Source organism: Python bivittatus, unplaced genomic scaffold (genome assembly GCF_059951505.1).
Source record: "Python bivittatus isolate LINGU-HERP-01145 unplaced genomic scaffold, Pbiv_v1 ctg000020_np1212, whole genome shotgun sequence".
Classification (NCBI taxonomy): domain Eukaryota; kingdom Metazoa; phylum Chordata; class Lepidosauria; order Squamata; family Pythonidae; genus Python; species Python bivittatus.
Window position 1 is genome coordinate 31,987,926 of NW_028277030.1, and position 72,089 is coordinate 32,060,014.

General features: G+C 38.5%; 2 protein-coding genes across 3 annotated transcripts; one reads left to right on the forward strand and one right to left on the reverse strand.

Moving 5' to 3' along the window:
* Positions 1-7,757: 7,757 nt before the first annotated feature.
* Positions 7,758-22,042, reverse strand: ACP1 (acid phosphatase 1). 2 transcript variants are annotated; one of them, XM_007438463.4, is made up of 6 exons: positions 21,902-22,042; positions 11,304-11,377; positions 10,946-11,059; positions 9,763-9,824; positions 8,034-8,139; positions 7,758-7,924 (listed from the first exon to the last, which is right to left on the reverse strand). In XM_007438463.4, exons 1-6 carry the CDS (start codon positions 21,942-21,944, stop codon positions 7,847-7,849), a joined length of 477 nt encoding a protein of 158 aa, XP_007438525.1. In that variant the 5' UTR covers positions 21,945-22,042; the 3' UTR covers positions 7,758-7,846. The 2 variants fall into 2 exon arrangements, with proteins under 2 accessions (XP_007438525.1, XP_007438524.1); XM_007438462.4 differs by lacking the exon at positions 10,946-11,059 and adding an exon at positions 11,116-11,229.
* SH3YL1 (SH3 and SYLF domain containing 1) lies at positions 21,972-55,678 on the forward strand. Its single transcript, XM_088136696.1, has 10 exons — positions 21,972-22,156; positions 31,773-31,883; positions 33,482-33,595; positions 38,477-38,541; positions 41,250-41,362; positions 43,090-43,218; positions 43,921-44,086; positions 44,980-45,031; positions 48,440-48,496; positions 48,827-55,678. The coding sequence occupies exons 1-10, from the start codon at positions 22,114-22,116 to the stop codon at positions 48,874-48,876; spliced, it is 900 nt and encodes a 299-aa protein (XP_087992822.1). The 5' UTR covers positions 21,972-22,113; the 3' UTR covers positions 48,877-55,678.
* Positions 55,679-72,089: the final 16,411 nt, after the last annotated feature.

Here is a 72,089-nt window from a genome sequence, read left to right on the forward strand (position 1 = left end):
ACAGCATTCTGGCCATTGAACTCTTGCTCAGTTCAGATATCCAAAGTAAAGTGTTTTTGACTGATGGCTGTTCAGCCTTTGCTTGAATACATATAGGGAAGGAGAACCTACCACCTTTCTAGGCAATTGGTTCCACTTTCAAACTGTTCTTACTGAAAGGTAAGGAACCCACTTCTTTATAACTTAAGGTCATTATTCTGTACCCTGCACAATGGGAGGAGAGACATTTTCTCTTTGAAACATTTCTAAAATGTGATGCTCGAGCTAGGAATGAGGTCTGACCACTGTAAAATGGAGACTGGAATGATTACATAAATGCAGCCTAAATTTATCTCCTTTCTGTAGCCATGTCACCCTCATTACTTACAGTTAGACTGAGATCAGCCACAACTCCAAGATCTTTTGACAATGTATCATTGTCAAGCCATTAATCTCCAAACCTGTAGCTGGGCCCATTTGATTTCCACTATGATCCTTGCATTTATCAGGGTTAAATTTCATTGTTACTTTTAAGCCATTTCTCTAATCCACCAAAGTCATTCTGAATTTTGTTTCCTATGATATGAGCTATCATGCCCAATGTTGTGTCATCTGTGAGCATCATCAGAATTGTGTGTTTTTGTATGTGCTCAAGATTTTAATAAAAACATTGAATAACAGGACTTCTCTCCAATTTGATGAGAAACTATTCTATGAGTATTCATTTCAAACCAACTATGGGTCCACTGTGGGTTCAATTAATAGGTATACCATTCAGAATGGTACTTGGTCAAATGCTTTATTGAGACCAAGATATGTTATGCCTATAGCATTCCTGGAAACTACATGATCAAAGAAAAAAAATTAATTTTGTCTTGTTTAACAACAACGTTACATCAGACCATAAACATAGGTTCTGTATATCTTTCGCAGCTGGAATTGGTTTCTTAGTTTTAATTAACTGTAAACATTTCTTTTGTTATATCTCCTAATTAGTTAGATCTCCTGCCCTCAAATACACGCTCAGGTAAAGTTATAACTAATTAAAGCTTTTTTATAGCCTTAATTTTTTCAAGCTAAATCAATACGTAACTGTTTTTTGTGTATGTAAACATTCAGTACTGGCACCAATTATCCATAAATTGAGACAGAGCTTAAAAAATACCAGAGACCTGGGGGAAATGTAACTTTCAAAGTCTGTTCACAGGAAGCAAAAGTAGTTAAGGATATCTGGAGTAAAAAGTCTCATGTTTGTCTAAATTTATCAAAAGTAAGGAATTTGCTTGCAATAATCATTAATACCATCAGAATGTGTTCCAATCATTAACTGTAATAAAAATGGTTATGATCAAATCATTCTAAGTTAAAAAAAATTCTATCAAAAATTGGTGGTTATAAAACACTAATGTCAGAATTTACTGAAAAATCCCTCTTTGTCCAATTAACTTATGAAGAATAAGATAAGCCTTATTGAAATATATTTTTCCTTGTTAAGAATGTATTTTGCTGCCAAAAAGTCCAGTTAAGGGAACTATATAAAACATTTATTTTTAATATCCTTAACAGGTGATCTAAGATTACAGAGTCTTATTTCTAAGTGGTAAATTGACAGTTATGATAGAAAAATATTTTGTACATTATCAGGATCAGGTTTCATATATTATCTCTTGATGCATAATTTATTTACAAAATATATTTACAAAGTTACTAGCTATATCGTAAAATGAAAAATTTACAAGAAGTAAAAAAGTGTTTTCACTATTTTTTTCAGTCTTGCACATACTAAACACAGGCCTGGAAGTTAACTAATACGGCTGTAAATTAACTTGAAATAAAACCTGATATTCATCAAAACAAAAAGAGATTAATAGGGTATGCTTTAATAGCACTTGAGCAAAGCATCTAGTAATAGGAATTATGGCTAACTTAAAAATGAAAAATTCAAAAGATAACACCGACAGCAGTGAAGTGCTAAATTAAGCCTTGATACACTACAGGCCTATCAGGTTTCTCCTTTTGGGGAGACTTGAAGGCACACAAAACCTAACTCTAAATGTATCTTTGCTTTTGAGAAACTTCAGCCATGTCCTGAGTCAATGAACTGCACCATTAAGCCCATTCTTTTTCTCCCATACTAATACTTAGCCAGGCTTTCTGAAACATAACCGTCCATCAACTTCAGTGGAAGTTTGCTCGGCCAGCCCACTGCTTTCCAGGACCACAGAAGCCCAGCTATTCATATGCAGACTCATGCTAAAGGCGCTGAGCTCATGATTTCAGGAGCAGCAGAGAGAAGAAAAAAAAAATAGTGCTGGATTGTACTTCCCCATGCAGTGTTTATAAATATTCTCAGCTAAAAAGGGATTATGGCAACTCTCTATTTTGTCTGCATTTTGCAATTATTCATACTCTAAGTAGAAGATGAAGGTTTTGGCAAGCAATTGTATACTAGCCTCTCTTATCTTTTAAACAACTAACCACACAATATTACACTGCATGGACTGACAATAATCAGTAGAAATGACTCATACAATATTTACAAGGAATCACTAGTTCATGTCAACATCCTGCAGCATGTGCTTTTTAATAAGCAGATCTTTGCCAGTTTACTATGGAGTTTGCTGCCTGCTTCCGTCTAATAGCTTTTCTTTGGCTCAATCTTGAAGCAACCATAAACAACATTCTTTCAAAAGAGGGAGGGAGTAGGTGAGGAAAAGAGAGAAACCAATGATGTCAACCTGCAATCACATATCATTCCCAGTGACATAGGGAAGAGCACGAAAAAATGGCATGACATGTGAGGGGAGAGTTGCGGTTTTATTCCCACTGGAAAAACTACAAACTTTTAGGTTTTTAAATCCTTCCCTCGGTCACCTTTCGTCTTCCACAAAATATATACAAGGCTGCATAAAGTTACACTTATGTAACAAACAAGAACATTGTGATTCTATAACTAGAATTTTGTAGTTTGTTTATATTATAGAAGTTAAGGAAGTTTACCCTTACATGGTCTAGTCTATCTCTATTGGTACTGGAGCTATAAGGAACTGATCAGAACTTGAGTTATTGTCTTACCAGCAAAGTCTTCAGAATGCAGTAGTATTTTCTTTCAAACATTATTTCAATAGCCTTTAAGGCTATTTTTTAAGTTTAAAAACAAACAAGCAGTTGTTTACTTCAATTCATATTCTTTAAAAAGAGATTATACTACCAGGAAATTCTAGGCCACAATAATTTCTTTTAATGTTAATGCAGAACTGCAGTTTATGCATTACAGCATAGTATAGGACTGAATATTATTAAGTCTTTCCTATATTATTAGTTTTCTGCTGGCTTACCTCCACATCTACATTTTGTATAACAAATAGTAGTGAAAAGATATCAAAATATGCAATGTTTCAGTCTTCAGGACTTAATCGTCTAACAATTGACAAACAAAATGTACATGGAAGTATTTATGAAGTTTCAATGTGAAAAGAAAAATGTTTAAATATCAGTGTAACACTAGCAACAAGAAATAGACATGAGCATTTTTAGACAGATGATACCACCCTAATGGCAGAAAGTGAAGAAGAAATAGAGCCTCTTGATGAGGGTGAAAGAGGAGAGTGCAAAAGCTGGCTTGAAACTCAACATTAAAAAACTAAGATCATGGCATCTGGACCCATTAATTCCTGGCAAATAGAAGGGGTAGAAATGGAGCAGACTTCATTTATTTGGGCTCCAAGAACACCGCAGACGGAGACTGCAGCCATGAAATTAAAAGACGCTTGCTCCTTGGGAGGAAAGCCATGGCAAACCTAGACAGTATATTAAAAGACAGAGACATCACCTTGCCAACAAAGATCCGCTTAATCAAAGCTGTGGTTTTTCTAGTAGTAATGTATGGCTGTCCCCTTCATGGATCACTGCCTTGTCGTGGCGAAGGGGCTTGCGTAACTCAGTGAAGCCATGAGCTATACCGTGCAGGGCCACCCAAGACGGACAGGTCATGACAGAGAGTTCTGAAAAAATGTGGTCCACTGGAGAAGGAAATGGCAACCCACTCCAGTATCCTTGCCAAGAAAACCCCATGGACAATGTTAAAAGGCTAAAAGATATGATGCCGGAAGATGAGCCCCTCAGGTCGGAAGGTGTCCAATATGCTACTGGGGAAGAGCGGAGGGCATTTCCAAGTAGCTCCAGAAAGAGTGAAGCGGCTGGGCCAAAGCCGAAAGGACGTTCAGCTGTGGATGTATCTGGAAGCGAAAAGAAGGTCCGATGCTGTAAAGAACAATATTGTATAGGTACCTGGAATGTAAGATCTATGAACCAAGGCAAGCTGGATGTGGTCAAACATGAGATGACAAGATTGAACGTCGACATCTTGGGAATCAGCGAACTGAAATGGACGGGAATGGGTGAATTTAATTCGGGTGACCATTATATCTACTACTGTGGGCAAGAAACCCTTAGAAGAAATGGAGTTGCACTCATAGTGAATAAGAGAGTGGGAAAGGCAGTAATGGGGTACAACCTCAAAAACGACAGAATGATCTCAGTGCGTATCCAAGGCAAACCATTCAATATCACAGTCATCCAAGTCTATGCCCCAACCACTGATGCTGAAGAAGCTGAAGTTGACCGCTTCTATGAAGACCTACAACACCTTCTAGAACTAGCACCAAAAAGATGTCCTTTTCATCATAGGGGATTGGAATGCTAAAGTAGGAAGTCAAGGAGTAATCGGAATAACAGGCAAATTTGGCCTTGGAGTACAAAATGAAGCAGGGCAAAGGCTAATAGAGTTCTGTCAAGAGAACAAGCTAGTCATAGCAAACACTCTTTTCCAACAACACAAGAGACGACTCTACACATGGACATCACCAGATGGTCAATGCCGAAACCAGATTGATTATATACTTTGCAGCCAAAGATGGAGAAGCTCTATACAGACAGCAAAAACAAGACCAGGAGCTGACTGTGGCTCAGATCATGAGCTTCTTACTGCAAAATTTAGGCTTAAATTGAAGAATGTAGGGAAAACCACTAGACCACTCAGGTATGACTTAGATCATATTCCTTGTGAGTACACAGTGAAGGTGATGAATAGATTTAGAGGATTAGATTTGGTAGACAGAGTGCCTGAAGAACTATGGACGGAGGTCCGTAACATTGTACAGGAGGCAGCAACTAAAACCATCCCAAAGAAAAAGAAATGCAAGAAAGCCAAATGGCTGTCTGATGAGGCTTTACAAATAGCTGTGGAAAGAAGGAATGCGAAAAGCAAGGGTGAAAGGGAAAGATATAAGCAACTGAATGCAGATTTCCAGAGAATAGCCAGGAGAGATAAGAAGGCCTTCTTAAATGAACAATGCAAAGAAATTGAGGAAAACAATAGAATGGGGAAGACTAGAGATCTCTTCAAGAAAATTGGAGATATGAAAGGAACATTTAGTGCAAAGATGGGCATGATAAAGGACAAAAAAGGCAGGGACCTAACAGAAGCAGAAGAGATTAAGAAGAGGTGGCAAGAATACACAGAAGAACTATACAAGAAAGATCTTAATGTCCCTGATGTCCACGCTGGTGTGATCACTGACCTTGAGCCAGATATCCTAGAGAGTGAAGTCAAGTGGGCCTTAGGAAGCATTGCTAACAACAAAGCTAGTGGAGATGACAGGATTCCAGCTGAGTTATTTAAAATACTAAAAGATGATGGTGTTAAAGTGCTGCACTCAATATGCCAGCAAGTTTGGAAAACGCAACAGTGGCCACTGGATTGGAAAAGGTCAGTTTACGTTCCAATTCCAAAGAAGGGCAACGCCAAAGAATGCTCAAACTATCGCACAATTGCACTCATTTCACATGCTAGCAAGGTTATGCTCAAAATCCTACAAGCTAGGCTTCAGCAATATATGAACCGAGAACTACCGGATGTACAAGCTGGGTTTCGAAGAGGCAGAGGAACTAGAGATCAAATCGCCAACATTCGCTGGATCATGGAGAAAGCACGAGAGTTCCAGAAAAATATCTACTTCTGCTTCATTGACTATGCAAAAGCCTTTGATTGTGTGGATCACAACAAACTGTGGCAAATTCTTAAAGAGATGGGAATACCAGACCACCTTACCTGTCTCCTGAGAAATCTGTATGCGGGCCAAGAAGCAACAGTTAGAACCGGTCATGGAACAACCGATTGGTTCAAAATAGGGAAAGGTGTACGACAAGGCTGTATACTGTCACCCTGCTTATTTAACCTATATGCAGAGTACATCATGAGAAATGCCAGGCTGGAAGAATCACAAGCCGGAATTAAGATTGCAGGGAGAATCATCAACAACCTCAGATATGCGGACGATACCACCCTAATGGCAGAAAGTGAAGAAGAACTAAAGAGCCTCTTGATGAGGGTGAAAGAGGAGAGTGCAAAAGCTGGCTTGAAACTCAACATTAAAAAACTAAGATCATGGCATCTGGACCCATCAATTCCTGGCAAATAGAAGGGGTAGAAATGGAAGCAGTAACAGACTTCATTTATTTGGGCTCCAAGATCACCGCAGACGGAGACTGCAGCCATGAAATTAAAAGACGCTTGCTCCTTGGGAGGAAAGCTATGGCAAGCCTAGATAGCATATTAAAAAGCAGAGACGTCACCTTGCCGACAAAGATCCGCATAGTCAAAGCTATGGTTTTTCCAGTAGTAATGTATGGCTGTGAGAGCTGGACCATAAAAAAGGCTGAGCGCCGAAGAATTGATGCCTTTGAACTGTGGTGCTGGAGAAGACTCTTGAGAGTCCCCTGGACTGCTAGGAGGTCAAACCAGTCAATCTTAAAGGAAATCAACCCTGATTGCTCATTGGAAGGATCGATAATGAAGCTCAAGCTCAGATATTTTGGCCACCTAATGCGAAGAGAGATCTCTTTGGAGAAGACCCTGATGCTGGGAAAGATTGAAGGCAAAAGGAGAAGAGGACGGCAGAGGATGAGATGGTTAGATAGCATCACTGAAGCAATGAGCATGAAACTGAGCAAACTCAGGGAGGCAGTGAAGAACAGGAAGGCCTGGCGCAATATGGTTCATGGGGTCACGAAGAGTCGGACACGACTTAACGACTAAACAACAACAACAACAATGTATGGCTGTGAGAGCTGGACCATAAAGAAGGCTGAATGCCGAAGAATTGATGCCTTTGAACTGTGGTGCTGGAGAAGACTCTTAAGAGTCCCCTGGACTGCTAGGAGGTCAAACCAGTCAATCTTAAAGGAAATCAATCCTGACTGCTCATTGGAAGGATTGATAATGAAGCTCAAGCTTAGATACTCTGGTCACCTAATGCAAAGAGAGGACTCTTTGGAAAAGACCCTGATGCTAGGAAAGGTTGAAGGCAAACGGAGAAGGGGACGGCAGAGGATGAGATGGTTAGATAGCATCACTGAAGCAATGAGCATGAAACTGAGCAAACTCGGGGAGGCAGTGAAGGACAGGAAGGCCTGGCGCAATATGGTTCATGGGGTCACGTAGAGACGGACACGACTTAACGATTGAACAACAACAACATCTAAGATATATATATACATGCACATAAACACACACACACACACACACACATATGGAATCACACACATTTATTCAGTTAGTTTGGGACCAACAAATCTTCCTTACATAGATGACCAGCACAGTATTCATTCATGATATGTTTGATAAGATCAATTTGATTTTGAAAAAACTACTTCTCAAATAATATATACACATTAGGTGCACTACAAAATTAAAATTAAGAACACACAAATGTATCTATTTTAGAAGTACACTATCATAGTTTAATGTTAATTCAGATTTCAGACTAATATTACAGAATTATTGATTTCCATAAACATAACCACATCAATGAGGTTTTTCCAAGAATTCTTTACAGCATCTGAGACATTGCTGATAAACAGTTTCAAAATCTTCATCATTTCCCTGGAGGCGGGGAAAAAAAAGAGAAAACACAGAATCCTAAATTACAAACAATTTTTTTCTCTTAAGATAGCAATGGTGATTAAACAGATTAAATGGGGAAAATACTTACATAATATGGATCTTCAATAATAAGCTGTTTCTGTGGATCATAGCTACCGAGGAGTTCAATCTGAGCTTTGCAATTTTTAATTTGATTGCATTTTCTTCTCAAATCTCTACAATACAATAGATTAGTTAACTTTTCATTATTATTAAGTAAGGCATATCTTTTTCATCAGTATCACTATATATAAAAGAAACACCTGCACTTTTAATGGTGTAATGTAGTCCCCTGACAACAAAGGCATCTATTCACAATGAGATCCATGGTGAGGAACTTTCCATGGTTTTCAAGCATTTGGCCAAATGTAAACGGAAATGTATTAATAATTCATGTTGGAAGGAAAATTGGGGGGAAAAAGCAACAAATCTTAGTTTTACTTTCATCCAATAAAATGGGATGAAAAATCACAAGTAAAAATGTCACTGCATCTTTTTTTGGATACCTGCCAGTAGGAAATGGCTGACCTCTTGCAATTATCCAGAAAGGATAATTGTCAGAATGGAACATTTAAAGTAGACAAGCCACAACTAATTCATGATCCACCCCTCAGCCTGATGTAAAAGAGAGAATCCTAAAGCGAGAGGAAGATGTATGAATGTACAGGGAAGGTGCAGTTAAGAGATGTCAGTCTGTCTGTTGAATATGGAATTGCAATGAAAGTTCTGGGGATGAGGCAATGGAGCTGTGTTATGACCTTTCCCCACAGCCAAGTTAAAGTGCTATCCACCAGTCCTTTAACCAGCATAACATTTGTTGCACCTATCCTACCACAGGCATAATGCTGCCAAATGGTGGTGACTTTATTTGCTGTGTGCAGGCCATGTTAAGAAAAAGGACAGGTGGATTCCCCCAGCTTTGTTTCCTTCCTGATCCATCAAGCATCACCAGCTACCAGGAAAACATTTACCACTCCTTAATGTGGGATGGGGCTGGGGAGGAAGTTTAGTTCTAACAGATGGCTAGGCTGGTAGGTTTAGCATCTGCTAAAACTCACTCTGGCTTTGTGCACATGTTCATTCACACAAGTTCATTCAAAGAGAACTCAGCCTTCTATTGGATACAGGTTTAAAGTTCTTCTGAAAGAGTGCTAAACCTTTGTTCAAAAGCAGTCTAAGCAACAGCTGACAAACAAGGCAGAAGGGAGCTGCAGTGTGTAGTGGCAGAGAGGGAACTGGTAGTGGTCAGCTTACTATTTGGACTAATCTAGGTCTCTTTGCTCAGATATTAGAGGGGACAGGGTGTGCCGGCACCAGCTAAAGTGGCCCATAGGTGCTAGGAATCACCTCACTGTAACAGAATGGCCAGTAAAACTGCACCCACTGTAAAACTGCCACAGCTTGCGGCCTGCTTAATGGGGAAAATCTACTACTTAAAACTGGAATTCTGATGACCACCTAAAAATGTCCCAGATACAGACTGAGGACAAGATGAAAGTAACGTCAAAGAGACGCAGCAGAGAAAAGAGGTTTCTGAGGTGTGCCTGTGCTTTAGACATAAAGAAAGGCCCTAGAAGAGCTGTGTAATAAAAGAGAGGAGACCAACTGTAGTCAGCCCTGTTTTTCACAACTTAATGTTTCCGCTCTAATATTTTTATACATCCTAATTTATAAGATCTTACGTCTATTTAGAAAGAAGCACCACTGAATTTAACAGGGCTTTCCTTTAAGTGATGAGAAGAGAGAATGGTGGGGAATATAAAAATTGATTAGCAAAATTCACAGCTTTTATTACTTACCGTAGGTTGCTTTCATCCATACAAAGAATATAGTCAAACGTCAAGAAATCATCTTTCGTAATCTAAAATTCAATAGATATATTTAATTTTTAACCAAAGAAGAAAAAATTGCAAGTAGATTATTTATGAATAGTTCAAAAATGCACAAGATTGCTATTTGAACAAGAAGCAATATTTTTTGTTGTTTGCTGAAGAATGCCACCCAGAAAGAAACAAGGGTATTAGTATAATATCAAAACTGGTGATGGTCATTCTTTTGGCGAATATAATAAAAAATATCCTCCAAACATCCGCAACAAATAGTTGGATACAACTCCTAATCACAAGACATTTATTAAAAGAATCTAACTGAAAACTTGCTTTAATGGTATTTACAGTGACACCTCAATTCATTGGATCTTGATTTAATGGACTTCATGTTCAACAGATTTCTAATATGCAAATAAAGCCATCTGTGTGATCACATAATTTGCAGTATTTGCATAATTTACCAGAAATAGAGTTGGGCTAAGAAGGGGATCCAAGACAGTAATTAGTAATGACTCTAGTAGAGAGAATCTGATTTAAATCAAATAGATTGAATTCATAGTAACACTCATTTCTCAAAACTGCAGAAAGGTGCTGTGTTCACTGTTTCTCCTTCTCCTTCTAACCCTTTTATTTATATCCAGACTCACTGATCTTTTTTGTCTTTACATTTATAGAAAGAAGTCAGTTACAAGGTCTATTAACATTTCTCATCTCTATACTAGTAGAGTAGAATATAGCGAAATGTTCATGATTACATATTTTACGCAGAGTTTAAAATCTGAGTTAAATAAAAAATCCTATTTACATTTTTTGAAGTTAGATTTTTTTTAAAAAAATCATTTTAATCTGCCCTGGACTCCACTTTCTTCAGCACATGTAAACCCAAGCAAAGTGGTGTCCAAAAGTATTTGTCCAAACTGAGGAAATGGCTAATCACACCCCCAGTAAAGGTCTGTAGCAAAACCCCACATACAGAGGTGGCATCTGAATCAGGTTACAGTGTTATCAGTATCTATAACTTGGCTTCAATTTTACAAAGATGTTGTACTGAATATTCAATATTTAATACTTTATCCACCCTTGTACAGAACAGAAAAAGTTGCAGTGTATAGACAAGCCCATGGTTTCCTGAAAAAAACACAATTCTTTCTACCTGTCGTGCTTTATGAGCTGTTTCAATTTCATGATTTCTTAGACAGCTTAAAGCCCTTGGATCTGGATAGCGTCCCACATTCCAGTCAGAAACAGCACCACTGTCTATTATCCACTGCAAACAATAAGAACATAGGTAGACACACATTTAAAAGAATATGGGTACAGTACCTGCCTGGCAATATGATTCATAATTATGCCATGTTTTCTCATGCAATTCTGGCCTCGATAATCTGGAGGGTTTCCTATTTCATATGTAGAGGTTGCTGCACTGTCTATCCTCCACTACAGAAAAACAAAGTGATTCGTTTAAATAATGCTAGCAGAAAAATGGCTTGAGTGATTAAAATGAAGTTTACCTTGTTTTCAATGTTTTCCTCAGTTACAAGTTTTTTAAAAACAGCTTCAGCTATGGGAGACCGGCAAATATTCCCTGTAGAAATAAAGATTCAGTTCAATGATTCTAAAATACAGTTTCACATATATTGAAAAAATCTAGGTAGTCACCAGGCCTATGTGGGCAGGTGTGAGGAAGGAGAAAGGGCGATATTGGTCTCTTTTTGGCTTCAGCCAAAGGCAAATCTCCTAATCTCTCCTGGCCTGGAGAGAGCCACTGACTTGCTTTCCAGTTATGTCTTCCTTTTTTAATGTAGGTACTATTTAATTAATTTATATACCTTCTTTCCATGTAAGATAGCCAATGCTAAGCGGAAAATAAACATTACCGAAACTCTAAAAACACATTAATTTTAAAAAGGCAACACTTGTCAAGCTTAACAGGCATACCAGCCTACCAACAAACAAGGTCCCTAATAAAAATATTTTTCCTGTTCACACTAATATAATCCAGAAGGAGCCAACCTGTTTCAAAGTCTGGGAATAACAAATACATATGTATTATTTCACCAAAAGCACTAAGAAGAGACTAGCTGTATGACAGAAGTATATTGAATGCATCAACATTATAAGGTTTTTACTGGTTTCCAGTAGACTTGGGAAGACTTATGATGTAGGCATTCTCAATCCTTATATTCCACCATCCTTCCAAAATTACTGTTTTACCAACTTATCTCATTGTGATTGGCAATAGGTTCAAGCCTAGAGTTTGAGGGCTTTAAATCCAATAGACAATTTCCTGGTGAAACTACAGGCTAGAAAACACTCAAATAAATTTAATTGTCCTATTGCAAGAAATGTTTTGCAGTCTTCTAACTCCACATTAATAAAATATTTAACTGAGCTTCATGGAGAAGATACAAGATTGAGAACAACATAAATTCTTTCCTACCTATACAGTACCTTATTCACTGTTCCTACAAATTAGATTTCAAATTTGACTTGAGTGACCCAATGTAAGTCATCTACTCCCCCACCCCAATATACTAACCACTATAGACAACAGGCTGCCTCAGGACTTAGACTCATACTTAAAGTGGTATTATTAATGGATACAACTAAGCTTACTATTTTGGTTTCATTCTGTCTGTCACTTTGCAAAGGTGTTTTTTATTATTATTTTTAATCTGCTCTTCAACTTATATTTATAACACATCACCCCACAAAATAAAACCTAAAATAAGCTCAGAGTAAATGTAGGGTTGTTTTTTCCCACAATAGACATGATTGTTCAAAGTAACTGAAGAGAGGCAGTGTGGTGAAGGACTGAATATATTTCCAGAGTTTAAAAATAAAGGAGGAAAAAATTAGTCCCATAATCACACTAACATACTTGACAAGTCACAAAGGATGAATTTTCTGAATTTCTGACTGAATAATTTGATGCAACTATGTCACAGTAAACTGCAATTAATTAACCATTGCTAGCAGAACAATGAAATGTATTTTCTGTGACACCGATCCAATATTGTCATACAAATGGATATGGATTAGAACAATTCTCTTAAATACCAAGTAAATCACATTAATATCACTTGGTCAGATCAGTACTATTATGATTTTAACAGACAAATTATAAGTTTACTTAACATCTGTTAATTAATATTGTCCATAGGGCTACCACATCTGGGCTGCAAAATTAAGATAATCATTAGTTGGCAGGAAAGAGATAACACTCTATTTGCTGCCATCTAGTGGCTATCTAGAGGTTTGCATTCGAGATGTGGTAGTCCTGACAGTTCAAACAGATAGCTCACATACAAGTTCCAGTGAACTGTGCTTACAAAACTTCTTTTGACTGGTGATAACCTACCATGCAATGTTTTACCATATATCTTATTTATTATTTTTTTCTTATTTATTAAACTTATACCCACCCATCTCCCCCTAATCGGGGACTATGGGCGGCTCACAACTCATTAAAACAATAAATAAATATACAATTCCATAAAACCTAAAACCTGTACAAAACAATTACTAAAGAGTCCAGGAAGCCGATGGTTCAGAGCAGCAAACACCAGACCTTTAAGGGGCTAGCCATCCCCACACCTGATGTTTCCTCCCCTCCCACAGGCCAGATGGCAGAGCCAGGTCTTCAAATCCCTCCGGAAGGCCAGGAGTGAGGGGGCCTGTCTCATCTCCGGGGGCAAGATGTTCCAAAGGGCGGGGGCTACAGCAGAGAAGGCCCCCCTTCTGGACCCCACTAGTTGGAGCTCTTTTACCGAGGGGGTCCAGAGCATGCCCTCTCTGTGTGATCAGGTGGGACGGGTTGAAGTCATGGGGAAGAAGCAGTCCTTCAGGTAACCTGGTCCCATGCCATGTAGGGCTTAAAAGGTGATAACCAACACTTTGAATTGGACCTAGAAGCAAACTGGTACCCAATGCAGCTCGTGGAGCAACAGTGTTATATAGGTCCTTCTTGGGGCTCCAAAAATAGCCCATGTGGCTGCATTCTGGACTGTAGCTTTCAGATACTCTTCAAGGGTAGCTCCATGTAGAGCGCATTGCAGTAGTCTATCTGGGAGATAACAAGGGCATGAGTGGCTGTTCAAAGGGCATCCTGATTCAGGAAAGTTGTACAAAGGCCCTCCTGGCCACGGATGCCACCTGCTCTTCAAGCAGGAGCCGTGAGTCCAGGAGGACCCTCAAATTATGCACTGGGTCTGTCTGGGGCAGTGCTAGCACCAAAGATGACACAGTCCCGGATACAGAGGAGCCATTAACTCAGAGCCACTCCGTCTTACCAGGATTCAGCTGAAGCCTGTTGTTCCCCATCCAGACCCTTACAGCCTCCAGGCACCATGAAAGGGCAGTCACAGCATCACTTACCTCACCTGGGATGGAGATGTATAATTGAGTATTATCAGCATACTGATGATACCTCATCCCATGATGGTGGATGATCTCACCCAGCAGTTTCATGTAGATGTTGAAAAGGAGAGGAGAGAGAACCGAAGCCTGCGGCACCCCACAAAGGAGGGGCCAAGGATGGGACCTCTCACTCCCTATCACCACTGACTGGGATCGGCCCTGAAGAGAGGAGGTGAACCACCACAAGACCGTGCTGCCCACCCCCAATTCCCTGAGTCGTCCCTGAGGATACCATGGTCAATGATATCGAAAGCCGCTGAGAGATCAAGGAGAGCAAGGATGGTCGCGCTTCCACCATTCCGCTCCCGCCAGAGATCATCCGTAAGTGCGACCAATGCCATTTCCATTCCATAACTGGGCCTGAAACCTGACTGGAAAGGGTCCAGATAATCCATTTCCTCAAGAACACTTTGGAGCTGTGATGCCACCACTTTCTCAACCACCTTCCTCAGGGAGGTGGGACCTATTCGAATGGTCCGCCCCCGGCGACTGATGGACCCGCATGGGTTCCAAAGGGAGCTGGGGGTTGTTCCTGAGGCCTTGCTGCATGGCCCAGCGGAGGCTCTGGCCGCAGCCTGGAACAAGGAGGCGGCTGGGGCCTTGGACAGGATCGCGCTTGTGCGTCCTCTTTTGGCCCATCACCCCTGGCACTCCCCGTGGTTCACGGAGGAGCTGAGGGAGCTGAAAAGGGCCAAGGGACGTCTAGAGCGCCACTGGCGGAAAACTGGGGATGAACACGGGTTAGAGCTGCTATTAAGGCCTACCTAGTGGCGGTAAGGGCAGCGAAACGTCAACATTTCTCTGCTCTTATTGCATCCTCAGAGTGCCACCCTGAAGCCCTGTTTAGGGTCACCCGGGCCCTCCTGGGAAAAGGGGGGGCAGAGGACTACTTGCAGGGTCGTGCAGAGGAATTTGCTGAACACCTGATGGATAAAACCGCTCAGATCCATTCTCAGTTGGAAGCCAAGCGTGGAGTACGTCCAGGGGAGTTGCCCAGGGAGCGTTCTTGCCCAGTTATCTGGGAACCGTTTGATCCCGTTGCCCCTGAGGAAGTGGACAGGGTCCTTGGGGCTGTCAGTGCGACCACCTGTGGTTTAGATCCTTGTCCCTCCTGGTTAGTTAAAGCTACCAAGGAGGTGACTTTAGGGTGGATTCTGGCGGTGGTTAATTCATCCTTGCAGGAGGGGGTGTTTCCGAAGCCTTTTAAAGAGGCTTTGGTCCGCCCATTCCTCAAGAAACCGTTGCTAGACCCCACCCTCCTGGACAATTTTCGTCCAGTCTCCCACCTCCCCTTTTTAGGAAAGGTGGTAGAAAAGGTGGTCACGCGGCAGCTTCAGAGGATGCTGGAGGAAACGGATTATCTGGACCCCTATCAGTCAGGATTCAGGGCCGGTTATGGGACAGAAACAGCATTGGTCGCACTTTTAGATGATCTCTGGCGAGAGCGGGATGGGGGGAGTACATCCATCCTTGCTCTTCTTGACCTCTCGGTGGCTTTCGATACCATCGACCATGGTATCCTTTTGGGTCGGCTGCAGGAGTTGGGGCTGGGTGGCACAATGTTGTGCTGGTTCAGCTCCTTTCTCCAAGGCCGAACCCAATCGGGGTTGATAGGGAGCAAGAGGTCCAGCCCCCGGCCCCTACTTTGTGGGGTGCCACAGGGATCAGTGCTTTCACCGCCCCTATTTAATATCTACATGAAACTGCTGGGTGAGATCATCCGGCACCATGGGGTGAGGTATCATCAGTATGCTGATGATACCCAACTATACATCTCCATCCCAGGTGCCTTAAGTGACGCTGTGACTGCCCTCTTGCGGTGCCTGGAGGCTGTGGGGGCCTGGATGGGGGACAACAGGCTTCAGCTGAACCCTGGTAAGATGAAGTGGCTGTGGATACGGGGAGCCTCAAGATCTAGGAACTTGTCATCTTTGGTTCTTGACGGGGTTGCACTACCCCAGACAAACCCGGTGCGTAATCTGGGGGTTCTCCTGGACTCACGACTCCTGCTCGAAGAGCAGGTGGCAGTCGTGGCTAGGAGGGCCTTTGCACAACTTCGTGTTGTGCGGCAGTTACGCCCCTTCCTGGATCAGGAGGACCTCCACATGGTCATTCATGCCCTGGTCACCTCCAGGTTGGACTACTGTAATGTGCTCTACATGGGGCTACCCTTGAAGAGTATCCAGAAGCTACAGCTGGTGCAGAATGCGGCGGCGTGGACAGTTCTTAATGCCCCTAGGAGGGCACGTATAACACCGCTGTTGCATGAGCTGCATTGGTTACCAGTTTGTTTCCGGGTCCAATTCAAGGTGTTGGTCATCACCTTTAAAGCTGTTCATGGCACGGGACCAGGTTATCTGAGGAACCGCCTCGCCCCAGTCATTTCAGCCTGTCCCACTCGGTCCAGCAGAAGGGGCAGGTTGCAGACCCCACCAGTCAAGGAATTTCAATTGGTGGGGTCTAGGCAGAGAGCCTTTTCTGCTGCAGTGCCCGCCCTATGGAACATCCTGCCTCCTGAGGTGTGGTGTTCCCCCTCCCTCATGGCCTTCAGGAAAGGGATCAAATCCTGGCTCTGCCAGAAGGCCTGGGGGGCAGAGGGGGGCCCGCACCTGTGGAGATGGCTGGTGGGGTGATGGGTTGTCCCCCCCCCCAGCATCTTACAAGTTTTTTAGGGCTAAAATCATAGGAGGTTTTTAGGGCATTTTTAACATATATTTTTAATTATTTATAGATTTTATCCATGTTTGGAGAGACCTGTGTTTTTTCTTCTTTTTTATTATTGTGAGCTGCCCAGAGTCACCCATTGGGGGAGATGGGCGGCATACAAGTCTGAAAATAAATAAATAAATAAAAATAAATAAAAAGGGGAGGTGGGAGACTGGATGGAAATTGTCCAGTACTGTAGGATCCAGGGAGAGTTTCTTGAGGAGGGGGTGCACCAACACTTCTTTAAAGGCAGCTGGAAACACTCCCTCCTGCAAGGATGTATTAACTATCCCCTGGAGCCAACCACATGCCACCTCCCGAGCTGCTTTCACCAGCCAGGAGGGGCATGGGTCCAAATGGTAAGTGGTGGCCTTCACAGTCCAGAGGATCCCGTCCACTTCCTCAGGAACAACAAGATCAAACTGTTCCCAGATAACTGGGTAAGAATGATCCCCTGGTATCTTTCCAGACCCTGTCCCATGCTCAGAGTCTAACTTGGAATGAATCTGAGCGATTTTGTCCTGCAGGCGCTCTGAAAATTCCTCCACACGGCCCTGCAAATGAATCACCAGATCCCCCTTACCAAGGAGGGATCTACTGATCCCAAACAGGGCCACTGGGTGGCACTCTGCAGATGCGATAAGGGCGGAGAAGTATTGGCACTTCGCTGCTCTTATTGCCACAATGTAGGCCTTGATAGCGGCTCTAACCTGTGTTCAATATTTCAGAATATATTATCAAATAAGATAATGATTATCTGCTATATATCTGACTATTATTTATTTATATTTCAAATTTAGTCACCACCCATCTCACTCATATATAGCAAGGTCAAACATAACATCTGACCTGCTCAATCATACCAAATGTTCATGTAATCCAGCATTAAATACAATTCATTGAAAATGACTCCTGTGGGTTCCTCATTAAAATGTATGGGACCTTCTAAAACTGTGCAGGTATGAATTGGGCTCACAAAGACTATTTTTTTTTCTTTTTTGTACTGATGTATATGATGGCTATGTTTTTCAAAATGAATACTGCCATTTATGCCCTGCACCCCAATATGTAAGAACAGGAGAAGACAGTGCCCATATTGGTTTGGCCCTATTATGCTATATGAACTAAGGCTGTTGTTCAGAACAAATACAGTGGTACCTCGGGTTACGAACGCCTCTGTTAACGAACTTTTTGGGTTACGACCAGCTCCGGCCGCAAAAATTTACCTCGGTTTGCGAACTCCGCCTCGGGTTACGAACTGGATCTGCGGCCATTTTCCCTGCTGCCACGCGGTCGCAGCTTCCTGTGGGCGAGATCGCGGTAGCAAGGAGACGTTCGGTGAGGCTTGTGGTGTTTTGTGGCGTTTTGGAAGGTTTTTGGTGTGCTTGTCAGCATGGCTCCAAAGAAAGTAATTTGCTTCGGGTTGTGACCAATTCAGGTTGTGACCAGAGTCACGGAACGGATTAAGTTCGTAACCCGAGGTATAATATAGTACTCCACTGAAGCTGTGCACTAATAATTGTTCAGATAACATTCTGAAGGAACATAGTTACAGTAGTGTACTGCTTTCCTTCTTCACTGTAAGGATATGTTATATATAGGTCTTTAATGTTGTTACTCTTTCTCAATTTCATCTTTACATGTAACATATGTCATTTATTGTCAATAACACTATGTACAGTAATTCTTCAAGCACTACATAGCTTACTATTTGCTATGTAAATAATATCTACTCTTTTTTATTACAAATTGAAAACAGATGGCATAGTGATATTTGACTAGCACTATACTTTGAAATTAATGTAAAAATAAGAATTGTACTATAACATATAATCTTAAACATTTCACAGATGAAACGAGAAATACTTTTGTAATGCTGCTATCCTCACACCAACTCCTCTTCTCTTATATGTTGATGATACCTGCTGTAGAGGCCATGTTTGCACCAAATATTAAGTCAGAGTAGGTAAGCAAACCTATCAGCAACAAGCAGCAAACACACTGCTGAATCACTTTCACTTGGATTCTTCTAGAAATGGTTCAGATAATCAAAAACTAAGCAAGATAGAATTACACACCCCCAAAAAACCACCTCTGGCCTGTTGTCCCTCTAATATATTTGGATCATAAGTCAACTTCAAATTCTATTCTGGGCTGTTAGAGCAGACAAACCAGAAATACAGAATCGGATGTATTTTTGTATATTAAATTTCTGGTTACTTCAATCATTCTCATGTGCAGGAGAAAGTGAAAGCAATTGAGTAGCAGAGTCCTTTTACCAATATGTTAGAATCCTCAATACATGCTAACCATCTTGCATGAATGCACCAATGTGTATTCATTTTATGCACTATCCTATCTTCTGTCCTATGCTATCTGACTTCAAAAGTAGGGTGTGCTTATAAAAATACTATGACAGTACTTTAAAAAATATTTAGTAGATCTGGTTGTACTTAGTACAGCATAGCTGCAACTAACAAAATAATGCTGGTCAAGTTTAATTCACATACTGGCTTCACACAGCACTTTAAACTATAAGTTATTTGCTTATTTTATGACGTAAATTATTTGAACTCATACTTGATGGTTTGCTAAATGTTATGATTTAGTATATGGAAAACCAGCCACTGGGGCTTATTCAATAAGCTATGGTTACACAGAATATAAACCCAATCATTGCATCAACTCATTTTCCATTCCACAAATATTCAAAGAGGAGTTATACAGAGCTGTGACTGTATTCACAAAAAATTACTTGCGCATTCCTTAATGCAATTATCAGAAATTAAATCAGTCATGACTAATCTGCCACACTGAGTTAACAGAAATTGGGGCCTCAAACCTCTACACACTTTTCTGATACTAAGTTTTATTGAATTTAATGTGATTAACCTTGGAGTAAACATGTATAGGATTATATTATAATTGTACTTAATTTTCTACAGACTAGGGCCACAGTTCACCAAAACCATAGTGTACCAACAAGACAAACTGAATAGAATACATTTTAATAAAGTCTCCACAGTGCAGATAAATAATTCAAGCCATAGAATGGCATCTGAAATGGTCACTAGCAAAATTCAGTGAGAATGATGGAATTCTACTCTAACAATTACAAACTGAAACCCAGTAATAAAGTCCCAGAAAGTAATTCTGAGTAGTGATGGCTATAGCAGACCACAATGATCCCAAAATACTGACATATATGTGGTAACATCACCATGCAAATGCTATGATACTTGGTTCCAACATCTGATTCAAATATGTATGTCATGGCATTTGCAGGATGACAGCATAATCCACATTTCATTACTTGTTCTCCTCCAACCCCCCCTTCCAGATGCTCATTATTCTGAGTTTTGGATTAATAATTATCAGAATGCAGATGACTATCTGCTCTGCTTCACCTTTCCATCTATGCAGAATTACATTTGAAGATACTTTATTATATCAACCTGCCGGCATATTAAGATATCTTTTTATAGCCGTTATATATCTGTTTACATATCTGCAAGCATAAGTAAAAGTGCTTTTAGGCAGTGATCCTTTCCATATGAAAAAGTGATTAGGATTCAACACGTCAAAATGGGCACAAAAGTCTTGTCTACTGCTACCTTTTCATAATTCTTAAGATTTTATACAGGTACCTGTTTTTGTGGTGTTACTTATTTTGTGACATGTGATTAGTAGGCTAAATGTTGTTTAAATATTATCATAAACTGATACTGCTTTATTTTATAGTATTTGCAAATTTCTTCATTTAATTATGATTGTTTTATAGTTTTTAATGGTTTAAGTTAGATATTACACATTCCCTTTAAAATGTTTCATACAGAGTTTATCTTAATTAAATAAATATAATTGGTATATATTCTATTCTGCCTTTTTAAAATGTCTCTTTAAAAGCTTGATTTGTATAATATCACCTTCTTTAACAGTTCTAGTTGGTATTATTTACAGCTGTTCAATTTTCAGTGCCTCTTTTTTGAATGACAGGAGACCCATTGGTACCCAAAAAACAAGCAAGATATATGACAGGCTTTAGAGAACTTTTATATTATGAGTGAAATCCTATTTGCTGTTCTTTAAATCCAAGCCACTTGTTTCAATCAATGAATGTCCTGTGTACTTCAGTACATGCCACAGCTGCCTAGTGAATCCATCATCCAGCTTTTCAGACAAATTAGAATGAAAGGTCTTCTAGCAAATCAGGAGAAGAGGGCATAAATGGCATGCAAGCAGAGTAATTTTATACTGCTTACTGTTAGTTTCAACATCACAAATTAACTTGAAAAGGGCAAGGGGGAATGTGAGAATATATATATATATATATATATATATATATATATATATATATATAATAAAATTATGAAGCAAATGGACTAAAAATGTATAGACTATCTGGATTCACTAGATAACACTGAAGGTTTTCAAAAGAAAACAATGCAGTCAGAAGCAGGGTCATATTCTCCTCTCCCCTCTGAAGAATGATGCACGCTTGCCAAGATAAACAGTTTATCTTTCCGCCGTTCAATTATTCCCCCTCTTCGCGAACCGCAGGGCGGGTAAACTGAGTTGTCCAGACAAAAGCACCCTCACTCCTACTGCTATGATAAATATGAAACTGCTGATGCCAGAGAGGCAGGCAAAGGATGCAATCTAGGAGCTCTGGAAAAATGCAAGAGATGTTCAGAAGGAGCGGCAAAGATGAGAGATGAGAAACAAGGAATATTTGCAATTTTATTTATAAAATTACAATAAATATAATAAATTATATGTATTTATTCCTTATTTATCATTCTTGGAAAGAGAGGGAAAAAGGAGGGGGAAACGTAGTAACCTCCTCCTTCAATTTCTATTCTTTCCTTTCTCGTCTCTTATTGGTCTCTGTATCAAAATAAAAGGAAAGGTCAACAGCTAATGCCCCCCATTTTTTGCCAACCGGTGCATCCCACCTTTCTCTCGCCCTACAAACGCCACTCACCCAGGCACACGAATAAAACGGACTTCGCTTCCCCAGCCGCCATAATTGCTCAAAACCCTGAAGGCAACGAACGAAGGAAAAGGAGAGAAAGCCGTTCTCGAACTGACGTAAAACCTCTTTTCCCCGCTTTACGGCAACGGCCAGGTCCGTCTTCGTCTATTGCCTGGATTTTAATTTATAATGACAGAACGAGAGAACTTTTGCCTGTTTTGATGAGGAATAAATGGAATGTTAAACTACGCCCCCAAGATATTGGTAAGATGCCCTGCTTACTGACATCCTTCGCTCATTTATCCCTGTAAAAATCAGGCACTGGGGAGGTCAACTATTCCCCTCCCAAATGCACCTGCTTCAGGTGAGCGGCAGCAGAATTAGCCGCCGTCTCGCCCAGGCGAAAGGGGTCGGTGGCATGCGACGGTGCTCCTTTTCTCGCGTGGCTTTTGTCAAGAGGAGCTTGTCCAGTGAGGGTTTCGAGCTTGTGCGCGGACCCCCGGCAGAAGTAAGTATCCGGATGAGGTTGGTCTGCGAAGGAGAGGGTTTAATATACTGGGCTCTGAGGAAGGTTGTGGGGTTGGTCCACCAGGGTCGGGATCTGCGTTTATTTCCCCCTTGGGTCGCACACATCCGTCCACGGATTCCTCGATGAAATTCATGGGTTATCCTCCGCGTTTGAGAGAAACGACTGAGTTCCAAAACTCTTGATCTGAAACAAGTCCAGTTACGAGTCGGTGAGGCTGCCCAAGAATAAGAAACTTTTAGAATCACAGCCTCACAAATTGTTAGAGATCTGTTGTATTTGTATTTGGCTGCAATGACTTACGTATTTGTATATATATTGGGCTGGCAACCAAAGTGTGAGGAAGATAGATCTAAACCAGCTAAAACTAAACGCTTTATATCCCCTTCACGTTCTAATGATAAGTAACCTCTTTATTTTAAAGATAGCTAGGGATATATTTCAAGTCTTCCTTGAGTCAAGCTTGGCTTTGACACATCCATGGCCTTTCCATGTGGTTTGCCATTGCCTTATTTCAGGATGGGGATATGTCTTTGTTTTTGTTTTTTGATTTCCCAGTTTAGCCTACAGCCCTGGTTTTTCCTGGTTCTTTCCCATCCAAGTACTAATCGGTTCCAACCATCCTTAAGCTGAGTAAACCAGATTGACACCTGCTAAGGCAAAGCTATGTTTGGTTTATCCCTGTTGGGATCAGTGGAGCTCAAGGATATCCATGCTGACTTTTTCCTAGTAATTTCTGTGATAAAAGAAAAAATTGTTGAGAAATAAACAGTTTTATAGGCATACACATGTAAAAGGAGAAGGAGTCTAGTAGCACCTTCTCAGACTAACATTTTTTTAAAAAATAAAATTTGTTAGTCTGAAAAGGTACTAATAGATTCCTGATTTTGGGATACGGTAGGCTAACACTGCTCTCCTACAATATGTAAAAGGAAGAACCGTGGATGGAGTTTCATAATCAAAATAAGGTTTTGGAAGTTCCCAAGAGTTACTAGAATAAATTTTAAACTGAGCTGTAATCCAGGTCACTATTATCTTCTTTGTGTTGATGTTGGGATAAGGTAGAAATTGTGGCAAAAGTAGTACTTGAACTGAAAACTTCTCACTTTAAATTAAATATCAGCTCTCATAATACATCACCAGTAAAAACTGTTGAGAAGAGACAGTGAAATATCACATTAATTACATTGTGTATAAATAAATATAGAAACAGTTTTCAAAAATATATTGACCCTACTTCTATAAATTGCTCTTTCAAAAAGTAATTCTATGACAGTTTGTTATCCAACCTGTAAGTTCAGAGATATAAAGGCAAATGTGTTACTTTCTGTAGTGTGGGCCCTGAAATAGCTTAAAAACGCTTCTGGTTAATATTTGGATGAAGTATTCTCGAGACTTGAAAATCCAGATAGGATCAGGCCAACCTTTGTTCTGAGATTCTTGCCCCACTTTTTCTTCTCTCATTATTTGTTTCCGGCAGTGAATGGAGGGCAGACTAATAGCTACCAGGACAGTGGTATGCAGTTCTTTAAATGAACTATTTTCCATTATTACTTGCTATATAGGCAAAACAAAGGCACTTGTGATATGGGCATGGTGGGATTTCATATATCCTTGCCAAAAGTCAGGTGTGTCATCTGGAAGAGCTCTAATACCCCTTTTTAGACTTCTCAATCAGTTGAATATTGGAAAGAGATGAATAATAAAGGGCTCAAGACACTGCCTACCTGTCTCTAAAAAAGAACAGGGCCAATTGGTGAGAAAAAGTGGCAAAAGAATGACTGCATCTGAAAATGGGCTGGATCTGGGTGGGGACTGCTGCAGAAGGAAGAAAATCCCCCAGTGTATCCCTTTAGGAAAGGTAGTTAAGGAGTGGCTCAAAACACTATTTCCTCCATTCTTAAATCCCCTCCCTCCTGGTCACATGACCCAGTGGGTTGCTGCTGTTAAGTCATGTTCAAGTTTTCCAACTTGTTTACTTGTTTTAGCTCTAGGTGTCAATGCATTTAAGCTGCAACTGCTGTTTATTGGGGGAGCTATACCTCTTCGCCCACACACTAGGAGACAAGCCCAACTCAACAGCACTTAGCTAAATTGTTATGTCATTTATGCTTGTGACTATAGGCTGTTCAGATTACTGTGTGAGGTTGATCTTGAAGATAGTTCAAACGTTGAATTTGATTTAAAATTATTATCAGGCTTTGACTAGGCATGGTAAAACTCTGTTCTCCAGATACCTAGCCTTTGTTTAGGAATTGACTTCTTGGCAGAAGACTCATGACTACAGTGGCAAGATTCATTCCTTTATTGCAGGCAAGCATGAAGCCATCTGTATACAATACATTTGTCCACTGTAACACATAGAAATAAAAGCTCTTATTTTTATCTTTCTGGGTTTAAATTCTAGGCTTTTTCCTCCTGCCTTTCTGAATCAGTGGAAGCTATTGAAAAACGTCTGATCTTTGTTCACATAACTTTTTTTTTTTCTTGCTTGAATGCTGCTGGCAGCTTCGTTCTTTATAATTCTGTGGATAATTTTAGCAGGGGATGTCTGAATAGCATGTCACTTAATTTTACTTGACTGCATTGGCTGCCAGTTAAATTTCAGGACCAATTCATTGTTCTAGTTTTAACTTTTAAAGCCCTGAATATACTGAGCCTGTTGTAGTTTGTAATATCACTTGGTTTTCTTCAGCTGCTTAGGCAGGCTGGAAAAAAAAAATCCAAAATTAGGTTAAAGAGCTTCCAAGGTAGATCCTCCTTTAGAGTTGTACTGAATATTTGCTCAGGGAGAGCCATTCACATAGCTCCTTTTACCTTGGGTTGTTCACACAGGTGCAATGATTGTGCAAAGGTTTTCACCTTTTCTCTACTCCTTGATCTGCCTTAAGGAGAATATTACAACAGATTTGTGGACAAAATCTATTAATATGAACATTCACAGTAAAAATTAAAATTGAAACACAGGAAAAAATGGGATAGGGAAATGGTAAGCCACTTGTTGCAATGGGCTAGTAGGTGCATTATAACCCTAGAACAAGGCCATTTTTCTCCACTTTCTGCAGCTCTTTATCCTATATCCCATATTATTTCAGATGATCCTCATCCCTTCAGAGCAATTTCCCGTAGACATCATAATTGTGTTAGACAGAACAGTCAAAATCAGGTGCTTTGGCTTCGGAGAGCAGAATTACATAGCTGTGACTGGATACAACTTAAATTCAGCAAACTATCAGATTCTAATAGTGCACCTGTATTATATTTGACTTTGTTGGAGACATAATCATATTCATCATTATGAATCATCTTTCTGAGCATCTCAAATAATCTAGCCTCCACCTCATTGTTGGTCAATATATAAATGAATTGCAATTTTTAAAAATACACAGTCTTTTGACAATATAGAAAGCAGGCTGTAGAAACAAACACTAATAGAAGTGAGTGTTTCTAAGACTATTCCCAAATTTTCTTTCTACAACAAACAGGAACAGGGTTATCAACACAATGTAGGGAGAGAGAATAGTGACATGGTAGAAGGGCTGTACTGCCTTGGCCACAGATTTAAATCAACAACTCAGTTCATGCATCCTATTAGTTAAAGAAGGATATGCAAATAGTAGATGAACTTTAGGATGTTTATTTTTATCTGTGCTGCTTCATCATCTTTTTGAAAATAGGGCTGCAGAGGGGAGGTTAATATTATTGACAACAGCAGTGAACTGTCATAATGTGGAAGTACTATGTATGCTTTACAAGTAGTCCTTGGGTTACAATGACAATTGGGACCTGTCCCAATTCTGTCGCTGAGTGATGCGGTCATAAAGCGTGGCATCATGTGACTGTTGCTTAGTGATGGCAATCCTGGCAGTCCCTGTTGTCATCATTAAGCAAGGATCATGCGGGTCGTTAAGTGAGGACCTCACGTGACCATGACATGGGAAGAGGTGCTTAAACCGCATCCCAGGCAAGCAGGCCGACAGGTGCTATGGAGTACAGGTGGGCAGGTGGGTGCCACGGAGTACAGGTGGGTGCTACAAAGTGTGGGTAGGTGGGTGCCGTGGATGGGACTATGGAGTATGGATGGGCAGGTGCTATGGAGTACGAGATCCACATGCCACCCAGGGCTCCTTGGGAGAAAAAATGGCAGGAGTGGGAGTGACCTGAGACCTCCTGCTGGCTTCCCCGTTGCTTTGCTTGTGGGAAACTAGCAGGGAAGGTTGCAAATGATGATCACGTGACTGCGGGATGCTGCAACCATTATAATTGCAAGCTGGTTGCCAAGCACCCAAATTGTGATCATGTGACTGCGGGGACACTGAGATTGCCGCAACTTCAAGGACCAGTTGTAAGTCCCCCTTGTTCAGCATTGCCGTAACTTTGAATGGTTGCTGAATGAGTGGTCGTAATCCAAGGACTACCTATACTGTGATGGTTCCCAACTTTTAGTTCATGGACTATCTATTTTCTTTGGAGGTACTGCAAATGGTCAATGGGGGAAAAAGATGATGTAAGAGTAATATAATTCCCTGGATCTATTGTATTTGATACATGACAGTACATTATTATTTGCAGTTCACAAACACTAGTTAATGCAACATTTTCTTAATTTAAATAGAATTTTACATGATGTCAGTGTGAACTGATGCTTTTGCACATTTGATGGTTTCATCATGGGAATCCAGAAATGGATCAATGGTATTATTTGGCATGGTTACGAGAGAGCACGTTTACAATGGCTTGCTTCTGTGGTGATTCATAAAAATATACAGTATTGATATTTTTTTAAAAAAGGAAAAGGTAGGCAACCATGTCTTACTATCATCTCTAGGTGAAGATCTTTAGCTACACTGGTACCAAATAATCTAGGAGTGCTCTACAGAATGCTGGAAAAGGCTATTCTTTCTTTGATAGCCACCTCTATTACTGGGTAGGCAAATATTTTTGTGAATCTGTAGCACGTAAGTAGGAAGCAGCTTGTGGCAGCAACTCCAATAAGCAGAAGACTGTTGAATCTTACTGCTTTTTTTTTCCCTTGGGAGGAGAAAAGCATTCAACAATAATTTCAGTGGTACTGTTCTGTGATACTATGAAACTGAATTGCTCATAGGGCCTGGGGAAAGGAAGTTTTGAATACTTACTTTGAAATACTGGCAGCAGAGATGGAAATGCCAGCTGTGTATCTGCCTTTGAATGCCTTTGTTCAGCAAATCTGTTGACTACTTTTAAAAAAAAATCTGATTATTTTTCAGTTTAGTACTTTGCTTTTTGAGAGGGTAAGATTCAAACAGAAGACTAAGAAAATAGAAAGTATAAAATGGTGTTATTCCAGTTATTGAAGAACCCTGCTAGTAAAATAGCAAAGCATTTTAACATACTTCTGCCAGTCAGTATGCTTCATAGGACAAATTGCAGTTTAGCAGTTTGAGATCAGAAACCCTGTACATGCTAAGATTTAAAATTAAACACAGTTATTAACAAATATGTATTTCTCCAAACTCAGATATAATATAGTTTGTATTTTGCTTACTTTGATGTGTAATAAATAAAAATGATAAGAGGGACAGCTATATTTTCATAGGTTTCTAGAGCAGCTTCTCTTAATTCCAGCACCTTTCAGAATGTGGGGTACAAATTCCATAATCCCATGCTGGCTGGAGCTGATGGGAGAATAAGGTTTACCTTCTTTTTGGGTGTGTGTCTTCAAGTCAGTTTTGACTCTTGGTGTCCACCTGGATAAGACCATGCAGTTTTCCTGGCAGCATTTTTGAAAGTGGTTTGCCCTAGCCCTCTTCCTAGGGCCGAGAAAGAGTGACTAGCCGAAAAACACCCAGATGGTTTGCTGCCTAAGGCAGCACTAAAACTTATGGTCCCCCGTTTTCTAGCCTGGTGCCTTTAACCACTACACCAAACTCACTCTCTACCTTCTTTTTAATGAGATAAAAATAATATGTGTCCCGCCTCAGATTAAATCCTTGCACCTTGGTTGGCTAACATTGCATTTGATTATAATTTTACAGACCATCATTCCAGCTATCCTCCATTTGAGCCTATTAGCTACCAGTATTTTTAATGTGTCTGAAAGCCTAAATTATATGTTTCCCAAGAATATTACAAATATTAAGTATCAATATGTGACCTTTTAAATTATAGTTGGACTAATTTTCTTAGGGAAACTCTTGAGTGTAAAGAACAGCACGGTGTTGGTTTATGAGTACCAAATTAGAAACCTGATGTTTGATGCCTTTCAAATGAATTCATATCATTAGGAACGCAAATAATTTTCAGTGGGTACAAACTGAGTTAGCTTGACCAAAATAAAGTAATTTCATTTTTATTTCCTTTCAGCTGAGTTAGCATCCATTCATATCACCTAGCAGAATAGCTTTTTCCCATAGATTGCATTATCGATTAATTTTACTATTTACTCTTCTTACATTGTAAGTCACAATCTTCCATATGCTGTGGTCATCTCCAGATGAGCAATAGATATTAACCTTTTTCGTCCATTTTCCCTTTAGTCAATCAAGACTTCTACATAATGTTATTTTAGTACGATTGAGAAGCTTAAACTAGGCTATTAGCTTTAGTTGTTCCTGTCTAACATGCGTCATTTCCTGCTAACAATAAGGACTATACTAGACACTTTGGGCATATTTTAGTAAGACCAGTTTTACTCCAGTTGTGAGTTTTGCCATCTCAAATCTAGAGACTACCTTGCAAGCTAGCATCCTGTTGCCTGTATCCCACCTCCTAGAAGGTATATGCAGTGTATCTACCTACACTCAGGATGAAAAAGGATTAGAACTATAACAGAAGGCAAAGCTAATCTGCCAATGAGATTTTTATGGTATTTATTTATATGGTTATTGCCACATAGTGTTCAATTTCATCTAGGGCTCAGATAAATTAAAAATTCCAATCTGTTTATCATGATATGGCTGGATACACTGGTTTGCCTGAAAATGTGCCCCACTGAACGCAGTGGAACAGTTCTGAATAGATATGTGTCGGATAGTGCTCTGAGTAATGGGAATTGGTACATCTTGTTAGGATAATCAGGAGTCCGATACTTTTACGTACTTGTTAATTTAACTTATTGGATGCCATTTTGTAGGAGTAGTTTTATTTATATCTGTGCTACTGTCATGTATTGCTTTTTTCTAATCATGTCTTACTTCACATATTCGTTTAATTAGGAATAATGCAGGGCAAAAATTCCTATGAGATGACCTCTCTCTTTCTCCCCCCTCTCTTTCTCAGTTCCTCAAATGTCATATTTTCCAGAACAGTGTATTCATTCTGTACTGTAAATTAATTTAAGTAATAATAAGTAAACTGAATAATCACACATTACCACTTTGTCTATGCCAAATACTAATTGTAAGTTCATTAAGACAAAATCTTGGCCTTTTGTATTCGGTAAATTACTGCACACATCCCTATTCCTGTACAGGATAATGAAATAAGAAAATCTTCCTGAGATATTTCTGCCCTTTCACCCTATTTTCATTTTTTATAGTTGCACTTTGATTAAATATTGACACATTAGGTGGCTGCAAGCTTCCTTACTAAATAATACATGCAGCCATTACGGATGGGTGGGGCTTTTGAAATTGATGTTGCCCAATGTGTGTTAGAATCATCATATTATGTTTATCGTTGTTTATTTTAATGTTTTTATGTTGAATTTGTTTAATATAAAAGTTGAACAAGTTGTGTTTTTTATTAGAACCCCCTGGGAGTTATACAGTTTTGGCAGTATAAATGAAATAAATACATAATATACACATACATATACATGTATGTGTGTGTGTATGTGTGTGTGTGTATTGAACAGCTCAGTTTTTAATTGTGGCTGTTATAAGCAAACATACATTGCAGTTCAAATGCTTATTTCTGTCTTAAATTGTAGTAGTCTATTCATTAGTCACAAGTTCTTGAAAATATTATAACAGATCCTTAAATGCTTTAGAATTTAATGGGGCCATCAGAATTTACAATAGAACTTCATTTATTTCACTTAGATTAGTTTTATGAGAAAGAGGCTTCCCTTTTCAGGACAAACTCAGTGAGTGATTAGTCAGATTATTAACTGTAAACTGACAGAGTTTTCTTAAAAGTTTTAAAGCTTTTCCAGCACTAAAGCATGGTTTGCTGTTCATTATCATCTTTCTTAAATTAATAGCTGTGAAGTAAGTGTTCCAAAGTCAGCAGCTAGTAAATTTCCTTGCTGGAACTGAACAACTGTTTTTGTGTTTCCTGCTACATCTCTCCCTTGATAGTAGAATTCAGTTGGAACAGTTATTTATGTAGCTTAAGATAAACTTCAGAGCTGTATGGTGGGAAAAAATGTCTTTTATCCCTAACTTGTCACTGTAATATCAGTAAATTTTCCTGTGTTAAGATTTTATTTATTTATTTCAATTTATATAGCCATTCATCTCAAATATATGACTCTGGGCAGCTCATAAAAATGAAAAAAAACAATAGAAAAACACAAAAACGATAGAAAGAAGGGTTTAAATATAACACAAAACAATATAAAAACCATACAAGAGAATCTATTGCTGAGGTATTCTAATACCCATCAACACCAATACAGCCATGGCACGGGCTCTACCACACTCCCAGCTCCCCATGTCCGATGGCAAAACCATGTTTTCAAGGCCTTGCAGGAAGCCAGCAAGGTCAGTGGAATGGTCTGTGAGAATGTCTTTGAGAGACAGGAGAGCCATAGACTAGCAACAGTCAGACAACAGACAGCTGAGCCTGCAGAAGCAATGGGGGCACGGCAAATGTCTCAGAAGGGACCCTCTCTAGTTTTTTGGACTGTAAAGGTGAGGGGGGAGAGATGTAGTTTCAACTTGCAAGATGCTGTTAACTGTAATCTTACAGTAAAGGTAGTGCTAGTACTCATGGTTGATGCTTCCTGTCTGGACTACCTCGCAGGGCTGACAGTCAGGGCCAATCTGATCTCTGGGGGGATGATGTTCCAAAGGGTGGGAGCCATGACACAAGAGTCTCTTTCTGGGCCCTGCCAGACAACATTCCCTAGATGACAGGATCCAGAGCATGCCCTTCCTGCCAGACCTGATGGGACGGGTAGATGTGACTGAAGAGAGATGATCCCTCAGATAATTTGCTCCTGTGCCATGAAGAGCTTATGTCCTCCAGAGCTCTGCCATTATGCTGTTATTGAAGGAAATTGTAATAGCATCACATGATATGACTAAGATAGATAGTTATGGTCCAAACAAATCTTACAAGCCATTGGGAAGATGACAGTTGATTTTTGCCTCTCTGGTAGTGTTATATTATTATAATATCCTTTTATATTCTTTTTTTCTCTTCCAGTGAACAACCCCATACCTTCCAATTTGAAGTCAGAAGCAAAAAAGGCAGCTAAGATTTTAAGAGAATTTACTGAAATAACGTCCAGAAATGGTCCTGACAAAATCATACCTGGTAAAGAGTGAGATTTTCATTTTTATATCTTATGGAAACCTTGTTCTGTGTTGAGTTGTGCTTTCCTCTTTTTTTTTTTTTTTTTTTTAAGTATTCCTAAAGCCTTGTCTTTGCTTGCTGAGTTTATTTGAAGAATGATTCTGTAAAGGCATAGATTCTGTATTTACATTGTGAAATGGATTATGAGCTTGAGGAAAGCACATGTTGTTGCATTTTAAGGTCCCTGCTTTCTATAAAACCTAAGAGAGCGGTTAGTGTCCTAGCCAGCCAGTGGCAGTGGCCCTAGATCAAGAGGTTTCTTTTTCAATCACAATGTGCTTTCTTTCAGATGGATTATAAAAGGCCAGTGAAATAGTATTTTTATGGAACATATAATTAATTCCTTTCCTGCTTCATTTGCCCTTAGAAATAATGCATGCTAGAGGACCAATTTAAAAGATTACTGCCTCACTGGCTGTCCTGAATTTGCAGGTGACATCCAGAATATTAATGACAACAGACCTCATTGTTTCTTGTTCATGAAGCAAAATTTTGTCTTAAAATATCTAGGAGAAAAAGTTCTAAACAGTAACAGTGTTATGATATTTTTATACCATCAACTAAAACCTACAAATCAAGGGAGTTTGCCCTTGAGTTTAGAGTTTGCCCTTCTATGGTCTTTTCTGCTTGAACATTTTCTAATAGAAAACTACTTCTTGTTTTTTGGGGAAAACACACTTTTCTTTTAAAGGCTGACTTTGAAAATGACAGTTCTGGGGACTTATTTTTTTCAGTTTTGATTTTGATGTTAGAAATAGTAATTTCCACTTTGGTAACAAAGTCTTAGGGTAGGAATTTAGTGTTAAATTGGATTCAGACTAAGCCAATGGTATGTGGGAATGACCTTGGGAGACAGGGCAAGGAGACACAGCCAGGGGAACTGTCAGATAAAAGGCAGCTGAGCCCTCGAGCCCGCAGCAGAGATGTGGGTGGGTCAAGAGGCTCAGAAGAGACCTTCCCCAGTTTCTTGGGCTGTAAAAAGGGACGGGAGGAGAGAAGTATTTTCATACTTGCAAGATTCTGTTAATGTAACCTTACAATAAAGTAGAATTAGTTCATCTGGTCGTGTTTCCTGTCTGGTCTACCTAGTAAGGCTGACAGGTACTGACTCTTAAATCTTTTTGCCTTTGAATATGAAGCTTTCCATAGTCCTAGTAACTATCATGTTTTTCCAAAAGAACAAATCAGAAGGGTTTTTCTTCCTCAAAAAAATTGTAAAGTGTATAAGGTATGTAACAGTAGCTATAGCATCCTGTTTTAGTTAGAATTGGAATGGATAACTCATCAATAACAAATTTAAAATATTATCAATAACCCTCAGTCTGTTCTTACTAGCAACAATAACAAAAATTGGGAGTCTTTGTCGCCTGCCCCAAGTTTATTTAGCAAAGTATTAAAATTTGGGGGATTGCAAAACAATTCTATAATATAGAATGAATATTGTTCCAATCACAGAATATTCACTGGCTTCTAGCAGTATAAGTTTATTTGCTAATATTGTATTTTAAAAAATATACCTCTAAGTTATATGTAATCTTTAATTGTTTTGTTATTTGCAGCCCATGTAATTGCCAAAGCAAAAGGCCTTGCAATCTTGTCTGTTATCAAAGCTGGATTTTTGGTAACAGCTCGAGGAGGCAGTGGGATCGTACTAGCTCGCCTGCCTAGTGGAGGTAAATTTATCTTTTCTAATTTAGTGCAACAAACCTACCTTAAATACATGCTCTTTTTTGTCCTACGTCTTAAGAACATTACTAGTAGCATGGCTGCATCTTCACACCCCGCGTGTCCATTTACTTTCATCATGTGTGAAGCTAATGCATTTATGTTCCTTGCTGGACACAACTACCTACCTCTGATACTTGCACCCCTTCCTGTGTCCTTATCAGAAATGCTCCTGACACAACAGTCTCTTTCTTTTGTGAACATAGAGTTTTGGACTTTGGCGAGGGGTGGGGGTTGCTTTCTACTTTTTTCCATACTCTGATAGGCTTTGGTTCTTCCCTTGCTCTCACTGGAACTCCATTGCATTACTCTTAAGGACTGTTTTTGCCATCTCTGTAAATTCTCCTCCTTCCAGAATATCTACTTCTGCCCTGTCTAACTGTTGTAGTGACCGGGTAGGTGGGCTCATCGTCAGCTTTCACCTCGCTGCTTTGCTCAGGGCCAGCATCTGGACCTGGTTAGTTGCTTCCACTGCATCCCCTACAGGACCGCCCCTAGTTTCCAAATGAAGCTCTGGGTAGTCCCTTGCTGTCAGGATTAGGAGGTCTATCTTGATTGACACTCATTCCTTCTGTCCAGGAGGGAGGGTCTCTCATAAGGGTCTACTAAATCTTCCCCAAAAACAATGACATAGAAACAAGCCTCCATCACTGCAAACTCCTGCTCTTCTTTCCAGACTTTCCACTGAAAAGGTATTTTAACTAGGATAGATTTTGCTTGGGCATTGACAAATAGCTTAGATTCAGTCTGATTTCTTTAGACCTTAAAATTATTTATTTGAATGTATAAACTGTTTCAGCCAAATGGCATACAAAAGCAACAGCTGTAACTAATGCATTAATAATAGTAACATGCAATAACATATCATAACAGAAGCACAACATAAAATGATTGTAAAATTATAATGTTCCTGGCATCAGGAGTTCTACAGCATTCATGTTCCAAAAGCCTTCCTGAAGAGTCAAGTTTCTACAAACTGTCAAAATGCCAGGAGAGTGGGAGCTACTCTTGCCTTGGGGAAGCAAGCTGTTCTAGAGGAGGGGAACCCCATAAAGAATTCCCACTGTGCCCCCCCATCACTTTGGAATAGTTTTTAAGATATCTCACTTGTTCATATTTGAAGCAATTGGGGGCTGAGGAAGCTTGTTCCCTGGAGTGGGTTGGGTAGGGTTTGACATGGCATAACTTGATGTGATGGTGTTGGCATTGGATGTGGTGTGACTCTAGGACTGGACTGGTTTATTCTTACTTTCTAAATACCTTGGGTCAATCAAGTTGGTATGTTTCTATGGCGCCTTGAAATCTGGATTCTACCACCTGCTTTATCGTAGATCAGGTGTAGTAGTTGGGCCATGTTGCATGAGTTCAATGACTTCCTCAATCGACTTGGCCCCAAAACTTTTATGCCAAGCAGTATATGTCATTTTCACATTATGGATGAAGGTGTGATAAGAATCAGGTGTCTTCTACCATAGAGACCTAAAATTCCTTCTAGGATTTTCTGGTGCCAGTCCTAGTCTGGAATTTATCTTGGTCTTGAATAGTGCATATTTGTCCATTTTGCTCCAAAATTTTTGCAGGCAACAGGGAACCAGTTAAATGTGGTCTCAAACATTGTATACACTGACTTTCTTCCACCTTGTGGCAGTTTTTTTCAAAATGTCCAGGGAGTAGTAAGGATCCTCCCCCCCCCCCACATACATTCTAGAAGACACTCTGTTCTTCAGCTTTTCCCTTTCCAACTAATAAACACACTCCTTTTCCTCTCTCTGCAACTCTAATCTCTTTAATTCTTCCATTTTTAAAAAAGTTTTCCTCCCTCCATTCTTTTAAAATCTCCTTGATTAGCTAGTTCAGTTTCCAATTTCTTGAGTTCACATGGGTCAGTGGCTCCACTTGGGGTGACAAGGGTGACTCTTCAGCCTCTGCTGTATCAGTCTCAGAATCTGACATGTTCATGGGCAAAATGTCTTCTAATACTAACTTAGCTATCCCATCAAATGTGAAAGCTAAACATAAAAATAACTTTATATTTTTATATGTCTGCTAAAAAATTGCAGGAAAAAAAAGGGGGAAAATAATTATTTGATCTGCATTAAACTCCTGTCTGTATGCCAGCCACAAGACATCCATTTATGGCTTCCATCGTGTCAATCATGACTAAGTCTGAAGGTTAGAAGATTGGAGGTCTCAATCCAGAAGTCCTCTAGGTCTATGCACCCTAACTCTGCCTCCTGCCTTGGGGTAGCAGATTGTCACTTACTACTACTTCTACTACTACTACGTATCGTCCAGGGAGTACCTCTCTCAATATCTCCCCCTTAACCTTGTGAGGCTCCCACAACCTATATTACATTTGGAAAAATTAAAAGGAAAGAGAGAGAGAGAGAGAGAAACAGGAAATGAAATAAATGATATAACGCCACTTCCTGACTTTATTATGTCAAGGCAAGTACCTATTGGAATCAAACCCCTTACAAGAGATAAATAAAATCACACTTCATTATTAAAAAAAAAGAAAAGAAAAATGGGAATGTAAAAATTCATGTATGACTTTAAGCAAAAAGGATAAAAATATATAGTTGATCAAATCACAAACAGCATCTTAAAAGAACTTCCAATACAAAAATGTAAAGGAAAATATAAAGCTCAGGCAGACCACAAGTAGATGCTGGTTTTCTGTTACTTAGGGGAACATCTGTAGCAGAGAAATCCCAAATGACATAAACTCACACAATTACTGATACAATACAGAGAAAATAGATTGCAGAGATAAAATATTAGACTTAAAGACACTTAGCAAAATAAATTAAAAATCTAACAGAGGGTTCTCCCTAGACCTTTTAACCTATATCTTAGAGACCTGTACATTTTGTTTGCTTTTCTGGATTTTTTTTTCCAACTTGTACTTTTTTCTTCTTTTTATTCAGAAGCTGAAGAAATTTCTCTTCTTTTCCCAGCCCAGGCACACAATTTCTTCCAAGTTCAACTTGCCTTTGTCCTTAAAAAAACACACACACGTATTTTCTCTCTCCAGCATGGGGCTATATTGGTGTTATATCTTGGTGTGTACATGACAAAAGGAGCAACTCAATTGTGAAGATGTATATCGAAACAGAGGACCTAGACTGGGTTCTTGGAGAATGTGGGGTGGGGACTTGCCTGCCCACTCACTATAATTTCAAAACAATTCATGCCTTCCGATTTTGCACTAAAAAAGACATTTCGAGGGACCCAAAGAAATGGCACACACAATATGTTTAGTTAAAATACGTGTTGAATGGAATAAAATAATGAATATTCTTAATTAGTTAATTAATTAGTTAATTAATTAATTAGTTAATTCTTAATTAATATTCTTAATTAGACATGTATTTAAAATAAAAGTGGAAAATGATAGAATATGGCAAATCATCCTATTTGTTCTTACTATATAGAAAGGCTAATGTTCATTATATCATGGTCTAGAGTCCATTATTTAGATAATACTAATTGGATTCTAGCACTTTGATACCTCTGTATATTCCTCTCTTAATAATCAGATGAAAAGACTTAAATTCCTTTGGTTCCACTGTGTAAAAGATCTCCTCAAAAACGATACACTAAAACTTAGGCAGAACTGCCTTTTTATATTATGGATGTGGCCACATTTGCAGAACCATTTGTATTCCTGTGCTGTCAGTCACTAATAGTCAGCTTCTGGCATTATTCTGAAGGATAGTTTGCAAATGAAAGCTCTCTTTGTCTTGAGTCAATATTTACTTATAAAATAAGAATGGTATGTGAAATTGGGAGTTAACTAAACCTCACTATATGCTGTTGAAACATCTTGGGTTAAATAATACAAATATTTTATAAGTGAGAATTTGCTGTTGACTCAGTTCTCATTGATGAAAGATAACTAGTTTTATGTGTGTTCTAAAAATATTTCTATCCAATATGTGTAACAATAAACTGGACATTTGATGTCAAAAATAGCTGCACATTATTTTCTATCTTGTTTGAATTTTAACAATTTGGAATTAATACAATACAGGTGGTCCTTCTTTAACAACCACTTGTTCAGCGATCGTTCAAACTTATGACAGCGGTGAATGAGTGGTACTTACAACCGGTCCTCGAAGTTCTGGCCATTGCAGTGTCCCCATAGTCATGTGATCGCCATTTGTGACCTTCACTGCCAGCTTCTGAGAAGCAAAATCAATAGGGAAGCCGGCAGGAGGTTGCAAATGGTGACCACATGATGTTGTACTTAATGACTTGCAGGATTCACTTAATGGAAACCAGAAGTGCCGAAACCGCTGTTGCTAAGCGACGCAGTCGTGATGTCTTGCTTTATGACCATGTTGCTTGGCGATGGAAATTTAGATCCCAATTACCGTAGTTAACTGAGGACTACCTGTACTTGGTTACAGAAATAACTTAACTGTTTGTAGACTTCATATTTTCTTTTAATTTATTTTTTATTTGCAAATATAATTCATGAAATGGTATGAAATTATTTGTGAACAAGCTTTTAATTTTAAAAAAAGTTGTGATATCTTTCTGATTTCACTAGTGTTGATGCCCACCAACATATTCATCAGTGTCTTCCATATTTCCTGTAGCATCACATTTTTTATTTTATGATTGACAGTATTGATGTGGCAGCCATTTTTATGAAACAAATTCCCCTCTCTCCCCCCACATCCCCTGCAACAGCCATAGTGCTCTGGATATACCCACTGGCCAAAGGAGTTGAGCTCTGCAAAAAACGCATTTACACCTGTTACTGAGTCAAAATTAAGCATTCAGCATAGTCACAGCATTTCTCTTATTTACATTTATAGGCTGGTCTGCTCCGTCTGCCATAGGAATTGCTGGCCTTGGTGGTGGATTTGAAATCGGTATTGAGGTGAGTATTTAGGGTTGTGATGTTACATTTATTAGTTCTAAAAACTGACTAAAAAGATGTGTCCGGTGAATCAGACAATAATCTGAAATATTTGGTAATGTTTTAAAAGATAGGTAGTATGTAAAACAGCAACAGTGAACCAAGAGAGAGCCATCCTGTATGATGAAAGGGAACAGTTGTCTTCTAAGAGGATTTCTGCTGTACTAGATTTAATAAGATCCAATAATAACATTAGTGTGATTGCCTTTTCTGGAACACCATTTTTTTTCTTTTTCCCAAGGGTGATTTAAGTGATTAACTCAGTGTTAATAAGATCCTAGCTGGGCATACACTATTTTTGCTTTTACTTTCATTTTCTTTCCATATTTATTATCTAAGTAATATTTTCAAAACAAATTTTAACAACAGTAATTCTGTGGGAGTTCTACTCTGCATTTACATACATTATGTCCTAGAAGAATGAACATTTACAGTGAAAAGCTTGATAGCAGCTTCACAGCCAGTAGTTTGTAAACTCATTTATCCAGTTAATGCAGAGTTACTGTGCTTTCTTCAAGAATTATATTCAAAGATGAAATTAAGAAAAAAATGAATCAAAGTTTATGGATTAAAAGAGGAGCAAGATACCTTTATATGATGATTGATTGGTGTGGCTGCAGGATCCTGAGGTTTTGGTCCAAAGCAGTTGTATTGCCCACATTTGTCTTGCAGTTGTCAATTATCAAAACCAAGCAATGAACTCAAGAAAACTGATGGGGATGACACAGCTATTCCACTGGCTATGCTTTACCCATCCAGTCTGTCACCATTACTATTTTCTGGAAGGAAATAGATGCTGTGTGCGAAGTCAGCTATAGTAGCCAAAGTTAGAAAGTGAAGCTTCTTCAATTTATGGGAAGTTTTTCTGAGTTGAGAAACCATGCCAGGGCTCTATAATAGGCCAACTTTGTGGGAAATAATGGTTGACACATGAACCTTCAGCTATATCCCGCTAAGAATGGTGTCAGTGGCCTTTTCAAGCATTCATATAGTTTACAGAATTATGACACAGTTTCAGAGCAACTAATTATCATGTGGTAAATCCTGTTTCTACCTAGATCCTTATGGGACATATGACTTTTCTGGTAGAATAAATAATGAGGGTTTCAGCAAGGTTGTGCAAGCATGCTTCTCAGCCTAATAATTCTTCCCCTCTTCTTCCCCTCCAAGATTTTTGTATCCTGATTTTTTTCTACAGTTTTTTCAAAGTCAGTCTAGTTACTTCCTTTCACTCAAAGAAATGCTACCTTTTTATGGCAGTGTTTGGAAATTGCATTTAATTTCGTTTTGGTTGTGCCAAGGCAAGTGAAGACAACATTCAGACAAGCTCGGAATGAATGTCTATATTCCAGTTCCTAATAAAGAGTTTGTTTTCTTTTAATTTACCATGAGATGATGGCCACTTAACTTACTTCAGTCTCTTAAATGATCTAGGGAATTATCAAGCTACACTGAGAAAGAGCTCAAGAAATCTCTCTCCCTCTGTCTCTGACACACAGTGGCTTTGTTACTATATTACACTAAGTTGGAGGTCATCAATCTCACTTGGGTACCTCACCTATTGCCCCAGGTGCTGAGAATAATATCAGTCACAACTGCCAAAATTTCATGAGTTTTCAGTACAAAATCACTGAGAATTTAGCTCAAGACTAGACAACCTGCAACCCTTTGGGTCATTGTTTTGGAGATATTTCCTTACCTAAAAAGAGAAACAGAATGCCCAAGGGCAAAAAAGCAGTGGGAGTGTGAGCGACTTATGACTTGCTGCTGGCTTCCCCATTAACTTTGCTTATGGGAAGCTGGCAGGGAGTGTCAGAAATCTCCCTCCCTTCCTATAATAGAGGCTTGCACCATTTGCCCTCCCCTAACAACCCTTAGGAGAGCCCTGGTGAAGCCTCCTCCTCCTCCTCGGCTTACCTGTGGAACTGCCTGCCACTTTGCTGGGGGGAGGTGGAAAAAAGGGAGCCATGTTCCCAAGAGCCCCCTCCCTCAAGGGAGAAGAGGTCTCACTTGTTCACCACCAGTGCCCCCCAGCCAGCCCTGCCTTGCCAGCAGGCATCCAAGTAGCTCCCTCCTCCTTCCCTCAATGCCCACTACCATTGAGAGATTTCAAATTTCTGCCTCATTTCCAAAGCAGTCAATCGCCACTTGCCCGTCGGGACTTGCCACCAGCCAATTGGGTGCAGGGGCCAGAGGGAGGCGGGAAAGAAGTTGGGGATACGCCCATGATGATTACATGACCTGGGCTGACTGCCATGGTGCGGCAGGACAGCAGTGCTGAAGCAGCCACAGATTTCCCAAATTTCTATCCCACGGAGTAATGGTCCTAGATTTTGGACCCATTCTGTAAGTTAGCCCATTTGAGGTTCAAAAATTGTTACTCTATGACACACCATTTTGCCCAGTTGAAGGTTATAGACATGAGAGTTTTAGTAGTATATAGATTGCTGAAATCTCATGAATTCTAGTATTTTTGTCATTTAAAGAAACATGGTAGTCTTATGTGTGCCTGTAGTGTATCTGACAAACACCAAAAGGCATTATATTGTTTACCTTTGCTCTAAGCCAAGATCTGTTGAACAACCCGTAGTTTGCTTCTGGAAAAAGACTAACATTCATTCCTTTTTTTCCCCTCTCGATCTATTCCACCCACAAACTGTTGCCATAAGGTATCAGATCTTGTAATAATACTGAACCATGAAAGAGCAGTTGAAGCTTTTGCAAAAGGTGGAAATCTTACTCTGGGAGGAAATTTTACGGTGGCAATTGGGCCTTTAGGGAGGTGAGTATCATTAATATCCTGTAAAGTCAGAATGCCTGAAACTGTTTCTATGCTCCTTATTTAATTGTTTCCTGAAAACTGAAAATTGTACTGTTCATCTTACACTTGGAGAGGCATTCAGGCAAAACATGTAATGCCACTTTCCTGGGCCATGTACCAATTCCCAGTGCCTGAGGGAGTTCACCTGAATGAATGTTTCTCCATGTCAAAACCTTTGCGTGCAAAGGGGTACAGAATAAAGCAGTTACAACTTTTCTAGGCTTTGGACTCAAACCAGTCACTAATGACTACCTGAAGGCCCATCAGATGCTTCTTTTCATCTGTATGCATTACTAATGTATTCCTTTCCCTTTCTTTTTTCTCTTTTTTCTCTTTTCTTTAGTTTCAGGAAAGGAAACATGAAAAGATGTACATGAACTTATTTTTTCTTATTTTCTACAAGTTCTTGAATTGGTTATCAAACAGTAGTTCAAGGTTATTGGGGGGGTTTTCCCCCAGATCTTTGGGGGTATTTCTTCTAATAGATGACTGTGATATATTTTGAAACACCAACATATTTTAATAGGTGACCTAAAAAAAGGTAACTTGTGTGGAAAGGTTTCTTTTGGGGTGATAACCTGACTTGGATAAAATTTCACTGAGGGCAAATGTTCGGTAATAAGAATTCTGCAAAACACTCACAGGTTTGCCTCACAAAGCACCTTTCTTTTGAAGCATTGAGGAAAATTCCTTTAAAAGTTTGGCACAACTGCTTGGCAGGCTTTCTCAAGTTGTTTGCGGGCGTGTGCAGACAACATTTCCATGGAGTGTGCAAGCGCTTCTGGGGACAACCCTGGAAAAGTCTTTGAAGCAGCCGTTCCGAGCCTTCTGGAGGACACAGTTCCTCCATGGTTTGAGGGAAAGCCCTTTGTCAGCAGCAGCATTTTGCACAGCCTTGTTTAATAAAGATGTCGATGTCAGTGACAAGGGCGTTCATTTTATTTGTTTGTTTGTTTGTTTGTTTATTTATTTATTTATCATGCTTCTTCCCTGTTGCAATCAGAATGATTCTCAGTGGCCCATTGCATATGTCAGAAATCAAAACATCCACCATTAGATTAAAACCAATCCGAATAATAATCCGAATAATAACGATAGCAATAACTGCGTCAAAACCCACAGAAAAACACAGAAACTACAAGAAAACAAGATGGCAGCATGTGTAAATTTAAGGCAAGCCCCTCTGAAACAATTCCGTTTCTAATGTTTGCTGGAAGAGCGAAGAATGGTTGACTCAAGTTTTTAGTTCCATGATGGCTTTTAACTAGGGATTTTTTTCTGATTAACTGCTTTCATTATATATAATTATAAGACTCAATTAGCACAGTGTACTAGAAAAAAACAAGCCTTTGAGTCAAGCTCAGTTCCAGATGACTGTATTGCCATGATCATGCAGATTTCACAGTAGCAATATTTCTATTGCCTTCTCTCAAAATGTTTTTTCAACTGCCTAATATAGCCTACAGTGCTGGGATTTCCATTTGGTGTCTCATCCATGTGCTAACTAGACTAACCAAGGTTGGATAAGTGCTGTCACCTACTAGGGCAGCAGTTTATTGCTGTTGGTGTAACTTTTCAGCAACCTAGTTCACATGGGGAAAGGTGGAAGGAATTTTTAGCACTGGGCAAAGTAAAGATACATACAAATATGACTTCAAGCTCATCATAATATTTTTCATCTTTTTTAGAAATCTAGAAGGCGACGTGGCGCTGCGGAGCTCTGCTGCTGTGTATACCTATTGCAAATCTCGAGGGCTATTTGCAGGAGTTTCTTTGGAAGGAACTTGCTTAATTGAAAGAAAGGAAACCAACAGCAAGTACGTTCAAATGAATAGCCCAGCGTACTTAGTTCAAAATTTACATCCTGTGGTGTAAAAAAGCATAGCATAAACAAAAGCATTTTGTTTTTTAAAAGTTCCCTCTTGAAAATGCTGCATATGGTTTGTATAAAATAACAGGAGGAAATGTTACATTCAGTCGTCAGCATCTTTAAATTGGATTAGAGCTGGAATAGATTCAAAGCAGCTTTGCATTACGACAAGGAACGTTGGTAAAATAACAGTTATTATCAGTTTTGAGATTGGATTACAAAACCTGTGTGTCATCAAAATTCAGGATAAGATGTTTTGGCTGGGAGAAGCTGCTGAAGGATTATAGATGCAGAAAGCCTGCCTGCTGAATCTTTAAATATTGAACATCTTGTTTCAGGTGTGCTTCTGGCATACATATAAATGTTTGAAGGTTTTGTTTATGTACATTCTTCTGAGGCTTTGTGTATCTGTGGGAGGAAACCCCAACTAATGTAGATCATGAAGGCCTTGATACTGGAGTGTCCTGAAAGAGGGCGTGAAACAGTGCGGCATTTTAATCCAAATCCCACTTATCCCAACATGCAGAGTTTTCTTAGTTAGGAAGCAATGAAAGAAATTAAACTGAAACAGAATACCAGGAACATGAAGGTTCTTTTCCCCTCTGACTTTGTGGGCTAACATGAAGGATTTTTGCTTGTTTGTTTTTAGGTTCTATGGCCGAGATATTCGTGCCAGCGCCATTCTGTTTGGGGATATTTCTCCTCCTCTTCAGGCACAAGATCTTTATGATATCCTTGAGTCTTTTTCTCTGCAATATGAAGTTCAGGAGGGGAGAAGCTATAGTAGTGCACCAGTGACAAGAGAACCAAGGAAGGTTTGCATAAACCTGCTTCATATCTGCTTAGTTCCTTCTTAAGATAAAGCAGTGTTTTTCTGTACTTCTGATCATTTATTATTTCAGTTGAACAAGGGCAACGAAATCCACCCCCTGCCAGTAGTACAGTACCATGGCAAGAGCCCTGAAAGTGCTCTTACAGATTTATACCTGCAAATGTAAAAGAAAGCAAGGGACTTTCTTAATTAACTGCCACTTGTCCCATTCCTGCACAAGACAGCAGAGAGTTTAAATTGTTTGGCATTGCAATCTGAAGCAGATCCTAATCTATTCTGTTTAACTCCCCCAGAGAAAGTAAAGGTTTGAAAATAGGAGGCAGGCATTCTTGAATGACCAGCATTTTCAATAGTGCATGGAACAGTTAGTAAAGCTATTTCAATGCTGTGTGCTCTGCCCAGTCCCAGCTAGTAGCCATGATTGCTCTGTTTTGCATTAGCAAGGCAGCCCCATGTTACTATGTCTTACAGTGGACTGAAAAACTAGTGCATGGATAACAAAGGGCTATCTCAGTTGAGAAGGAGTTGTAGCTGGCATGTGAACCATAATTGGTGGAGAGCTGTTCTTGATATCCAGGCCTCCAGAGACAGAGCTAAATTTAACAGTATCCATAAACTGTTAATCTACTTTTTTAGGGAGAATTCAGACCCATGCAGAACTAGCTAATCAGAGTCTTAAAAAACTACTCATAGAAAGTGTGGACATCTCCTGAAGATTATTACATATCTTTCTTTTCCCAAATACTTAGCCAACAGTCATATTGGTTAGGAGATTATGACAGTTGTAATCCAATCAGTTAAGAGGGTACCAAGCTGGAGAAACTGTTTATGCTGTATACTGAAAGTAAAGGTTTTCACTGTTTCCTTTCCTGCCAGATTAATGTAAAGCTACCGTCAAGTAGGATGTCTCAGAACATTCCACCAGAAGGTACTGTATAATTTGTAATATTGATGAAGAATGCATTTTTTCAATAGTGCTACTTCCTGCAAGTTGACATAGAAGGTTCAGTCCTTCTTTGTCCCATTGGTAGATAGACCAATTTCCTCAGAAATGAACAAAATCAAACTTCCTTTTTCAAAGAAAAAAAGGTAAAATGTAAAAAAAAAAATGTTTAACTCTAAATATTAAAATGCAGGCATTCATTGATGGAGAAGATCTATTAGAGAGCCACCCACATCACAGAGCTGTCAACTTAATTAAGAAGTCTGGTCCTCTAGATAGCACTGGTCTGCTCCAAATAAAAAGTTATCTGCAAATCTGTGGAGAAAGACTGGAGAAGGAGTATTCTCAGTATTATTACAAATCACAAATAGATTTTAAAGAAAATATGCTACATTTGAACCCAGCCTGAATGATAGAATAATGGCTAAAGATATATGCAGTTCACAGTTTTTGCAAAGAAATAAAAGCTTGAGGTTTGGTGCTACATAGAAAACAGAAATCAAATCTAGTGTAACTTCCTAGGTAAACATCTCACCTATTTCTATAGAAACAGAAGACTCCTGACAAAGATATTTCCTCTGGTTCAGTTATTTGGCTTTCCATTTATCCTGGGAAAACTTTAATCAGGGGCTGTGAGGAAATTATTATAATGCTATGCTTTTGTCAGCCTTCTTTCTGACTTTTGACTGTTGTTTTTAAAATGACCAAACTTTTTGGCCTTCAACAGAAGGGGAGATTGGAGTAATCTGGCTCTGTATATGATGAAGAGCCCTGACTCACCTGCAGGGATGTGTAATGAATGTCTGAGACAGTGATATGTGTTGTGACTAAGGCTACTGTCAGACAATATAGCAGAAATAGTGTTGCCAAAGGAATGCAAGAACAGTCAGCAGATAAAAGAGACAGTAAATGACATCTAGAGCCAGTTTGGTGTATAAGTAGTCCTCAGGTTATGACGGGAGTTGGGACTGAAATTTCTGTTGCAAAGCAATGTGATTGTAAAGCACAATATCAAATGAATGCATTGTTTAGCGACAGCAGTCCTGGTTGCCGTCATAACCCCAGGACCACACAGGTCATTAAATGGGAAGAGGCGGGAATCCCAAGCAAGGAGTGTGCATGTGGGGGGGGGTATGCAGGTGCTGTGGGCGGTGTTGCAGGCACCCTGGTGTGGGCTGTGGGTAGGCGCTACAGAGCATGGGTGGGCCAATGGGCTGTGGGTGGGGCTGCAGGCAGGTTGGTGGGGGCTGCAGGTGGGGCCACAGGAGGGCTAACAGGGGCAGTGGGCAGGTTGGCAAGGATCACAGATGGGTGCTACAGAGCGCAGGCGAGCTGGTGGGGGCCGAAGGCAGGGATGCTGCAAGCAGGTGCATGCTATGGAGGGCAGGTGGACCTGTGGATGGGCATGCACTACAGAGTGCGGGCAGGCAGGGGAGTGCTATGGAGTATGAGATCCCGGGTTCTGGTACTCTGTAGCAGCGCTCCTTGGGAGAAAAAGTGGCGGGAGCAACTTATGAGAGCAACTAACAATCTTCCCTGATGGCTTCCCCATTGGCTTTGCTTATGGTAAGCCGGCAGGGAAGGTTGCAAATGGCAATCATATGACTGCAGGATGCTGCAACTGTTGTAAGTGCGAGCTGGTTGCCAAGCACCCAGATTGCAACTACGTGATTGCGGGGGTGCTGCGATGGCCAGAACTTCAAGGACTGGTTGTACCACTTGTCCAGCACTGTCATAACTTTGAATGGTCACTGAACGAGTGGTCATAACCTGAAGACTACCTGTAGTGATTAAGGCATCAGGCTAGAAACCAGGAGACCATGAGTTCTAGTCCTGCTTGGGCACAAGCCAGCTGGGTGACTTTGGGCCAGTCACTCTCTCTCAGCCCTAGGAAGGAGGCAAGGGCAAACCACTTCCAAAAAATCTTGCCAGGAAAACTGCAGGGACTAGTCCCAGCAGTCAGCAGGAGTCAAAACCTGACTCAAAGGCACCCAGAGGGGAAAAAAAAGACAACTCTGGGAAAGGTGGAAATATAAGAAAGAGACTCAAAAAACCCCACCTTGATTCTGTATGGTATAAGAGGGGGGCCGAAAAAAACTCTGTTAGGCTTTCAAGATTCTGTTATTGTACAAAATTGTATTGTATTGTATTCTCTTATTGAGTCGAGTTCCAGTAGACCTTGTGGTGTCTGACTACCCTAAATCAAAGAGTCGATAGGAAAACACTGGTGATCAGAACACATTCATAACACTAAGCAACAAAAGAAAAAATGCAAATATGTATAACACCATTACATAAAAGCAACAAAAACTTCTTGATAAGCATAGCCATTTTAAAAAGGGAACAATCGGGGCAGAGAGCCTGGAAATTATGTTATAAATGAAGCAACTCCAAAAGGTTGACCATATTGTTTGAAATTCTTCTTGTCCTGTGGTCCATAAAGACTAATTAAATCCATCTTTCTCAACAGAAGAATTGTTTTCTAAAAACAGTCTTTAAGTAGCGACTGTCTTTCTGCATGCATACTACAGAATAGTATAGGACTTTTGAATAGGTCATTTGAATATTTATTGTAATTTTTATACTCTAATCTAAACCTATTTCTATACTAACTTATAAATGTAATGTCTTTCCATCAGGAGTTAAGTATGTTTTAACATACACCCTAATATTTCCTCTTCATTATTCTCTTTGTTTTCTATTTTTTAATTAAAAAATTGAGAAGAAGAGTCTAAACAAAGAGATAAAACATGTAAAAAGTATAAAAGAATAAAATGCAAATAGTAACATGTAAATAAATAAGGAATCTAGAGTTTCATGAAGATTACAGTTTTCTAGTATATCATTAATTACTTATGAATTATAAACTACATCACTTTACAAAACTAGGAATTACTCTTAAGAGTACATAGCCAGGACCATGGTAAATACAATATAAATCACAGACTGAAATTATAGGCTATAATACATTGAATCAATTCTGAAAAACTCTTCATTTTTCTTATACTGCTTTAGCTGAGGGAGGAGGAGATGATTTTCTTCTTGGAACATTAAATGTTCCAACTTCACCCTCATCAGTTTTCCATTATTTATATTATATATTTCCAAAGTCAATTTCCTCCCATAATCTTTTTAAAGTTCTGCTTTGTGAAGACACAATGTGTTGTATCAAATAATCACCACCACCACACCACCACTTATTAAGACTGGGCTTTCTCTTCTGTTGCTTTGTGAATTCTTTCTCTTGGTGAGTTTTTATTTATTGTTCTCTCTTTGTTTTCTTAATAGTTCCTGACTGGCTTGCACCCATAGTTCTAGGTTTGTAATAGGAAAAGAAATAACTATCATATAGAATGTATTAACTAATATAGTATGTTCTGAATTCTTTTATAGCTCCAAGAACATCAAACAGACTTTATCCTGAGCTTCCCAGGGACTCTACTGCAATGGGTGAGTGTTTATAATATTATTAGTTATAATAGTCAATGCAGAGTTATAGAACTCAGGAAATGGTTTGAATAGAAATAAATGAAGGCATCTGTAATATTGGTCCGCTTCTCCACATGTGAACTCAGAAGAGTCCACAGAATTCGATGGTTTTATCAGAACAATGAAATGGAGGTATACAGTACCACGACACTCATACAAAACGGGTGGAGCTTTTGTCACAATATTGCGATGCCTGCTTCATCATTTGTTCTTCCTTGTTCCACCTACAGATGCCCATATATACATTTGTTGCAGCCCACAACTTAAATATGATTTATGATTTTCTTGCAGGCTACAACTTATGGGATACGATATTTGAGGGGGAAATTAAGCTGTTATAAACATATAACTTTTGGTAAGCGGCGCCCTGCACAGACATACATATTGGGTACAGTTATTCAGAATCTCAGCAATTCTGGTCTGCCAGAATAGAACAAGTAGCACAAATAGAACTACCGTCTATGGAATGCTATTTTTTGGTGTTACTTTGCATGAACATGAGATACCCATAATTCAGAGTTCTTCGCAATTCTAATTTAGTGTTCTTATGCTCACCAAAACAACCAAAATATTGGACCCTGGAGTGGCAAGACAGACTAGTATTGTTGAAAAGAAAGTTGTGTAAACTGATCCAAACATATTCCTCTTTCAAGCCTGAACACAGACTGTGTTGCTCACTAATTCCACACAGTCATGAGCTACAAACTGGAGGGGAGGGGGGGAGGTTCAGTGGAAAATAAGTTGGAAAAAGCAGAAAGTCAGTGTTGTGATATAAGTAGAAGAAAGATGTTATGGTATGTTTTCTACTGCTCAGGGCTGTTTCCAGAAGGTGGAGAAATAGAACAAAAGCTATAGAACTTATATTCCCCTTCTACTTTCTACCTAGCATTCCTCCCCTCTGCCACCCCAAAAAGTGAATAGATAGGAACAAATTCTCATTTTACATACTGTATTCTGCTTCATCCTGATTCTAGAAAACTTGCTTAATGAACTCTTTTGGCCAAAGTGGGTTTTGTATTTGGGATTTTTATTCCTGTAAGCTGCCCGGAGTCACTGTGAGTGAGTTGAGTGGCCATATAAACTGCTTAAATAAATAAAATAAAATAAAATAAAATAAAATAAAATAAAATAAAATAACATCCTTCAAATCCTGGCGCATGCAGTACACTTAAATTCACATTTTGGTTGAAGGACCATATCAAACACTCCTGGTCCCCACATTTCCTGTTATTTCCTCCTCTACTCCACAAGAGTTCGATTCTCAGGACATGGAGCCTGGCTAAAAGAAGCTTAAAGCAACAGGTCTATTTACATGTATGTGAGAGAGAGAGAAATGAAATGAAATGAAATACAAAAAAAATAAGACAATAGTTCTTCCGCTTGTTAATCAACTGGTTGCTAGTGCAGCTACCCTTTGCAAATGTCATCCTTTCCGAGTGAGAAATTTCAGTAGACTGCACGTGTTACGCTTGGATTCTTCCACGCTGTTGTTGCCAGGGCGGCAGCAGCTGACTTAAATGCTAAGTAGAATAGCAAGACTGGCCATAAATTTTGCAGCCTTTTAAGTGCTGCAAAAATTCTTCAGCTCCTTCTGGATGAAACTGCCCTGTTCAGAGCTTGGTAATGTTTGTACATTTTGTGTATTTGCAGCTGGGGGCTTGAATATGAACATTTCCTATTAGATGGTGGGTTTAATTACTTTAGGCAGAGAAAACATAGGCCTGCCTTCTGAACTAGTTTATTTTCTATAGAACTATGTAGAATTACTTCTGTTCTTTGACTTCACTGATTTTAACATTCTGCCCTCGTGAGCATTTATTCCTTTGAGGAGCTTGTAGAAACATTGTGTGTTTATGCTAAAACTTAAATAACTCTAGTTTAGCTTGGCTATTTGTTAGAGTCAGGATACAATAAACAGCTAGGATCTGTTTGTTTAAAACCTGGCAAAGTCACATATAAAGGGATATAATTTTCCATAAAACAGGTTTGTTATCCAAAGACAACACTGAGTAGTAACTATTAGGACTCCTTAGTTGTTGAGTTATTCTCCCAGAAGCCTAGAATATATATATCTAGGTACCTTAATATATGTATACCTAGGTGCTGAGAAAATGCTAGCTCTTAGAGACTCATTAATTTTGTAGTGGTCATCATACTACTCATTTATATGGTACAATAATATACTCACAGATCCTTGTGTGTAATACTCCTGATTTTAGCTCATAGTAATTAGTAGTATTTAGTTCAGTAGTATTTTGCCTTTTTTCAGATCAAATAAGAAATAGCATGCATTGTATTTCTAAGCATAGACACAGTTTATACAAAATAGGGTTACATGGAAGGGCTCCCACACTGCAGTTGTAATATAAGAATGGTCCCAGAAACTTAGTGAGGATGAAGTATGCACTATTGAACCCAGTGAGGTTTATTTAAGAAAGAATGGGCATTACATATCTTGCATGTCATATGTTTAATGAATATGATAGTACATCTATGGGGAAAAAACAATTCTTCAGAGAGATTTTTGTAGAAAACAAGATACTACTACTGGTAGTACTGTAGAACTGCAGTTCTAACACATATAGAAGCAGAAAAGAAGGTCGGCTCTGCTTTTGTAGCTCTATTGAACTGCATCTGAGAACAGCTTTCATAATGTTATTGAACAAGGTATAATGATCATGTTGAACTCTCATAAGAACAGACAGTGTATGTCTCTTTGAAGCAGGTAAAATATTTCTGTTAAACTGTTTCAGGATAATCAGAACTGATGCTCATAAACTTGGTTCCAATATATTTGTAATAGTTTCTAGGGAACAACCTATGGTTGGTTATAAACTATAAGGGTAGCAAGCCAGTTCAAGGTGACTAATGGATATTTATATCTGAGGATCCATAAACAGAAATATAATGTATATAAGGTTATAAACCATGCTGACATGCAACTTCAATAATATAAAACAATGAATCCTTTCCTCTTTAAAGGGATTTAAGACAGCATAATCTATTTTTGTGATTCTCTGGTGGGATTTACAGCTAATTTTCAAGTAAAATAAGCATGCATCTAGTAGCGTCTCTCTTGCAGTTGTTACTAATCTAAATTCTCTTAATGCTGTTCCTGAAGCAGGAAATCACAGGAAATATTTTCTAAAATTATTTTCTAACTGCTCTGCTAGGATAAACATTGCTGCTATCAATTCTGCAATCATTTTGAATGAAGCATCTTTTTTGACATGTACTGTCTTGAAATGAGCACAAAAAAAAAAGTGTAGTGTGGAATTTTGACTGTAGCAAGGAGAAAAAACCTTGAAAATCTCTATTCTTGCTGAGCCAGCTGATTGCAAAGACACATAGCAACTGAGGTCAGTGCATGCTAGGACTAGAAAATTGAGGTCTTTGTTTTATGTGTGCTTTGGGTCAATGCCATTGTGTTAAACTTAATGAATAATAGGCAGGCACTAGAAACATGTACTTTTAGTATTCTTAACTTGGTATTTCTGCAGTTTTTGAAAATGAAAGAAATCCTTAAAGTATGCAACGGTATTTCTACCAATCACTGAAACTATCATGAGAAAACTCTTAAGTTTTCTCCATCTGCCAGTACGGTAACTTGAATTTTGAGGTGAGAAATAAAGGTTACAATACTTAAACAGTACAGAGATACAGAAAAGTTAGTGTATAGATGAATGCCAGTTCCAGTGCCCATATGGATCCATTGAATTGTTTGTTGAAGTACCCAAAGCCTGATATGCAAACCTTTAAGACAGTCTTCTTCTACCTGATGTTGGTTGGAGATGGTGGCCATAGTAATTTAACATACCTAAAACCACAAGTTTGGAAAACTAGTTTAAATGTTGCCAAACCTCAGGCAGCTGGTTGTTGTTGGAAGCAGCCTCATCTGTTGTTTATCTATCTGCCTTGTTTATTTCTATTTCACAACTCCAGCTCTAATATTAAAAGTGGAACATGGGGTAGCTGTATTATACCAAGCCAAAACTCATCCACTTGGTTCAACCTTGTCTTCACTGACCAACAATGTTTTTCAAGAACTTCAGACAGGAATCTTTCCCAGCCTTATCTGAAGCTACCACCAATAGTACTTGGGACCATCTCTATAGATATAATGCCTTTTCTCTGAGCTAGAGTGCAAATATTTGAAATAACGGGCTTTGGCAAGATAATTTGGGAGGGAATTAAGTCTCTGACTTGCGTATCTCCTCCGTTAAAATTAACCTGTTTAAATATGTATGTATCTCATTAACTTATAAACAAATGCAGATTGACTACCATTGCCTCTAATTTGGCTTATATCATTGCAGGAATCTTGTCCTAATATAAGCATCTTGTATGTTTTACAAGATGTAGCATGGATTCTTTTGTTTGTTTGTTAAGTGATGTTGCATGTCCAAACGTAGACACTGTGAAAAGAATGCACTACAACAATTATTAATGTATGTTTTAATAATATATCAGTAAAAGCTAGGTAAGTGAATGTTGCTTGTTCTACATGGGTCCCTCTGTGACAGAGCCGTGGAAAAATAAAAGCTCAAAGTAATATCTAGAAATTTCTATAGGTATATATGCATGTGCTCATAGGGAATTTTTATTTTTGCCATATTCTAAAATTAGCATTTAGAATATTAGATTATAGCTTGGATTTTTTTTTTAAAAAAATGACTAGCTGCTGCAAGAACTAAGTTTTTTTTCTTCTTTGTGGAAATTTATTTCATAATGAGTTACTCTTTCATTGCCACAAGACTATTTTTATGCCGATTTTAGCAGGTGAATATTAACTTTTTAGAAGCGAATTTTGAAATCTGGGAAACGTTCAGTCTGTACCTTCCTTTTGCAACATAATTACCCCCTGGAATATGATCCAAGCATTCTGCTAATGTTAAACTCTGACAAAAGTATAATTGAAGATTATGATAGATGTATTATTGCAGTAGCTACAAGTCTTTTCCAGTACCAACAGCAAAAAGAAAAATGGTATTTTTGTATTTAAATTGGATTAATAGGGATGGATATGTCAGGTCATTCTGGAGAGCCATTTAAAACTTTCCCAACATCTGTTTCTTGAGAATGTAAAGAAGAGAAGTGTGACCTTAGACTTTGTCAATATGCTGGGTTTATTACTGGTCACTTCTTAGATGAAGGGGGCTTAAAAACTCTTTGAGAGAATATTCATGGTGTAATGTAAGACTGAAAGTTCTGTGGCACTACACAGAAGTTATTGGACGCTCCCTGGGTAATGTTGCAATATGTAAAAAGAGGCAAATATTCCTCCCCAAATCTGACAACACACCAAAATCTGTTATCATGATCACTGGTAAATAACAAATGTTTCCTATATAAAATACAGGCACGTCTCATTTATGAATCTGAGCTGATAAGTGGTGATATAGATGTTCAGTTCAAAAAATGTAATAAGCTGGAAGTATTTGATTAGCAGACTTAACTGTATTTAGGTCCCTCTGGGATAGGTTAATTATGATGTTGTTTCCTCTGAAATCACTGAGACAAGAGCAGCAACTTAGTCTGAATCAAGTCCAGTGATCAAAGCATTATAAATAAAATGATATTTAGCAAATTTCAAGTTTAGCTTTATCTTGAGAAATTGATCAGAAGTGCCTTCTTTCAGCTGATATTTACCTGTTTCTGTACCAATTTTTTTTTCTATTCTAAAGGTTATAGTGTAGCAATAATATTAATAAAAGAACTCATAAAAATCAACCTATTTGCGTTAGAAGTTCCAAATTAATGGATCAACATGACTCAGTCACGTGGATATTTTGTTGAAGGTAGCACTGTAGCACCATCTTGTGAGAGCTGCCTGAGTACTTCTTAGTCTATCTTTTTAAAAAATCCAATTACAATTGAAAGAACGTCATGTACATAATGATTAACTAGACTCGTGTTGCATAATCTTGCCCCCTTATGTAGAAGCAAGTCACTAGTTCCAACAAATTTTCAAAATATATTTTTAGTTGTGCTAAGAACACCTTTTTCTCAAGATTTATGGCCTTTGTAATCCATTCAATTTCTTTCTTAAAGTTAATTTTATTTAAACAAGTGGCAACTTGTCAGTTCTGTGTTAGAATGAAAAAGATACAGATATAAGGTTAACCTAGCCAATTTAGCTGTTTCCAATTCAGCTGTTTTGATTTAGCCCTAAGTTTCACTATAGTCTCTTCAAGTATTCTTACTAATCTATAAGGATTCCGAATGAGCAACATTGGTTATATCATATTTGTTTTCCTCCTTAGGGGTTTTTTAATGGTCATGGTGGGCTATGATGGAAACAGCAATAGTAACTTATATAGACCATTAGGCTGATCCAGTCAAGCTCTTTAGTTCTCAGGCACTTCAGTTCTTATGGGAAGGTCCTGCTGTTCTTGTTGGATTCTTGCTTGGTGGCAGTAGGGAGAACAGCTTTCTCTGTGGCGGTACTTGTCCTATGAAATGATATCTCCTCTGTGGTGCAGCCACTATTGGAACATCCTAGTTTTTGCAAAATATATTCCCCTTCCCCCATCTGTCTTTTTAGTGGATTAGCTTTATTTTGTAAAATTGCTTTTTAATTGTGATACCCCACCATACTTTCAGGAGAAGCAGAACACAATTATTTTAATAAATAATAATTTTGCTCATAGCAAACACGTTGCTTTCCAAATGTTGCTGAATATGGAAAATGTGAGAGCTATGCTGGCTTAAGGAAAGATTCATCTTGCCCAGTGTTCCGTTCCCAACTCTGGAGGATCCACTAGTAGGCATGAAGGAAACACGTTCTCTCCTTGCACCATTTCAAAGGCATTAAGTCTTTAAGAAAATAAAGTTAAGAAAGATGAATGTGATATCCTGACCAAGATTTAAAAAAAAAAATTTTTTTTTAACCTATGCTCTTTATTTCTTGCCACTCTAGGCAGCTCCTCAGATGTTTACATAGGCATCTTAGGTTTCTGGATTGTGAAATTAGCTATTCCTGGTAAAATATGACAAAGCTAACTTTGTACAAAGCTAACTTTTTCTTTCTTTCTTTCTTTCTTTCTTTCTTCCTTCCTTCCTTCCTTCCTTCCTTCCTTCCTTCCTTCCTTCCTTCCTTCCTTCCTTCCTTCCTTCCTTCCTTCCTTCCTTCCTTCCTTCCTTCCTTCCTTCCTTTCAGAAAAGTCCAAGTTCACTCCTACAATTGTGACAGCAATATATCCATTTGAAGGACAGCAGCCTGGTGACTTGACTTTTAATGCTGGAGACAAAATTAAGGTCACAACAAAAACAGATTCCCAATTTGACTGGTGGGAAGGAAGTTTGCATGGCAAGACTGGCATTTTTCCTGCCAATTATGTAACAATGAACTAAAGCATTTACTGAAAATGGCCTTACCCTTTTGATTAATAACCTTTTCTTAAATAAACATAAGACTGATCATTTTATACTTGTTTTGATCCAGGTGAACGTGTGCTACCGTACAAAAGATCCCTGAAAGCACTATTTTCACAGTCTTAACTTCCATTACAGCCCTATATTTCATGGAAAGGAGATTGTAGAGAACAGGAAAGTCACATACAGTGGGGCAAAAAAGTATTTAGTCAGCCACCAATTGTGCAAGTTCTCCCACTTAAAAAGATGAGAGAGGCCTGTAATTTTCATCATAGGTATACCTCAACTATGAGAGACAAAATGGGGGAAAAAATCCAGAAAATCACATTGTCTGATTTTTAAAGAATTTATTTGCAAATCATGGTGGAAAATAAGTATTTGGTCAATATCAAAAGTTCATCTCAATACTTTATTATATATCCTTTGTTGGCAATGACAGAGGTCAAACGTTTTCTGTAAGTCTTCACAAGGTTTTCACACACTGTTGCTGGTATTTTGGCCCATTCCTCCATGCAGATCTCCTCTAGAGCAGTGATGTTTTGGGGCTGTCGCTGGGCAGCACGGACTTTCAACTCCCTCCAAAGGTTTTCCATGGGGTTGAGATCTGGAGACTGGCTAGGCCACTCCAGGACCTTGAAATGCTTCTTACGAAGCCACTCCTTCGTTGCCCGGGCAGTGTGTTTGGGATCATTGTCATGCTGAAAGACCCAGCCACGTTTCATCTTCAATGCCCTTGCTGATGGAAGGAGGTGTTCACTCAAAATCTCACGATACATGGCCCCATTCATTCTTTCCTTTACACGGATCAGTCGTCCTGGTCCCTTTGCAGAGAAACAGCCCCAAAGCATGATGTTTCCACCCCCATGTTTCACAGTAGGTATGGTGTTCTTTGGATGCAACTCAGCATTCTCTCTCCTCCAAACACGACGAGTTGAGTTTAGACCAAAACGTTCCACTTTGGTTTCATCTGACCATATGACATTCTCCCAATCCTCTTCTGGATCATCCAAATGCTCTCTAGCAAACTTCAGACGGGCCTGGACATGTACTGGCTTAAGCAGGGGGACACGTCTGGCACTGCAGGATTTGAGTCCCTGGCGGCGTAGTGTGTTACTGATGGTAGCCTTTGTTACTTTGGTCCCAGCTCTCTGCAGGTCATTCACTAGGTCCCCCCATGTGGTTCTGGGATTTTTGCTCACCGTTCTTGTGATCATTTTGGCCCCACGGGGTGAGATCTTGCGTGGAGCCCCAGATCGAGGGAGATTATCAGTGGTCTTGTATGTCTTCCATTTTCTAATTATTGCTCCCACAGTTGATTTCTTCACACCAAGCTGCTTGCCTATTGCAGATTCAGTCTTCCCAGCCTGGTGCAGGTCTACAATTTTGTTTCTGGTGTCCTTCGACAGCTCTTTGGTCTTGGCCATAGTGGAGTTTGGAGTGTGACTGTTTGAGGTTGTGGACAGGGGTCTTTTATACTGATAACAAGGTCAAACAGGTGCCATTACTACAGGTAACGAGTGGAGGACAGAGGAGCCTCTTAAAGAAGTAGTTACAGGTCTGTGAGAGCCAGACATCTTGCTTGTCTGTAGGTGACCAAATACTTATTTTCCACCATGATTTGCAAATAAATTCTTTAAAAATCAGACAATGTGATTTTCTGGATTTTTCCCCCTCATTTTGTCTCTCATAGTTGAGGTATACCTATGATGAAAATTACAGGCCTCTCTCATCTTTTTAAGTGGGAGAACTTGCACAGTTGGTGGCTGACTAGATACTTTTTTGCCCCACTGTATGTCTCCTATATTCAGTTTTCCATTTTAGAGCTAGAAATGGGCTGAATAGGAGATATGGAAACACGATGGATTCCTCATTTCTTGCAGTATTCCCCTGTTCTGTTCCTTGCTGATGTTGGCAGAGGAAATAAAGTTTCTACTTAGCTCCATACGGGTTCTTCTATTTATGGGGATCAGGCTTAAGTTTTACTGGATCGATCACCATATTTTTCCAGCTTTTTTAGAAAATAAATTCAAAATAATATTTTCATAAATTTTAATTTCTTTCTATGATATACTTGAGCAAAGCACAAAACTAATCGGAATGAACTGCATGACAGATGCTGAATTTAATATGTTGTGTGTTTAACAGGTCTCATTACTAATTCAAAATAAAATCATAAATTATTTTTGCCAAGGATCTTCTGTATTTCTTCTGAACAAAAGGACATTTCCATATTGTGTTCAGTGTTTAAGCATGTAAATGTCATTCCTTTTGATTTTGTTTTAATTGCTGTTTGTATTTCTTGTATTTAAGCTAATAAAATCATAATGAATAAAAGAAGAATTGAGCCATCTTATATTGTCATATGTAGTGAGATCTCTCAAACATTTGCTGATCCATATGCCTTTCCCTAAGCATTTCCCATAAGAACACATTGGTTCTCTGCTAAGCTCCAAGACCCATCATTTAGCTGTTCCCCATGATGTGTAGTCCTAAACTTCATTATTTGTTTGATGTAAAATGTGTTGTCTGTTTTTAATTAAAATACAAAGCAGGAATGCAAAACTGGCTAAAGGCATACAAGATTACTCTAATTCAAAGCCATAAAGTAGGAGACAAGACAGCTGCAAAACAATAAAAGGCAAGAGGAACAAAGGACACAGCAGCATAGATTCAGGGGAAATCTTGGGTGAATAAGGAGGTCTTCAGCTGGCACTAAAGCTTGTAAGACCTAGCACCAAGTGAAACTGAGGAGGGAATTTCAACAGTCACAAGCAATGCATTGAGAATGCCTTCTATCCAGTTGCTACTTGCCAAATGTATCCCCATCAAGATGATATCTTCACTAGAGATGAAGGAATGCATGCTCAATATATAAGAGAGAAGGTGATCCATCAGCATCCAGGTCCTAAGAGATTTATCAATTCAAGCATTGAGTAACATTCTGGCACCCAATGCAGCTCTTTGACTGCATGCAGTCAGGATAGTATCGCTCCTTTAATGCATGAACTGCAACTACCAAGGCAGCTTTAAAGGTAAAACCCTATAAACCTTGTTGCAAGAGTCCAAGCTTAAGACTGTTAGTATCACTGTGGACTGCCTGTACAAGGATGACTAGAGATTGACAAAATCTAGCATTTCCTTTGAAAAGGCATTCCTTGTATCTTCACCGGTATGTTAACTCTGTAAGTACAGAATAAATGATTGTTCTTTTAGAAGAATAACAGTTCCACTCAATGGTGTCAATCTTCCTGATTTCAGGAGTGTCTCCAATTTGTCAGACTTCAGCTTCAACGTTTACTGGCCCTCATCCGATCCGCCAGAATCACCAGAGTCTTTCCTGATTCCTCTGTTTCTTTGTATCATCATCGTATTGACAATAGTTCACTCCAATGTCCCTTAATCCCCATTCTATATCAATATAAGCCACACTGAAGATAAAATAGAGCCCTGAAGAGCCCAACTCATTTATCCTTTGCAGTTCTGTGCACTGGGGAGTGGAGGTGGGAGAACAGAAGCCTCATGGCTTGTCATGTCCTTCTAGCAGAGGAGTTCAAAATTGCAAAAATGGGAGTGAATTTAAGCAATGTGTAGGGGAAAATGAGGTATATGAGTGTAGAGGTTAAGCTTGTTCATGTGTATCTGTATGCCTGCTCATTTGTACATAATATGCCTTCAGGCTTAAAGGGGAGGAGAGGTATATGTATCATTTTTCTATTGCTGGTTATCCTTGCAAAATTCTGATTGGGATCAAGAAATACTAAATTGGAACACTGAAAGCTGATGCTGCTTAATTCATTGATTTCCATGTCAATCCCCTGTGCGCATTCTTCAGTACCAATTTATTTAGATAACTAAATGTAGTTGCATTTTAAAAATGGTATCCTGTTTCACATTGCTTCTTTCTTCCTTTGGCAGATTCTTTGTGTATTAAGGCACCTAATCTGTTTCCTTCCTTCAAGACTTTTAAAACTAACCCCCCACACTGAGTTATAAACTAAAGCCATCATCCTGGCTTTAATTGGCTGCTTGTCATCTATCATATTCTGACAAATATGTATGTAAAAACTCAACAAATGTGTTGTGGGTCACTTAAGTGTCGTGGGTCACTCACTTTGTATATGGATTTTTAATTAACATCAACTGTTGGGCCAGCAAATGTCCATGTATTACAACTAGAAGAGTTGGCTGGAGTTATAAACAGAATGCAGTGGATCTACTGACTTTTTCTTGGCTTTGGATTAATGTTTTTTTGGGTTGTTTTTTTTAAGACACCTTACACATCTCAAAAGTGATGAATGGCATTTCCATTCATTTTGGCAGTAACAGGATCTTTCTGATCAGGTATGCTGTGTAACTGACCCTTTGTTAATTTGACTAGGTTTTTAAGTTTCTCCTGATCTGAATATTTCATCTTTGCAAGCATACTGTGGTTTACCAATCCAGTTTTCAATTCCCAGCATGTTGTTTTCATGAAGTAACAGTTTGTCTTGTATTTAGCTGATATCCTTTCATTTTCAACTTAGGGTGCCATTTTAACAACATTATTTGTAGCTCAGCCTGGATTTAATACTGTTTAGTCCTTTCGAATAAGGCTGGGAACCAACTTCCTCATTAGAAAAGAGATGTCAGACTAAATAATGATAGTTCTTTTTATTTTTATAGACTAAAAGAATTACATGAAATAATATGCTATACTGTTTATCTGAGAACTCTATTTTTATTTGTATTGCTTCAATATACAGAAAAGAGAAAAAAAAGATAAAAGGAAATAAAAAGGACAAAATGTACAAAAAACAAAAAATATATCACATATAGAGAAAATCATTCAGCCCAATTTCTAAACACTTCATTCAACCTTGACCACATAGAATAGTATTGATCATTATTTCTGTTGCAGTGCTAGAGAATCAGTTCATAAACAAAGCAAATATATATTGATGATTCAGGACTGCAAATTTGGTGTCACAGTCTTTCCAATGTTGAAGAGCAATGGTGTTGAAGCACCATGCTTGATAAATCATTAATCTTTGATATAATTCCAAGTTTGGGGTATATAATTCAAGAGTACATTCACATCTTTCAAACACATTGATCTTTTCTGCCCCATATTAAAAAAAAAACATGAATATTAAAGCAAAGCAGGGCAATAGTGGAGCAAGCCTATAACATAAGTAAATATTCCCTAACCCATTTTACACATCCAACATTGTGAGGATAATAGCCAATCCTTTTTAAATACTGTTCAAGATGCCAGTAAATGTGAAAGAAAATATGTTAATGAATTAGTCAAATCTTAAGGTCACAAAAATATAGTTTTTAAGAACCATAGCTATTCATTTGTTAATATTTTATTTATTAGATTTATATCTCACCTTTTATTCAGAGGCTCAGAACAGTATATTGTTCCAAAGTCCTTGCAAATATCCATTTTAGGAATAATCTTTGATTGTTTATCTTTTTTTTTTTTTTTAAGTTGACTTAGAATCAGCCCCAGTTGTGACAATAATTTGGGAATTTAGATGCAGGTAGTGAATCTGGACTAAACTCTGAAATCAAGAGAAATTTCAACTGAATATTCTATTGTTTCATAATTCTAGGCAATCCCAATTCCTCTTGCAACAATTCAAATAGCATGAATTTATGAATGCCATAAACAGATCTAAAGTATTCTTCCTCCTATTTGCTCATGACTTAAAAAAAAAAAAAACTAATTTTCAAACTGAGATTGTCCCAGAGTATAAGTCTTTAATGTAAATGAGAGTCAAAATTATATTTCCATCACAATATCCGCCAATGTGCCTTGCAGCCTTTAATATAAGAAAAACAATAGAGTGGTTGCTAAAAAGTATCTGCCACAATGTCAAAAGGGTTCCCTAAAAAATTCCTAATTGTGCTCGTAGTGGTGTTTTTACTTGGTTAGTTGTGTTCCATAGAGACACAAGTCAATATGTATGCCTTGTGATAAAGATCAAAGTTAGGAAAAGCCCCATTCTCACATCCTGGCCATAGCTGAGATAAAGAAAATCTGAGGATTTCCTCCTCCCACCCACAAAATCCTTAATATCTTATCAATCTGCTCAAAATAAGGTATTAACATAGGAATACCTGTAATATGTGTAAATATACTAATCCACAGATGAAGAAAGTTCCAGCTATTTAAACAATTCAAGCAACAAGGAAAGATCCACCTTTTACAAATTTTCATAGAAGCATTGGAGCTTATAGCAGGTGTATGAAATTTACTCTAATTAAGTGAATAATCAGATAAATTACCAAGCTCTTTTGCAGTATTAATGAATTCTGTTATGTAAAACACATAATGATCTGTGACATATCATTTGACATATAATAAACAGTTTGTGTTCAACTCTAGCCATTGTTATACCTAGTTGTTCAGTAAGACAGGCCAATGGTTCCATTATCAAATTAAAAATTAAGGAGATAAAGGACATCATGATGGACAACGAGATAATTCCATTTTAATAATCTTAGCAAAAGGATTGATGTTGATCCAATAAAAAAAAAAAAGGAAATCCATATTTAAATAAAATAAAACTTCATTCCAAACTTGCCATTGAACTATATCAAAGGCTTTTTCCTCATTCAGTGGGACTATCATTGGAGATTTCAATTTTTCTGAATTGTATCTAATGCTATCAGATCATTGGCAAACTTATAAAATCAGACTCTGCAGGTAAGTTAATCAAATGTAATATAATGTACAATTAGTGTGCTAGGATTGCTGTCAATATTTTTGAATCAACAAAGAAATCAGCAGGATCTTTATCAACCTATAGTTATATAATTCTCAAGAAAGGAGATTGGAATAAACTTTATTTAAAAATACATCATTATAGACTCCTAGCCTTTTGTGCTCTTTCCTCCCCAAATCTAATTGAAAATAGGTGTTTTTAAAATCTCATTAAAACAAGGAAAGAAATTAGGTACATACACATGTTCCCATAAGCACATGGGGAAAATGTGTTTCCCCTTAGTTGGATTGTACATCTTTTTTTTAAAATGATGATATATTTATCTTAATTGATAAATTACAAGGCAGTATCTTGAAAATGTATTCTTGAAAGTGTATGCATCACTGTCTTATCCAAGGATTTTTTTGAACAATTGCTACTTATATATGACTGATACTACATTTCAAAAGACACTGTCCTTGATGTGCAGAAGCAACGATTGCACTTAATAGACAAAAAGAATAGAGCTTCCATTACTTCACTTGTATTAATCGTTAGAGAACAATTCAGGAGGTGGGTTAGAATTTTAAAGCCTTAACTGGCTAGAGGCTGCAATGCCCAAAAGAACGTCTCTTCCCATATCATCCTGCTTGTGCATTAAAATCTTGAGGGAAAGTCCTTCTCTAACTATGGATAGGAGAAAGACAATGTATGGGCAAAGTGTAAGAAGGCGATTACTCAATAGAAAGAAGGGCAAAAGTCAAGATTCTGTTTTCTTTCTTTTTTTCGCTTGTTTTTTCTATTTTCTTTTTTCTTTTTCTTATTTTTCTTTTCATATTTTATATTTTTATTATATTATAAAATTCTAATACAATGGTTTGTAAAAAAAAAAGAGAGAGAGAAAGAGAATGCATGTGCTTACAAAAAAGGGCCTTTTCTATGGTGGCACCCCAAGTGGGTGTTTTCTACAATTTCACTGATTGTGTTCTGTTTATGGCATCAAATCTGAATGCTCCTTTTTAGCTAGGTGTTTTAAATATTTTTTAAAGAATATTTTGTTTGTTTACTGGTTAAATATTTTCTTTGCAACTGTATTATTATCTATGTTTGTTTCTGAATAAACCATTCCACAAGTGTGTGTTTTCCTTATTATGCAAAAGAAGAACCCTTTAACTGGCTGCCTTTTGTTCCTTTAAGGGAACAAAATATTTAATACAAGCCTCAAGAGGGTGATATTAATAGCTCTTGCTTTGACAACCTGACAGACACAGGTTATTGATTAGACTCCCGGTACACTGTGCTAACTGAAATGCTGTATTTAAGTAGCATCTGCGGGATAGCCAGATGCAAAAGCTGAAACACTATCATAACAGAGTTGACTTTGAAAGTAAATAATCTAGTGGGTGGTCCTCACAACTGTCAGCACTCATTATTTCTTGCAACATAAACAGAGCTGTCAAACACAATTTGTCACAATGTTCAACACTAGGCTTTTCTTTGCAGGTAGAAGAGTTTCTGTAGTTAAGTTTATGAGTCCTTTAATGCAATATTCCTTCAGTAAAAGTGTAGTTAAGAATATCCACCTGGGTGAAAAAGCATTGCTTGAATTTTGCTTATAACTATATTAAGTTATAATTTGCTTTAATCATTGTTTGTTACATGGGCAACAATAGATACATCATAAAGGAAAAGGGGCAACCAACCCTGGGGTGGCTAGCACCTTGAAGATGTTCCCGTATGTTAATATCTTTTCTATCAGCAGCATCTTGGAAGATATTGTTATTTAGTACGTATTTGGTTTTATTGTATTTTATACCATTTTTATTGTATTTTAATTAATATTTATGTTGTTTTTATTGTAAACCGCCCACTTTCTTGTGAGATGGGCAGTGTCCAAATCTGAAATATAAATAAATAAATAAACCAACCATATTTTACAATATCTCGGTTAATACAACATGCTAAGCCAAAATGAAACAAGCCTGATGTATGTACCCAGCTTTTTGACTGTCAGTGGTAATGAATAAGCTGGCTATTTAATAAGTGTTCCAGACTGTAAGTAATTGTTTTTATTTAAGCAAATAATTTATCGCACAAATTATAGGAACATATTCTGGACCTGTAAAGTCATGTATGGTGGTCTATACATAAGTAAGAAGATACAACTTTCAATGCTGGTCTTGTCCCATGCGAATGAATGGGAGATGTCTCATGTCTGATATCTTAACAATATGCTGTGTTCATAACTCTCTTCACTTGCCATAGCAGAATGCAAGATGCTCAGTTTGGCCCAGCATGCTCCTAAAACCAGTTAAACTTGTGTCAGATCAGTGCTGGCATTCACCTAGATGCCTGCCATGACAGACTCTGTGGCACACTCTTTTGCAAAGCCAAGTATCCAGAGCTTTGTTTCCTTTTCCTCAAGCCTTCCTCAGAGCATAAAGAAGCTCAGGTTTCATTTCAAGGAGACAAGGAGGTGTAGAGGCCACCTTAGCACAGATTCAGAGTGAAATGGGAGGAGGGGAGATGAGAAGAGGTTTTGATGGCTGATGCAGAAAATCCAAAAAAACCATACAAGCTGTCAAAATGTAGTACATGAAAGAATTGGCTGTGTTTGCTGCCATGAAACAGTCTGACACCAAGAATCACCTTGCTTCATTGGGTGGCTACGTCTCTACTGAGGTCCGAGGAAATGTCATGCCAGACCTATAGGAAGCCTGACAAAAATAAGGAATGTAATGAAAAAACAAGAAATGTTGGTGGCCACGGCTGTATCGCTATAATCAGAATATAATTTTGGCAATGGTAGCTCTAGAGAAGAAAGAACAGAAAGATTAGGAGACTGCCAGATGGACGTGTTTTAGTTCCTCCTCCATTACTGCTTTGTTTGCTTTATTTTTTGTCTTTTGACAAATACAAGTATCTTTTTTCAGTTGACACATGTCTTAACAAGAATGTAATGCTTGCAATTAGAAATTTGAAATGCATTAGCTATGCTTCCTCTCACATTCACTGCAGAAGTTGAGACACTCTGGTGAGGGAGATTTGCCAATAACTGTCCCCTCATCCCACTGATGGGTATCTTCCACTTGGCAAGGGAATATTAACTAGAAACTGATCAATAAAGTTTTTCTTACAAAAAAACTGAACTGCACCTTTTCCCTTACATCATGTAGTATTAGTTGTGTTTGAATGTTCTGGGGTTACATACTTTCATTCACTATGATAACTGCTGTTTTAAGTACTGTCTTGCCTAGAGTTGTTCATATGCTCAGCATGTCAGTGTTCATCGGACTTTATAAAGTTCTCACCTCTGGTTCTCAATGAAGTCAAAGAAAGTGGAAGATGTTTGGTTTCTCAAAGCATTCATTTTTCATATGCTTTTTGTGATTTTATTCCTAATCACCATGCTTCATTTAGGAGATGTAAACAGACAAATCCACCAGACAAATCTAGAGTCCCTTATGTGCCTTATCACAATTGCAAGCCTTAATTTCACCAAATATCTCAGTATTCTTACATTCCCACAAAAATAGGAGAATTGGCAGTTCTTGCAAACCCCAGCTGTCCAAAACACCCATAATTCGCAAAGCAACCTCACGGCCTTGTTTTATTTTCATAATTAAATATATTTTATTAAAAAGAAACAACGTGGGAACGGAAAAATGTTTTTTCAGATAACTGTGGGAAAGTAAGATGGGAAATAAGCAGCAGAGAACTTTGGTGCAATAATGTTAAATTCTATAAAGGCACAATGGTTTATATAGTACATCTTATTTATAGGGACACCCTTTGCACGGGCACTTAGGTGCCCTGTGCTAAAAAAGAAGAAAGAAATAAACATTTTCCAAAATAGAGTCTTTAAAGTCTACTTCAGGTCACTGTGTAAAGCTGGAAACTGCCCTTGATTTTCATGCTAATTTAGGCTGGTGATTAATTGTTAACAGAGACAGATGGATTTGATCTGTCAATCTGGATTTAATTAGCCTGTAAAATTACCTTCTATTCAATCTGCTTTGCAGATGATGTGATTCAGTTTTCCTGACTTGTTGCCCTCCAGAAGTGCAGGGCTACAAGTCCTACACTCTCTAATCAAGGTGGCCATTGGTTCCCAGTAGTGGAATTCTTCCAGAGAGCAAAAAGAGAAATGGGTTTGGGGGAAACCCCATAAACATTTTCTGCAATAACTCAGCAGTCTTTGGATGCCATTTAGTTTCCCTTTCCATAAAAGATGAGTTGTTCAGAAAGGCATTTCCAATATTGGCATTATTAGAAACATGCCATGGGTCTGCTTAATCCAAACTTCTCAAACTTGGTGTTCTCCAGATTTGTTAGGCTTCATTTCAGAGAATTCTGGCCACCATGACTTTACTTGGGAATTGAAATCTAACATATCTAAAGGGAAGGTTGATATAATCAATTACACATTGAACCTGGGCATTTGGGAAGAAGCAGTTGGACCAGAATAATTGTAGTACAATATTCCCATTTTCATCATATCGTTAGTGGCTTCTCTCAAGCTTCTGTTTTTCTTCTATACACATGTCAGCTGATGATTTAGTACTACAAAACATACATTTTATAGTGTGTGATGACCACATCCAATACCAACAGTGTTATGGATGCCATCCAGATTCCTACAAAATGATTACTGCATTTACCCTAGAATAACCCCCACTGAACACAAAAGGATGTCCCTGCTTGTTGTCAAGGTTATCTGACATCTCTCTGTCTTGAATAATAATACACAAAGAAGTTCTGCAGATTTAGGGGAGGGAACCCCTAGAATGGCATTTATGTGGTTTCAAAGAATGACAGGTGTTCATTCAGATATTGCTGAATAATAATCAACTATTTAACCGGATTAATATTACAACAAAAATTATACAAATGATTAAACTTTCTCCCTACTCTGCTCCTGATGCTGGCCTGAGAATAAACGTAGGTTTACTGAGCCGTTATGCATAGGATTGCTCTGTAAAATGCCAGAGTCCAATCCCATGATGCCATGTAGAAGAGTTAGTGATAGAGGTAGTAGTCCTGAATTAAAAGTACCATTTCAAAAAATAATCTTTTTGGTGTTTATGTTTCTAAACATTTGCAACAAGAAGAAGAGAGAGAACCATTTGTCTGTGGGCAAAATATTCCTGCACATTCATGGAACTGTTTTCTTTCACAAAAGAGAAGTTTTCTTGTTTGGAGTCAGACTGTGGAAATCAGTTCTCCTGAGTCTCAATGTACTTATCTACATTAGCCAAGGCTAATCTCGGTGATGAGTAGCTCCCGGTGCATGCTTCATCACGTTGTCCATGTGACACGCATAAGGTAGAACGGCTTCGGTTTGGGTTGCTTCCCTTTGTCCCTGAGTTCCATTCTGAATTAATACTGGGCTGAACTCCACCCTGCCATTTCTCAAACGTTTTCTTTCCCTACAAAGAGGTTCCTGGTTTTCTACCTTATTTTCAAGTTGCTTGAAAATCTATTTAAAATGTCAACATTGCTGATACATTATTGGTGGAAGCTGCTATTGCTGATAGTGCTGTTGTTACATACCTTTCGATCACTGAAGGCTCTGTGCTGCTTACACTTTTATTATTATGACATAATGATACCTACATGGACATCCCTTTCCTTTTATCCTCACAGATTTCTGAGGTAAGTTAGACTGAGACTGACTGACCTAAAATCCTTTGAACTTTATAGTCAACTAGGGACTTCGGCCTGGATCTTCCCAGTTTTGGTCCAGCAGTACTTTAACCACTAGCCTAAAATAGCTCTTGGTGTGCTATGCTACATACACTAGCCTTCCAATCTAAAAAAGCCTAGTGGGAGAAGTTCCTTCATAATTACAGTGACTATATGTCAGTGTTGTCTAAACTTGGCCACTTTAAGATGAGTGGACTTCAACTCCCAGAATTCCCCATGCTGGCTGGGGAATTCTGGGAGTTGAAGTCCACTCATCTTAAAGTGGCCAAGTTTGGATAACACTGCTATATGTCCTTTATTATAAAGGACAGTCCTTTATTTTAGAAAGCTGCCCTTTAGATTTATTTATTTTTCAAAAACTCACTTTTGTCCTTTATTTTGGTCATTTAACATTTCCCATACAAATGGTACTACTTAATGCACAGTCTGATTGCAGAAATCCTTTTTAATACTTGCTTCTTACAACTTCATCGCTTTTTATGCTTTTTAGATACTTTTATTAGAATATACATTTTTGTAAAGTTTTTCTTGGTTTTGCTCTTGCATTTTCCTTTTTAAATCAGAGCTATAAATGTAAACAATTAATTTTTTTATCCTTAAGTATCTCTTTCAGATATGCCCCTTTTTCAAGTTTGCCCTTTATTTTTTTCCAAGAAAATATGGTCACTGTACTCATAATATCTTCCTTTGGTTTTGAGCTGAAGTGAAGGATTCTAGGGAGTTTGCAAGCTGCTGAGGTGATTCTACAATGAAAGACAGGACATTCCCATATAACTAAATAAAGTTGAATCAGACTGTATTCCACCCATTTTTTTAAAGAAATATTTCCAAGTAAATTTTGGATCATCAAACTGAACGAGATGCACAACTCTAATATAATAAAGGATAATAAGCAACTACATTCCAATGAAAAGAAATAGGAGGCCTGGATCAATGCTGGCATTTCACATTGAGTGTTGGATGAAATATGTTCTGCTTCATATTAACAAAACCAAGGTAAAACTAAGATACCAAAAATCAGATTCAAAGAATAAAAGGACACCCCTTCCCCCATCAGTCTGTTAAACTGATGGTTTACTGTGCTTCATAAGCAGGCAAGCATGTCTGTGAAAAAAAGGGTGTATGTTTGTATGTGTCTCAGTGTTAAAATTTCTTTCCTCAGAGGTTATAATTTATTACATCGCAATAGCATCCTGTGCTGTTAAAGTTAACATGTCTGTTCACCCTGTGGAAGTTAAAATGGAGGCCAGTTTGCTTGGACTAATCACTTTACTTCAGGACAAGTAATGGGAATCCATGGGTGGGGGTGGGGGTGCTCAGAGGAGCAGGTGAGGTAAAGCAGCAACAGATCTGCATTATTGAGATAATTCAATTTAATGTCCTTCAAATAAAAACACCCATCCAAGTTTTGCACAACCCTAAATTTAGGAAGAAAGTATAACCGATTTCCACACTCACCCAAAAAGTAAATCTCACACACCCAACTGTTATTCAACAAGAAAACTAATGTCTACACTGGATTTTTTTCTCCACTAATTTCCATAGAAAATATGAACCTCTTACTTCCTGGTGTCAAAGCACATGCTCTCATGAGATACACTGGTTTATAGAATAAAATGTGAATTATAGTTCTCTTAAAACAGAGGTCTTTATTAGATAGCTGGTCCTATATAAGTCCGAGAAACTTTATGAGCACTCATATATCCTATGTTACCATGACATATGATGTAAAATAACATGACTATTTGTTTCCCCTGTATTCTTTATATATTTTTTCATCTAACTGAAGTTTTCAGGAAACTTGATCCCCTGTAAATATTCTGAACTTATCCCATATTCTTTGCACTGATTGTATAACTTACTGTCCTTTTAAATATAAATCTACTTGTCTTTGGTGTGATCATATAGGAAATTCTACTCAAGCAAAGGGCAAGACCTTTAGAATTAAATGAATTCCAGTTCTTATTTGGCTGGCAGTCAGCCATGTGAAATGTTGCTGGTTCTGTGTGATACGACCTCTAAAGTGATATGTCAATAACTGGTAGTCTGTGATGGGAACATTTTCCCATTGTAAGACGTTCTGTGAAGGAGAGAAGAGTATAGTTCAGTTTTCTTTCTTGAAGTAGTGCTGGACTATGGGTTCCACATGTGCTGGACTATGGGTTCCATTGTTCAGAGCTATCACGCCAATATTAACCAGGGCGGATCCTGCTTAGCTTTTTGATACTAGCCACAGTCAGCTAGGTGCTGCCATCTAGCTGGGTATGTGAGCACATTGGAACAATTCTTATCTTATTGATAACAGAGCACAAGGTGACTACAATAAACTCTCAATTCACTGGACTTTAGATGCAATGGACAAAAATTGTTTACCATTTTATGCATGAGTAAAATGTATTATTGCATCTATAAAACTCCTTTTCTTTCCTTTATTTTATTTTACAATATGTGTCGCTGACTCCAATCCAAATAGACTTTGGATGGGGTCCAACAAAACCAAGGTAGAACTAAGACATCAAAAACCACATTCAAAGAATAAAAGGACACCCCTTCCCCCATCAGTCTGTTAAACTGATGGTTTACTGTGCTTCATAAGCAGGCAAGCATGTTTGTGAAAAAAAGGCATGTGTTTGTATGTGTCTCAGTGTTAAAATTTCTTTCCTCAGGGGTTATACTTTATTACATTGCAATAGCAGCTTGTGCTGTTGAACTTTATGTCATTTCCCCCTGTGGAAGCTAAAATGCCTCTCTGCCCTATGGATTTCATCCAGGCAGAAACTTGGCCTTTTATTTCTTAGACTAAAAGGGACTTGTTATTAGAATTGATAAAAATAGGCTCAACCGTTTGTAAGTTAACACAAGTGGAATGTTATAAACAAATAAATAACAGGAGGCCTCCATAGTTGGTTTATACTAGGGTAACTCAAGTGACCTAGTTTAGGGAAATACTTAGTCCATATTGGGTCTGATTCCACATCCATCTGTGGGATGGGGGAGCGGGGACGGAAATCTTTGTTTTCCAGGAGACGTCCTCAAAGTGCCAAGACTATAGATCAACTACTCATAGAATGTTCAAAAACTCAGTAAGAAGACCAAGATTGGCTGGCAGAAACATTGCTGGGAACAGAAGTGTGGCCAACTCTTTTTTCATGGCAAGCTTTCATGACAAACAAGCAAAGCACAGTCGAGCACTTTGAAAATCATGGGAGGAATGTGATGGAGAATTGCTTCGTGCAGCAGCTCTATCTAGGTATTAGCAGGAGGTGCAGAGAAGGAGAACACTGGATTAGGAGGACACATGTTTTTCATAAATGATTCTTGAGAACAAACTAGACCTTAAATGGTGCCTTGTCACCTCTGCTCATGGAGAACCTTAAAAGAAACTAGAGAATGAGAATATTATACTCTTTTTTAGTTGAGGTGTTTCTTGTGATATTGTATTCCCTCATATCATCAATATCACTGTCCATCTGAAAATCTTCCATGTTTTCCCATGATTTCTGTCATTTTTTTTAACACACACACACACACACACACATTGAACATCTGTTCAAGGTAGAAAGATGAAATGTGTCTGCAGTGTCTTTTGTTTTAGAGGCTTCACCTGGAAGCACCTAAACCAACAACGTTCTCCAAAAACTGTAAGGAAAGGATCTCCTGGAAAGGCAGTCTGGACAATGCTGAGTTAAGATTGGTTAATGCTACGGGACTCAGGATAAGACTGCTTCTTAAGTTCCAGTGCAAATAATATGCCAATTCCTCTTTTTAATTTTGAAGAGGAA

Excerpts from the sequence above, each read along its gene's own strand:
- SH3YL1 (XM_088136696.1), top strand. The coding sequence starts at position 22,114 with ATGAGGAATAAATGGAATGTTAAACTACGCCCCCAAGATATTG. Across the intron at positions 33,596-38,476 it reads AGCTCGCCTGCCTAGTGGAG|GCTGGTCTGCTCCGTCTGCC; the intron begins GTAAATTTATCT and ends TTACATTTATAG. Across the intron at positions 44,087-44,979 it reads TGACAAGAGAACCAAGGAAG|ATTAATGTAAAGCTACCGTC; the intron begins GTTTGCATAAAC and ends CTTTCCTGCCAG.
- ACP1 (XM_007438463.4), bottom strand. The coding sequence starts at position 21,944 with ATGGCGGCTGGGGAAGCGAAGTCCGTTTTATTCGTGTGCCTGG. Across the intron at positions 11,378-21,901 it reads CGTTTTATTCGTGTGCCTGG|GGAATATTTGCCGGTCTCCC; the intron begins GTGAGTGGCGTT and ends TTATTTCTACAG. Across the intron at positions 11,060-11,303 it reads AGGAAAACATTGAAAACAAG|TGGATAATAGACAGTGGTGC; the intron begins GTAAACTTCATT and ends TATTGTTTGCAG.